At 43.1% G+C, this 72089-nt stretch overlaps 1 protein-coding gene across 2 annotated transcripts; it reads right to left on the bottom strand.

Annotated features, from left to right (window-relative positions):
- Nucleotides 1–32160: 32160 nt before the first annotated feature.
- Nucleotides 32161–69945, bottom strand: MFGE8 (milk fat globule EGF and factor V/VIII domain containing). 2 transcript variants are annotated; one of them, XM_083184190.1, is made up of 10 exons: nucleotides 69608–69945; nucleotides 60371–60493; nucleotides 55041–55172; nucleotides 48263–48376; nucleotides 47339–47520; nucleotides 46906–47061; nucleotides 45256–45400; nucleotides 41934–42136; nucleotides 35523–35678; nucleotides 32161–33878 (listed from the first exon to the last, which is right to left on the bottom strand). In XM_083184190.1, exons 1-10 carry the CDS (start codon nucleotides 69666–69668, stop codon nucleotides 33735–33737), a joined length of 1416 nt encoding a protein of 471 aa, XP_083040316.1. In that variant the 5' UTR covers nucleotides 69669–69945; the 3' UTR covers nucleotides 32161–33734. The 2 variants fall into 2 exon arrangements, with proteins under 2 accessions (XP_083040316.1, XP_083040317.1); XM_083184191.1 differs by having other exon boundaries at nucleotides 41934–42118.
- Between the last annotated feature and the right edge of the window lie 2144 nt (nucleotides 69946–72089).

Below are 72089 nucleotides of genomic sequence, written 5' to 3'. Positions count from 1 at the left end.
CCCGGACACAGTGGGGGAGCCGTGAGCAGGCGGGCAGTGCGCACATGAACACACACACTGACAGGGGGAGAGGTCGGTGTACAGCTGCATCGGCTGTCAGTGTGTCAGCACAGGGAGGGGGAGGGAGGGAGGGGGGGGTGTGTAACCATCGTGTACTCCCACCCTCCTGCAGCCAGCCACCCACCTGCAGCCACTCACCCACCCTCCTGCAGCCAGGCACCCACCCTCCTGCAGCCAGGCACCCACCCTCCTGCAGCCAGCCACCCTCCTGCAGAAACACCCACCCACCCTCCTGCAGCCACCCTCCCACCCTACTGCAGCCACCCACCTGCAGCCACCCTCCCACCCTCCTGCAGCCACCCACCCTCCTGCAGCCACCCTCCCACCCTACTGCAGCTACCCACCCACCCTACTGCAGCCACCCTCCCACCCTACTGCACCCACCCTGCTGCACACTACTGCAATCCATCCTGCTGCACCCTCCCTCCCTGCTGCACACTACTGCTCCCACCCTCCCTCCCTGCTGCACACTACTGCTCCCACCCTCCCTCCCTGCTGCACACTACTGCTCCCACCCTCCTTCCCTGCTGCACACTACTGCTCCCTCCCTGCTACACACTACTGGCGGTGCATTGAATTGAAAATAGCGTCGGGGAGCCAGGAGTGGGCCACTGCACAGTTCTGTTCCCCTTGGCAACGAGCAAATTCAGTCCCCCTTGGCATCGAGCATGAAGCCCCTTGGCAACGAGCATGAAGCCCCTTGGCATCGAGCATGAAGCCCCTTGGCATCGAGCATGAAGCCCCTGGCATTGAGCATGTAGGTAAGTGGCACTTATGTGTCAAATGTGTATGGTGTGTTATATAGTATGTCATGGGCAATGCGGAGTGTTAAATAGTATGTCATGGGCATTGCGGTGTGTTATATAGAATGTCATGGGCATTGCAGAGTTTTATATAGAATGTCATGGGCATTGCGGAGCGTTATATAGTATGTTATGGGCATTGCCGAGTGTTATATAGTATGTCATGGGCATTGCAGAGTGTTATATAGTATGTCATGGGCATTGCAGAGTGTTAGGGGGGAGGGGGGCGCGAAACGTGGCACCTAGCTACACCACTGTGTCTCTGTCTGTTTGCCTGTAATCGAAGCACAGAGAAATGACATATAGTAATGTTATAAAGATGTCATCATTTCTTTACAAAACATTTGGTAGACTACCATACAGTATGACAGCAGAAAGATTTACCCCCCAGCCTCTGGGTCTTAGTGTGCCTAATTCAAGCCTGGCACTGACTGTAACATATTTTAGGAACTTGTTTAGCTTTACATGACATGGGTGTAATCTTGGGTTCTTTAAATGACTATCCTAGGACCTAAATAGCAATATAGTCACTTGTGTTTAGAAGCCATAACTTAGTGTTAGACTTGATGTGGTTTTGTTTTTGCTGAGCAAACAGCATATTATGCAGTATAGAGTTGGGAGGCTGTTTCTTAACCTCTTATGTCCGTGAACCTTGAGTATGCTGTATACATACCTCCCAACAGTCCCTATTTCAGCGGGACAGTCCCGATTATTAGGGCCTGTACCGCTGTCCCACCCGCGGGCGGCAGTGTCCCGCGGTGAGGGGGGGCTGTTGGGATTCCCCCCTGTCGGCTGCTAAGCAGCGCACAGCGTCTATTCCTGCAGCCAGGGGGCTGGGGGCATGGCTAGAGGCTCACAGAGCCTCTTTTCCTAGAATCAATAAAATCAGAATATGCTAATGTGATTCACCTGTATATGTTTGACCACATATGTAACAAGAAGTTCTTTTTTGTAATGTATCAGGTCCCCATTACTGGTTTTCAGACTATGTAAATATAATATGAATATCGTGTTTCTCATTGTTTATCTGAAAGGTGTACAGTAAAAATGTTAAGATTATTGGGAATGTAAACTCATAAACTAAAGGAATTACATAACAAAAGACGTTACTGTTTCCGTGTTACAGTTATGCTGTTCACTCATTACCAGGTAATTAGGCACCAGAAAGTATCACATTGCAAACATTATTAATTTCTGCAAGAGAAAGAACAGTGGCCGTACTGTGACTCTGGAATGTCCAGGAGAATGCACTAAGTAGCTGGAACATGTGACAGGAAGGTGTCACCTGATGGAAACAACAGTCTGCTTTAAGCGACATGCTAGAAAATGCACTATGTATTATGTATTATGATTAACTCATTTGTTTCTTTGCTTAAAAGCTATTGCACATAAAACTACCTTTGACCTTCTTGAGAAAGCTGGCAGGAGCAGAGAAATGCATTGAAGCCTCATGTAGTTTGTAGCTACTATCCAGTCATTCTAATCCATATCACATAAACTGGAAGGCAGGCCCAGGACTCCGTGGGGGCCACAAAAAGGGGTGTGGCCTTGCCTCTGGGAAAAGGCTGTGCCCCCATTTCCAGCTGGGCGGGCATGGCCAGCGAGATTATAATCTCCGGCTAAATCAGGGTTGCCGACTTTTACAGTCTCCTCTCCGGGAGAACCCCAAATCACGCAATATGCGGGTCTCCGGATAGGGGGCGGAGCTAAACATGCCAAATTTACATATTTAGCCCCGCCCCTTCTGCCAAAACACCATCGCGGCAATTTCAAGCTTCTGCCAACAGGTAAATGATGGGGGGAAGGGGACCCCCGGAATCCGGGAGGGTTGCCCACCTTTCCGGGGGCCCGGGAGGGGGACCCGATTTTCGGGATCCTCCCGGCCTTTCCGGGAGGGTTGGCAACCCTGGGCTAAATTGAGCTCCACTCCAGTAGACTATGGGGCCCATTTATGAAGGATGTAGGACACCTGAATACTCTTTGACAAGCTTTTTATAGAGACTGTAATGACATACCTCCCAAATTTGGACAGGAGGCAGGAGGGAAGCTTGTGCTCAGCGAAGGTGCGCATCCGTAATTTGGGGAGGTGGCCTCATGACCAAGGGTTGTGGCCTATGAGCACAGCCCTCCAACTGGGCCATTCTCAGTTTTCACATCTGTGGACGCATTGCCAGCGCTCTGTGAGCTTCTGTCCCACAACAACCGGGCCAGTTGGGAGGTATGCATTGAGAGTTTCCACAGCATTATGCCATCCGCTGGCGCTACTATTATTTATGCAGAGACAATAAGCTGCTATTGGACTAGTATATTCTTGTTGGCTAAAACAATGACTCTGAGATCCACTAAAAGACAGTCTCCAGCTTTTATATTTGTAATTTTACTGGTTTTAGAACTATTGATGCACTTACACTATATTATTTGAATGAAAATATGTTGATCAATGTCTTTTTTTATTGTAATTAATTAAATTGTTATACATTGTAAATAGTGGGTTAAGGTTGTGGCTACAGCAGCACCGCTGAGTGTGTTTTGTTAGAGGGTTTGCACTTCTCTAGCCAGCCAGACAGTGGCGATTGCATACTTGTTAAGGTGCGTACACACGGTACAATTTATGTCCCGGATGATATTGTATACTATTTCCCAGGAAAGTCCCAGTGGTCAAAAGCATAAGATTTGTGCTTAAAATAACATACAATGTGCATAAGATATCATATACGATATAAGTCACAGCTATACTACACTATACTATCTTATGCTTTCTAGACAGAATTGAGTTGCATGTTCATCCGAGCAGCTCCCTCCCAGACGACCTGCGAGAGCGCGCATCTTGCATTGGATAGGGCATACACACGGTAAGATATAGTGCACTATCTAGCATGCTATTCAAAACTGTCTAGATAGTGCACAATCTAGCACACAAAATCGTACCGTGTGTATAACACTAGTTATAATTATTGACTAGCATCAGTACTGAAATATACCTTTTTCACATTACCTTTGAGAAGCAGCTTTATTGGCCAAGTATGGTGCAGCAGGTGCAGTACATCGGGACCCCTGAGGACTAAGGGGCCCACTGATGCCCCTGTTTCCCTCTTCTTGTCACCCATTGTGTTTCCCTGTCACACTCTGCCTCCACCTGCCTCTCTCTGTCACCCACTGCCATTTTGAATATTCTGAAATTGGGGTGGAGGGGAGAAGAGTTCCACCACTGCACATAAAGGGTATTTTAAAAAAAGTACCCAACAGCCAGTATGCCACCCAGTAATGTGGAAAGTTATTGTTTAAGTTACGTACGGAACACCACCAAAACTAAACTAATCTGTCTTGGGTGGAAACTTTTCTGCAAACAGAGTCCATGGCTAGTCATAATAAAAGATGTTCCAGCAGACACCGCAGCACCAGGAGCAATGACAATGTCAGGCATGTGATGACGGTTTTGGTTACCCTTTTTTTTGTGGAACATCTTGTACATTGGTTAAAGATAAATACCATACAGAATTCTAAATATTCAAGCCATGTTATGGTCTAAGAACTAACCAGCAGCTGACAGTAGGCATTTAAGTCTATTATTTTTCTTAGAGATTATGTAAATATAGTTATACAAAAAAAACCTGTTTTTAAGCAGATTTCAACATCCTACCTTAATAATAAAACTTATTTCTTGCTGAAAACACACATTCATTTTTTTTGTAAATTAATATATCTTTTTTTTTTTTTTTTTACACTAAACTGGTCCATGTACCGTTTCCTTTTTGTTCATACAGCTGTTGAAGGTTCTGCGCTGTGACCTTAAGATCCCATATTGTCAGCCAGCCCTGTGTTGCCAGGAAGCACAAGCTCTGTTTATGATTAATGCTTAGATACACAGTTTTTTAGATCGCAAACTGTTCCAGATCTGAACTAGTACCTGGGGCGCAACTCGCATATAAACACAAATGTAGGGTTCAATTACCCCAAGCTTAAACCTTTGCAGACACGTGTGACTGAATATGTGCATGGGTGAGAAAATGTATGAAGTCATTGTAAACAATATTGCATTTTCGGTTACACTAATGCAACCATTAGATATTCCAGATGGCGAAGCATCTATAATACTGTACATAGCTGTTTATTACAAAACCTGATCTGATACTAGACCTTCGCATGCGTTTCTTGTTAAATGATACAATACACTGGGGAGGGACAAATAGAATTTATATTTTGTGCTGAAAATAAGTGTCTGCCAATACCTGAGAGATGCATTATGTATAGCCGTGTCATAGTAGAGGAGGTAGTGCTGCTCTCGTAGGCCTGATTCTTAGACACAAGCAAAAGTCTATTGGCATTGTGTTGGCAGCGGGTTTATGCAAATGGCCTTGTGCGCAGCTATGCAGCCAAATGTGTACGGTCTAAAAAGCCCACTTTTTAATCACAGATGCACACTGTAATTCCGATGGGTGCATTTTCCTATACCACCATCGAAAATTGCACCAGCACTATGGCAGATGCAGTTTATCCATCAGACCATGGCCTACAATGCTTGTGGCTCTGCATCTGTTAATGTAGCCCAGGCATGTCAAACCTGCGGCCCTCCAGCTGTTGTGAAAATACACATCCCAGAAGGCCTTGCCACAATTTTGATATTAGGGAATTATAAAATTACGGCAAGGCATGCTGGGATGTGTAGTTTCACAACAGCTGTAGGGCCACAGGTTGGACATGCCTGATGTAGCCACTTGCATTGAAATGTCTGAGACACTCCCAAAAGACACGCCCACTGAGCGTCCCACTACCCTGTCTGCATAGCCGGCAGTTCCATCATCATGTCCTTGTTAAACTTTTTTTTCTTCACGCAAAAGCTCCATTACTACACCGGTACACCCCTATAGCGGCAAGTGGAGATAGACAGAGTTGTGCAATACTCAGGGCTAGAGCAGTGGGAAAACAAACAAGATAAACCTGAGGAATTCATTCAACTCTACATCAGTCTCCTAGACTATAAAACAGCTACATCGACTAATGCTGTATTCTTCAACGCCTCCTATACTCCTGTATAACTGATATTCACTCACACTTCACTACTGTACACAGAAACGACATTGCCCAACACTGACTACAAAAATGATAATTCAACAACTTGTCACTGAGTTTTGAATGTAAGGTTCTGGGTACCCGCATAGCTAAGAGATACAGGGTGAGATTTAATGGGATGAGAGATTCAAAAAGTGAGAGATTTGGTAAGAAATCTCCAGGTTTTTTTAAAGCGGCAATCATTTATATTGCACAATCAAACTGGTTTTGCAGTGTAAATGATTGCCGCTTTAAAAAAAACTGGAGATTTCTTACCAAATCTCTCACTTTCTGAATCTCTCATCCTTTTAAATTTCGCATACCAAAATCCATGTGATGGTATGCGATGCGATATCGCGCGATATTGTACAATGTCATACAATTTTAAAATTGTATGACATTGTATATGGCATACAATGCCATACAATGCGATGCGATAAAAAATCGTATAAGCACCCTAATGAGTGCTTACAATGTTAAATGCACCCCCACGCCACCCCCCACTATAAACGTGAACCCGAAGCGTGGCGAGCGCAGCGAGCCCGCAGGGGGCGGCGGAACTCGTCCTCCGACCTTTTCATACCCCCACTATACATGTCGGCGTGGAGTTGAGAATAGAGAGTGTGGCGAGCGCAGCGAGTTACCGAGCCCGAAGCGTGGCTAATGAACGCGGATACCTGTGAAGCCCGCGAGGGGACGTGGATACCTGTGAAGGTATCCGCGTGTGCTCGCCACGCTTCGGGTTCGGTGGCTTGCTGCGCTCGCCACACTCTCTATTCTCAACTCCACGCCGATGTGGATAGTGGGGGTATGAAAAGGTCGGAGGACGCGTACCGCCGCCGCTCGCCACGCTTCGGGTTCACGTTTATAGTGGGGGGGTGGCGTGGGGGTGCATAATCTTTCATTGCATAGGGGGCAAAAATCGCATCGCATCGCATGCCATCGGGTGCATGGCATGCGATGCGATTAAAACCTCGCACGACCAACATCGGGGGCGCCTTGATAATACACAAAGTACCTAAATTTCACCCACAATCTCAAATGTCATGTGTTATTTTATTTCATATTTATCAAGTTTTAATCTACCTCCATGCAGGAGGGGGGGGTGCATGCAACAAACTGAGAGGTGTGGATGCTGCCCTGGTCAGTTTGCTGGCCTAGACATGGAATGTGTTCCAGAGATGTCATGTAACAAACTGTCACCCGGTGCAGTCCATGTGCTTGTAGAAGGTGTTCATCATGGAGAGGGGGTGTGGCTTTGAGGGGGGCCTGATCTTGCATCCCAACCACCTTATTTGGCACTCCTGGGGTCTGAGAGATGTAGGATAACACCTTGGTGTTCTAGGGTGGTAATGAGTAAAAAGTGCTTTACTGGAACCTTCCCTGCGATCAGTGACGTAACAATAGCCCTGCAGCCCCTGCAGTAGCGGGGAGGCGCTGTGTAATGACAAGTGCAAGGGGGCCCACCTGTTTAACGTAACCCCCCCCCAGGGGGAAGTATGTTAATCACTAGGTTTAGAACATGAGGTAAAGTAAAAGAATGACAAATCTTATCAAGCCATTCAATATAGTCAAATGTAAAAATATGTCACTACCTGAAACGAAGGATTACCAGAAGGGTTGGGTTCTTTGGGTCGACCACGCGAAGGTTGACATTCATTAGGTCGATCACTGAAGTTCAACTGGTTAATCGCTTATAAAGAAGATACCTGGATGGCAGTCAAAAATACCATGCACAAGTAAGTATTCATGTGAGCAGTATGTGGTTTTATAGATACCTTGATGTGCATTGTCCTAGACTTATTTGTATAAGCAATAAGTAAGCATCTCCCCCCCCCCTCCCCCTCCCCCTCCCAGGGATATCGAACATCAGGATCCCCAGGGAATAGAAAGAAAAAAGTCTTAGAACTATATTGTGGGAAATTGTGTATTATAATATACATTGTTTTGTTTGTTTTATGGTGTATACGAGAGAGGAAAAAGAACGTATCTACATCCTGGCAGAGAAGCGCAGTGTCTGTCTTGAACTTTGTAAATAAAGCTGACCACGATCACAACCCAGCTGAGTATTGCTGCCTGTCACACTTGTCCTTAACCTTTCCTAGCATATCCTCAGCCCACCATTATTACAGACTTACGCAGACAGCATGTGACCAACATCTGTGAATTCAGGGAACAAACTTGATATTCCCCATTTATGTCTACAGGTGTAATTTCCCCTTGCAGACAATTATAACTGGAAAATCGTCTGCAGCTGAGGAAAATTCCTGGACATTGACCTGTTTGGCAAACATCATGTTAGCATGGGACTGCCTTGGCCAAAGCAAACACTTCTCTCTAATGAGAAAAAAAAAATTACATTTCTGTATATGAAGGAACACGAAAATGATGTTCTGCCAACAGCTAATGGTCTGTGACTGTCTCCTTGGTGTTAACAGGTGTCAGTTGGGTTGCTAACCTGAATACACAAGCCAGATACATGACAAATGGATTAAGGGAAACTATGATGTCATGTATTAATGATGAAAGCATATATAACATGGTATTCATGTAGATACCATGTTTATTTTATTTCTTATATATTACATGCTCGTGCTCTGCTTTTCCTTGCAGAAGCATCATTATACCAACTGGACACCTAGCACATGGTAAGCAAGAATTGCCTGCTGGTTCTGATGCTCCAATACTTACAGTACTGCAAACTGAATTATTGGGCCTCATTATTTACCCAATATAGATAAAGGGGTATTCAATTCTGGCTGGCTGAAAAAACAGGACTTTTTCGATCCCTATGTACTTAACTGCTGTCTTTGTCTCCCATTGTTAAGTCCTTTTTCGGTCAAAACGGCATCAACGAAAACAGACGAGAAACTGGGTGAAAACGTGCACAATTTAGCCATAACCATGAAAATTGCCACTTTAACTGAAAGGTCAAATTGAAATTCGACCTAAAAAAACATTGAAAAGTGCAGAATTTTTGCCTAGGTGATAAATTTGGCATCAACTTAACCCCTTCATGACAGAGCCAGTTTGTGCCTTCATGACAGAGCCCTTTTTTTCAAATCTGACATGTCTCACTTAAGTGGGGATAACTTTTTTTTGCTTTTACTTATCCCAGTGATTTTGAGATTGTTTTCTCGTGACACATTGTACTTCAAGTTAGTGGTAAATTTTGGTCGATACAGTCTGTGTTTTTTTGTGAAAAATACCAAAATATCGTGAAAAAATGGAAAATTTAGCAATATGCAAAATGTCACATTTTCTGCTTGTGAGACAAATAATCAAACCACTCAAAATAGTTAATAACTAACAAAGACCATATGTCTACTTTATGTTGCAATCATTATTTCAACCTCCTTTTCATTTTTTTTGGACACTAGGAGGCTTCAAATATGACTAGCAAATTCTCAAATTTTCAAGAAAATTTCAAACACTGATTTTTTTTAGGGACCAGTTCAGTTCTGATGTGACTTTGAGGGACTTGTATGTCAGACACCCCCATAAATGATGCCATTTCAAAAACTGCACCCCTCACAGTATTCAAAACAGCATTTTGGAAGTTTGTTAACCCTTTAGGTGTTTCACAGGAATTAAAACAAAGTGTAGGTGAAATTTCAAAATTTCTTTTTTTTTTGCAGAGTTTCAATTTTAATACATTTTTCTAACGAATACAGTAGATTTTACTAGAGAAATGTGACTAAAAATTGATTCCCCCAATTCTTTTGTTTTCAAAAATATCCTATATGTGGCCCTAGTGTGCACGTGGCCCTAGTGTGCACGTTGACCAAACCACAGGCTTCATAATAGAAGGAGCACCTACTTGATTTTGGAGCCTCCTTTTTATGAGATTTTTTTTTAGGCACCATGTAGGTTTCTAGGCACCATAAGTGCTAAAAGTTAGGAACCTCCCCACAAGTCACCCCATTTTGCAATCTACACCCCTCAGGGAATTCATCTAGGGGTATAGTGTACATTTCAAACCCCCAGGGGTTTCACCAATTTTGGTACAACTGGGATGTGAAAATGGAAAATTACATTTTTTTACACAAACATGCAGTTCTGGCTCAAAATTTTTCATTTTCACAAGGAATGAAGGAGACAAAGCACCCCAAAATCTGTGCCCCAATTTCTCCCGAGTACGGCAATGCCTCACATGTGACCAAAAAATACCAGTTGGGTGCATGGCAGGACTCAGAAGGGAAGGAGTGATTTTTGGATTTTGGAGCACAGATTTTGGTGGAATGAATGGTGGGTGCTATGTTGCACCAATACAGTGGAACCCCCCACAAGTCACCCCATTTTGCAAAGTACACCCCTCAGGGAATTCATCTAGGGGTATAGTGTACATTTCAAACCCCCAGGGGTTTCACCAATTTTGATACAACTGGGCAGTGAAAATGAAAAATTACATTTTTTTTACACAAAAATGCAGTTCTGGCTCAAAATTTTTCATTTTCACAAGGAATAAAGGAGACAAAGCACCCCAAAATCTGTGCCCCAATTTCTCCCGAGTACGGCAATGCCTCACATGTGACCAAAAAATACCAGTTGGGCGCATGGCAGGACTCAGAAGGGAAGGAGTGATTTTTGGATTTGGCAGCACAGATTTTGGTGGAATGAATGGTGGGTGCCATGTTGCATTAGCAAGACTCCCAAAGCACCAATACAGTGGAACCCCCCCACAAGTCACCCCATTTTGCAAAGTACACCCCTCAGGGAATTCATCTAGGGGTATAGTGTACATTTCAAACCCCCAGGGGTTTCACCAATTTTGATACAACTGGGCAGTGAAAATGAAAAATTACATTTTTTTACACAAAAATGCAGTTCTGGCTCAAAATTTTTCATTTTCACAAGGAATGAAGGAGACAAAGCACCCCGAAATCTGTGCCCCAATTTCTCCCGAGTACGGCAATGCCTCACATGTGACCAAAAAATACCAGTTGGGCGCATGGCAGGACTCAGAAGGGAAGGAGTGATTTTTGGATTTGGCAGCACAGATTTTGGTGGAATGAATGGTGGGTGCCATGTTGCATTAGCAAGACTCCCAAAGCACCAATACAGTGGAACCCCCCCCACAAGTCACCCCATTTTGCAAAGTACACCCCTCAGGGAATTCATCTAGGGGTATAGTGTACATTTCAAACCCCCAGGGGTTTCACCAATTTTGATACAACTGGGCAGTGAAAATGAAAAATTACATTTTTTTACACAAAAATGCAGTTCTGGCTCAAAATTTTTCATTTTCACAAGGAATGAAGGAGACAAAGCACCCCAAAATCTGTGCCCCAATTTCTCCCGAGTACGGCAATGCCTCACATGTGACCAAAAAATACCAGTTGGGCGCATGGCAGGACTCAGAAGGGAAGGAGTGATTTTTGGATTTGGCAGCACAGATTTTGGTGGAATGAATGGTGGGTGCCATGTTGCATTAGCAAGACTCCCAAAGCACCAATACAGTGGAACCCCCCCACAAGTCACCCCATTTTGCAAAGTACACCCCTCAGGGAATTCATCTAGGGGTATAGTGTACATTTCAAACCCCCAGGGGTTTCACCAATTTTGATACAACTGGGCAGTGAAAATGAAAAATTACATTTTTTTTACACAAAAATGCAGTTCTGGCTCAAAATTTTTCATTTTCACAAGGAATGAAGGAGACAAAGCACCCCAAAATCTGTGCCCCAATTTCTCCCGAGTACGGCAATGCCTCACATGTGACCAAAAAATACCAGTTGGGCGCATGGCAGGACTCAGAAGGGAAGGAGTGATTTTTGGATTTGGCAGCACAGATTTTGGTGGAATGAATGGTGGGTGCCATGTTGCATTAGCAAGACTCCCAAAGCACCAATACAGTGGAACCCCCCCACAAGTCACCCCATTTTGCAAAGTACACCCCTCAGGGAATTCATCTAGGGGTATAGTGTACATTTCAAACCCCCAGGGGTTTCACCAATTTTGATACAACTGGGCAGTGAAAATGAAAAATTAAATTTTTTTACACAAAAATGCAGTTCTGGCTCAAAATTTTTCATTTTCACAAGGAATGAAGGAGACAAAGCACCCCGAAATCTGTGCCCCAATTTCTCCCGAGTACGGCAATGCCTCACATGTGACCAAAAAATACCAGTTGGGCGCATGGCAGGACTCAGAAGGGAAGGAGTGATTTTTGGATTTGGCAGCACAGATTTTGGTGGAATGAATGGTGGGTGCCATGTTGCATTAGCAAGACTCCCAAAGCACCAATACAGTGGAACCCCCCCCACAAGTCACCCCATTTTGCAAAGTACACCCCTCAGGGAATTCATCTAGGGGTATAGTGTACATTTCAAACCCCCAGGGGTTTCACCAATTTTGATACAACTGGGCAGTGAAAATGAAAAATTACATTTTTTACACAAAAATGCAGTTCTGGCTCAAAATTTTTCATTTTCACAAGGAATGAAGGAGACAAAGCACCCCAAAATCTGTGCCCCAATTTCTCCCGAGTACGGCAATGCCTCACATGTGACCAAAAAATACCAGTTGGGCGCATGGCAGGACTCAGAAGGGAAGGAGTGATTTTTGGATTTGGCAGCACAGATTTTGGTGGAATGAATGGTGGGTGCCATGTTGCATTAGCAAGACTCCCAAAGCACAAATACAGTGGAACCCCCCCACAAGTCACCCCATTTTGCAAAGTACACCCCTCAGGGAATTCATCTAGGGGTATAGTGTACATTTCAAACCCCCAGGGGTTTCACCAATTTTGGTACAACTGGGCTGTGAAAATGAAAAATTACATTTTTTTACACAAAAATGTACTTCTGGCTCAAAATTTTTCATTTTCACAAGGAATGAAGGAGACAATGCACCCCAAAATCTGTGCCCCCATTTCTCCAGAGTACGGCAATGCCTCACATGTGACCAAAAAATACCAGTTGGGTGCATGGCAGGACTCAGAAGGGAAGGAGTGATTTTTGGATTTTGCAGCACAGATTTTGGTGGAATGAATGGTGGGTGCCATGTTGCATTAGCAAGACTCCCAAAGCACCAATACAGTGGAACCCCCCCACAAGTCACCCCATTTTGCAAAGTACACCCCTCAGGGAATTCATCTAGGGGTATAGTGTACATTTCAAACCCCCAGGGGTTTCACCAATTTTGGTACAACTGGGCTGTGAAAATTAAAAATTACATTTTTTTACACAAAAATGTACTTCTGGCTCAAAATTTTTCATTTTCACAAGGAATGAAGGAGACAAAGCACCCCAAAATCTGTGCCCCCATTTCTCCAGAGTACGGCAATGCCTCACATGTGACCAAAAAATACCAGTTGGGTGCATGGCAGGACTTAGAAGGGAAGGAGTGATTTTTGGATTTTGGAGCACAGATTTTGGTGGAATGAATGGTGGGTGCTATGTTGCATTACCAATACAGTGGAACCCCCCCACAAGTGACCCCATTTTGCAAACTACACCCCTCAGGGAATTCATCTAGGGGTATAGTGTACATTTCAAACCCCCAGGGGTTTCACCAATTTTGGTACAACTGGGCTGTGAAAATGAAAAATTACATTTTTTTTACACAAAAATGTACTTCTGGCTCAAAAATTTTCATTTTCACAAGGAATGAAGGAGACAAAGCACCCCAAAATCTGTGCCCCCATTTCTCCAGAGTTCGGCAATGCCTCACATGTGACCAAAAAATACCAGTTGGGTGCATGGCAGGACTCAGAAGAGAAGGAGTGATTTTTGGATTTTGGAGCACAGATTTTGGTGGAATGAATGGTGGGTGCTATGTTGCATTACCAATACAGTGGAACCCCCCCACAAGTGACCCCATTTTGCAAACTACACCCCTCAGGGAATTCATCTAGGGGTATAGTGTACATTTCAAACCCCCAGGGGTTTCACCAATTTTGGTACAACTGGGCTGTGAAATGAAAAATTACATTTTTTTACACAAAAATGTACTTCTGGCTCAAAATTTTTCATTTTCACAAGGAATGAAGGAGACAAAGCACCCCAAAATCTGTGCCCCCATTTCTCCAGAGTACGGCAATGCCTCACATGTGACCAAAAAATACCAGTTGGGTGCATGGCAGGACTCAGAAGGGAAGGAGTGATTTTTGGATTTTGCAGCTCAGATTCTGGTGGAATGAATGGTGGGTGCTATGTGGCATTAGCAAGACCCCCGAAGCACGGTGAAATGATGAACCTAATAATCCATAGATGTGTGGTATATTTTGAAACACTCCTTTATACATAGGCCGGGTTTGTCGGGGCAAGTTTCACAGTGGAAAATAGTTTCCTTTCTTATTCCCTTTTTATAGCAAACTTTGCACCTTTTTTGTGTCCTGCCCTTTCTTGCAGTGGAGGGGATTTCGTTGGGAAAATGCTGCCCTGGTACAATACGGGGGCCAGTACTAGAAGTACTGGGGCCCTCTGCCTGCTGGTTCCCAAATATTAGGCCCTTTATGACTTCCTCTTGAAAGTGCATAAATGTCCCCCTCTGGCCGGTAGAACGGAATAGCACGTAAGCGTTATACAGTGCCATCTGGATGATATACACGGCCAGCTTCTTGTACCAGATATTTGTTTTCCGCAGGGCACTGTACGGCTTCAGTACCTGATCTGAAAGATCCACTCCGCCCATGTACTTATTGTAATCTAGGATACAATTTGGTTTTGAGGTGTGGGTACTGGTACCTCGTACAGGGATGGAGGTGGTACTGTCTCCATGAATTGTTGTCAGTATAAGGACATCCCTCTTGTCCTTATATTTGACCAACAACATATTTTCGGTGCATATTCCCCTGCTTTCACCCCTTCTTAGTACTTGGGCAATGTGCGTTTTGGGGAGGCCTCTTTGGTTCTTGCGCACAGTACCGCAAGCTGCTGTACCTCTTGAACCAAGGGCCTTAAACAGGGGGATGCTGGTGTAAAAGTTATCCACATAGAGGTGATAACCCTTATCCAGGAAGGGGTGCATTAAATCCCAGACAATTTTTCCACTAACACCTACGAGGGAGGGGGGGCATTCTGGCGGTTCAATTCTTGAATCCTTCCCTTCATATACCCTAAACTTGTGGGTGTACCCTGTGGTGCTTTCACACAGCTTATACATTTTTATGCCATACCTTGCCCTCTTACTGGGAAGGTACTGGCGGAATTTAACCCTTCCTTTAAAATGTATAAGGGACTCGTCGATACTAATACATTTATCAGGGATGTATAGCTCTGCAAATTTGGCACTGAAATGATCAATGACCGGCCTGACTTTGAATAGCCTGTCAAAGGTGGGATCATCTCTGGGTGGGCACTGTGCATTATCGGTGTAATGTATAAATTTATGGATTGCCTCAAAACGAGTCCGAGTCATGGCCATACGGTAAAATGGGGTGCTGTACAGAACATCTGTACTCCAATATTGCCTAATTTGTGGCTTTTTTACTATGCCCATATGAAACACCAGACCCCAAAACGTCATCATCTCTACTGCATCTACAGGGGTCCACCTAGCAAATGATGACGTGGGGTTTTGAGCAATAAACTGCTGGGCATATAAATTAGTTTGGTCCACCATTAAATTTATAAAATCATCAGAGAAAAATAATTTGAAAAAAGTCAATTTCTCTGAGACCTGTGGAATCAAATTGGATTCCTGGCATGGCCAAAAACTCAGGAACCTGGGGCTCAAAATTGTCTGGTGGTGGGGTCCATACGAGATCAATTATTGGGGGGGGGGTCTCAGCTGCTCTACGGGGGCGTCTTTGAGGGGGTCTCTCATCACTAGAGGAGGAAGAGGAGCTTAAGACGAATCCTTCAAATTCCCCGCTTGCCTCACTGGCTGTGTCAGAGTCAGAGGCAAGTATGGCATATGCCTCCTCCACTGAATACATTCTTCTGGATGACTGGGATGACATTTGGGATGACATTTGGGATGCCATTTTTATTTTTGTGTTACTGGTAGTGAAATGTTTCAACACGTGTATAGTGTAGGGGGGGGGTACAAACTTTATTTCAACCCGGGGGGTATGTAGTGTGTAGTGTGTATGTAGTGCAGAAAAAAAAAATACTTTATACAAAAAAAAAAAAAAAAATAGATCAACCCTGTGCCGAAAAAGCTGATCAGTGATGTACGTCACTGATCAGCGCACAGTGGCCACAGGACACCCACAAAATCACAGTGTGTGTAAAAAAAAATTAAAAAAAGACCCCACAGCACCCACAAAAAAAAAAAGGTGATCAGTGATGCGACACTGATTACCAGTGAGGGGCAGCAGGTGCACAACCTTTGGTGCAACTGGCAGCAACTGACAGGTATATATATAAAAAAAAAAAAACCTCTGCACCCCCAAAAAGTTGCTGATCACCTCAGATATAGTGATCAGCACAAAAGGTGGGGGCAGCAGACACAAAATTTAGCACTCTCTATCACTCTCTGTCACTATCTCTCTCTATCTCTCTATCTCTCACTATCTATCACTCTATGACACTGCAGCAGCAGCACTGACAGGTATATATATATATATATAAAAAAAAACCTGCGCCCCCAAAAAGTTGCTGATCAGTTAATTTATACTGATCAGCACAAAAGGGGGGGCAGCAGTCAGTTATATAAAAAATATATAGCACAATCTGTCACTATCTCTCTATCTCTCTCTATCTCTCTCTATCTATAACTCTATTACACTGCAGCAGCACAAAATATAGCACTCTCTGTCACTAGGCCTCTCTATCTCTCTCTCTCTATCTCTCTCTCTAACTCGATGACACTGCAGCAGCACAACACAGCACAACACAGCACAGGATGTCACAAGATGAAGCAAGATCCCAAGCAGTGATCAGGTAAGTATTGAGCAAGGTTCTGGTCAGTATATGGCGGCAGCTGGGCACGGTGACCGCACTGCACGCTATTCCAGACCGGAATGGCGTCTGCAGTGCAGTCACCGTTAGTTTAAACCCCCCTCCATGGCTGTGATTGGTCCGTCGGTCCGACGAACCAATCACGGCCTTTGGGGGCGGGCGGGGTGAGGTGGGGTGACACCAGTGTCACCCTTACACCCCGCGGTGATTGGTGCTGTACTTTACAGCACCAATCACCTCCGATCCCGTGTCACCGGCGAACGTTATTCGCCGGTGACACAGAAAACGCTGTGAATGGCTGTTCACACTGAACAGCCAATCACAGCGATCGCCGACGGGGGGGGCGGCATCGCAGCCCCCCCTGGGCATGCAGGGACATGTCTGCTGTCAGGGACAGCAGACATCGTCCCTCTGTCACTGCGTCTCTAGACGCAGTGACAGTTTGAAGTCATGACGTATATATACGTCATGTGTCGGGAAGTACTTCCCGGCCATGACGTATATATACGTCAAATGTCGTGAAGGGGTTAATACCCCCAAAGTCTCCCCAGGCATCTGTGCATTGCCATTGTGGAACCGGGAATGAAACTATGCATACCAGAAATATTTGCCACTGCTATGTCCCTTGCAGTGTGCTGCGGTATAAAAAGGTCAGGGTCAGATTAACAACCCCAGGTCTCCTCATAAAAATAGGCCCATAACCATGAGCAGAGGTGGATTTAGACCTCATGGGACCCTAGGCAAGATACTGGTTTTGAGGCCCACCTCACTCCAGCGATCCATAGCACTGCCGATTGCAGGCGGCATCAATAGAGTACCTTGGCACATGCACAGTCTAACTATAAATAATCAGCTGCATGAACATTGGTTATTGTGTGCAAAGCAGACTCTAGGGGTGAGATTTAATAGGATGAGATATTCAGAAAGTGAGAGATTTTGGAAGAAATCTCCAGTTTTTTTAAAGTGGCAATCATCTACACTTCAAAATCAAACTGGTTTTGCAGTGTAAATGATTGCCGCTTTAAAAAAACTGGAGATTTCCATCAATGGGGAATCCCGCTTAAATCCATCCAGCGGTAGGAGTTGGTGATTCGTGCCATCTTGGGCCACTCCTGAGACTAACATCTTGTCCTCCCTCCATATTGCACATTTGGGGACACAACCACAGCTCCAACTGGACGTCTGAGAATTCCCCATTGCCAAGTGGGAGACATCACTGTTAATCAGTTGGACGTTTGGGACTTTCCGGGTCAAATCCACACTTATGGTTTGGTTAGATACAGATTTCACTTTTTAATAATATTGTTTTTATTGCCTATATACATTCTGGCTTCATGTTTTTTAGTATTATTATTAAATCTTTGTGATAGATCCAACCAATCTGAATTTTTATTTTAAGCATAGTCATATACATTTATTTTAACTCATTCAGTGCTGCTCAAACCTTTTCCTTTTGCCTTTGTTCACCTCGTACAGGACTAACTATCCTGTCATAGATCAGCTGCTAAGAAACACAACTCAGGTCAGGCGCACCTGACCCTAAACCACCTTGTGCCCCATTTTCTCTTGTGCAAAGTGTCATGGGACTTAGGGGGTTCATTCTTTCTGACAAAATCCTTCTTAGATGGACAAAACCATGTGCACTGCAGGGGGGCGGATGTAACATGTGCAGAGAGAATTAGATTTGGGTGAGTTATTTTGTTTCTGTGCAGGGAAAATACTGACTGCATGATTTTACACTTCAATATAGTTCTCACTTTGAAGAAAAACCCCACCCAAATCTAATTCTCTCTGCACAAGTTACATCTACCCCACCCGCAGTGCACATGGTTTTGTCCATCTAAGAAGGATTTTGACAGAAAGAATGGACTAGAATAACCCCCATAGTCAACTCCCAGTAATGCACTGCACACTTGTGCTGTCAGTGTGCCTTGGAACCCGATGCTCAGCACCGTTAATCATTGTCACATTGGCAGATAGGTGAAGCTGCAGCACTACCCCACTCCCATGCACAAAACCTTTAGTTAAACAAAAAGTCTTTAAAAATACATGACAACCACAGGGGGCCCCTAGCTAGAGGGGGGCCCAGGGGAACTGACCCCCTTTGCCCCCCCCCCCCCTTTAATCTATCCCTGACCACCACCACCTACTAAACTTTGACCAAAATAAATAATAATAATAATAATAATAATAATAATAATAATAATAATAATGCAAACAGTTTAATGCTGCTTTCCCACTGCCAAACCTGCTTTGACCCGTTTTTTTAAACGGTTCTTTAAACGGGTCAAAGCAGGTTTAACCCCTTTCCCACTGCATGTAGTAAATGGTATATTACTGGTTAATTACCGTTTTTGTACCTTTCACATTGAACCCCTTGTGAAAGCTACAAAACGTTAATTAACCAGTAATATACCCCCCCTTCCCTGGTACCTGCCCTTTGCCTACCCTCCCCTGATACTTACCTGCGTGGGGAATCCGTGCAGAGGGGTTCACGCACTTCTGGGGAGGCATCGGGTCTGGCATGGGCACAGTACTTGGGGTCCCTCTGGATGCTGGGCAGTGGGGACGCTCCGGGGTCCATCCCACATGGGCACTGTGCTGTGGATGCTGGTGGTGCAGCAGGGCAGAGCCAGATTAAGGTCTAAATGGGCCTGGAGCTGAAAATGATCAAGGGCCTATTATGCACAATAATAGGGGTTGCGGCCAGCACCTAATAATGTGGGTGGCGTGACCAGTGTTCTGGTTGGGTGGTCTGCTCATGGGTGTGTCTCTATTTGTGTAAATACTTTCAACTAATTATATATGCCTGGAAAAGGCAGGGGGCTGGCATAAGAAAAATGCAGGGAGATATATTGGCGGGTGCACTCCAAAGGTGCGCCCGCAGGACGCCGATGTCCTAAAATACTTGCGGGGTGAGGCGGCACTCCAGTCATAAAAAAATACTGAAAACCGAAACTTTTTTTTTTTAAATATTTCTTTATTAGTTTTACGTTATACAACATTTTTACCATACATTTGACCCCCTCCATATATAAATATACAGAAGTTATGATCTTACAATTATTAACAGGGGTCATCAAAAAGACATTACCAATACATACATACCCACAAAGACAATAGCGCCTACCTCTCTACTCCCCACGTCCACCATATATGAAGGGGTAATGAACACAAAAGATTGTCCCCTCCCCCCTACACTCCACATGCCTCCAGCAGTTCTCCTCCTCAGTTAGTTTGCTCTTCAACAGCCGGATCTCAAATACACCTAAGTTCCTCGCCTTCACTCAGATTTAGTGAAGTTTAGTTGTTATATCTTTACATCTTACGTGAGGGCCGGCTATTGGGGACCCAAACTTTATAATTGATCACAATAATAATCCTCAATGGAAGGACACACGGATAAGGAATAAAACATATAAAAAAAAAAAAAAAAGTGTATAAATAGCGTGTTTTTATTTGTGTGTCTTTATAACTAAAGTCTACTATTTTTCCGATATGTATTCACACATTTCAATATATATACTTCTAACTACGTGTTGGACTGCTTTAAGTACACAGCCCAAGATCGTGCAGACCAACAACTTACTAATAATACTCACAAAGTATATGTGACAGTGATTATGATTTCCCAACCCCCCACCTCCCCTCCCAATCCCTCCCCTAACCCGATATCTTATTCAGATTTTTTATCTCATTATGTGCCCTAAAGTTATTTAAATATATATCTATTCTCATAGATAACATAAATTAATTTTATTTCAGCTAGGAGTCAGCTATATAGGATGCTCCTTTATAATATAACGAGTGAAACCAGCTCCCCCAAATTAAGTGAAATTTTTTAATATTATTCCTTAAAAGATAGACCTCCCTCTCATGATCAAAAATCATATTAACCGTGTTCATCCATTCCATTTTATCTGGCGCGGTTTTTGCCATCCAGGATCTGGCAATACACATTTTCGCTATTAAACCAAGATTGATGGCCAATTGCCTTAATTCTGGAGAGTTCCCTAAGTTGTACCAGATACCCAGTATCAGGGCCCTAGGCTTTAGCTCCTGGTTCGGGACTCCCAATTCTAGGAAAATGCCTATTATATCCTGCCAGAATTTCTGCACAAACTTACACTGCCACACTAGGTGCCAAAAATCACAGCCCCCTACTTTACATTTTGGACAAGAATCCCCATTCTCCCGTGAGAATCGATTAATTTTTGTAGGTGTATAGTAGATTCGGTGTAATATATTATATTGTATTTGTTGCAGCCTTACTGAGGCAGTTGCTAATCCAGGTATCTTAACCCCTTCCCGACATATGACGTACATTTACGTCATATGTCGGTTGAGGGGGAATCAAGCCAGCTCACGGAGTGAGCTGGCTTGAAAGAGAGCAGGTAATGGCTGTATATTACAGCCAGGTCCCTGCTCTCACGGCCACGAGCGGCGAGTTCGCCGATCGTGGCCGTTTAACCCTTTAAGCACCGCGGGCAAAGCGACCGCAGTGCTTAAATAGCTGATCGGAGGGGGGGCGCCCCCCTCCGGCACCGATCGGGGCCCCCCGCGGCGAGATCGGAGGGTGCCGATCGGTTGCCATGGTAGCCAGGGGTCTAATGTAGACCCCTGTGCTGGCCGTGTCAGTATTCCTATTACATCCTGCCTGAGGCAGGATGTAATAGAAAGTGCTGAAAATCACTACGTTCAGCCATAGAGCTCTATGGCTGAACCTAGTACAGGCGATCGCGCCCCCTAGTGGTCAAGTACACTAGGGGGCCTTGTAGTAAAAGTAAAAAAAAAAAAAAAAATAAGTTTAAAAATAAAAAAAAAATAAAAAAATATTAAAAGTTCAAATCACCCCCCTTTCCCCATTTCACAAATAAAAATAAATAAAAAATAAAAAAAAATAAACATATTTGGTATCGCCGCGTTCCTAAAAGTCCGATCTATTAAAATATAACATTAGTTATCCCGCACGGTTAAAGGCGTAAACGGAAAATAATTCCAAACGCCAAAACTACGTTTTTTGGTCGCATCGCGTACCCAAAAAAAAATATCTAAAAGAGATCAGAAAGTCGCCCATATCCCATAATTAAATTAATTAAAAAGTACACTTCAGCCCGCAAAAAATGAGCCCTCACCCAGGTCCGTAGGTGGAAAAATAAAAAAGTTATAAGCCGCAGAACATGGCGACGCGACGCAAATTAGAAAAACCGTAAAAGTTGCGATATTTTTTTTTAGTGGTAAAACATAACGAAAACTATATAAGTTTGGTATCACCAGAATCGTAACGACCCATAGAATAAAGATAACCCATCATTTTAAACGAACTATGAACTCCAAAAAAACCGTAACTAGCGCAAAATTGTGGAATTTTTTTTTACCCCACATTGAATTATTTCCTGATTCCCCAGAATATTATACGGTATAGTAAATGGTACCATTACAAAGTACAACTTGTCCCGCAAAAAAAAAGCCCTCATGTGTCTATATAGCCGGAAAATTAAAAAAGTTACGCTTATTTGAACGCAAGGAGGAAAAAAAAAAAAAATTAACATAAAAGGCAATGTCGGGAAGGGGTTAAGGGCCTTTTCCCAATCCTCTTGAGTTATTTCTGGGATATCCCCAATCCATTTTCCCAGGAGGTCATCTAGCTGATAATTTTGTGCTAGAGTGGAAATGAATTTATAACACTTAGATATACTTTTCGTGGCATTTAGTTTCCTTATAAACTTTTTTATTGGGTTATCTTTAATTGATATGGAAAACTCCTGCATATACTTCTCAGTAGCACTTCTCATTTGCAAATACCTAAAGAACATGCTATTAGGCACATCAAACTCCTCACGTAGTCGTGAAAAGGGTTTGATTCTGTTTTGAGCTGTTATATGCCCCATATTATTTATTCCATACATTGACCATACAGCAGCACCCTGCTGTTTATCTAATTCCCCAAAGGAGGGTAGTGAAGCGAAATTAACTTCTGGGTCTATATCTCTGTAGTCCATTTCCCTATTCAACCATTTCCAAACTTTAATCGCTTGGTTAAGTATCTGTGGGTGATTTTTGCGACATCTATTAGTTAGAATGGCTTGAAAAGGGGAATGGCCAGGGACGGCCTTGTTTATTAAGTTTATTAACTCAGGGGATTGGGCCTGTTCATTTATCCATTCTCGAAGATGCACCAGTTGCGAGGCCGCATAGTACCTCTTGAAGTCTGGTAAAGCAAGACCACCTTGATCTCTAGGTTTCATTAAAGTCTTAAGTTTGATTCTAGGGATTTTATTTTTCCAAATAAAGGAAGTTAACACTCCATTTAGCTTCCTGAAGATCGTATCACTAATATAAATGGGGGAGTGTTGTAGGAGGTAAAGCACTTTTGGTAATATTATCATCTTAATAAGATTAACTCTACCCATAACAGTCAAGGGGAGTTTGAGCCAGTTTTTACATCTAGATCTGAAAACCGAAACTTGGTAGACAATATGTCAGCACCTTTTATGTGGTAACCTAATACCCCTTTTACAGGGGGGGTGCAGGCGTTTAAGCCCGTCCGGTGTAAATGCCCCTAAACGCCGGGTCGCACCTGGCTTCAACCAGGGTCCAAAAAGCCGGGTGCGACCCGGAATTTTGGTCTAAAAGGGGTATAAGTTTACCACACCATATACTCCTTATACAAATCATGCAACACAATAGTTACCCCTTATACTGTACTTGCTTCTTACACATTATGCCACATGGAATGAGACAAAATTCACACAGATTGAGCAAAAATTCACACTATGGCACACAGATTGAGTCAAAATTCACGTTATGCCACACAGATTAAGGCAAAATTCACATTTTGCCACATGGATTGAGCCAAAATACACACTATACCAGGCATGTCCAAACAGTGGCCCTCCTGCTGTTGTGAAACTACACGTCACAGCATGCCTTGACATAGTTTTAGCATTCCCTAATTGCAAAACTGGCAATGCATGATGGGACTTGTAGTTTCACAGCTGGAGGGCCATAGTTTGGACATGCCTGCACTATACCAAACAGATTGAGCAATAATGCACAATATGCTTAATAAATAGGGGCATTGCGCGCCAAAGGCACACAATAAAAATTTACACCATAATGCCCATTACATGTTAAGCCTCACACCATAATCTCCATTACGTATTATGCCAAACACCATAATGCCTATTAAAAATTATGCTACATAAGTGTTGCTTACCTACATGTTCATTGCCAGGGGTTCCATGTTCATTGCCAGGGGTTCCATGTCGTTGCCATGTGGGATTACATGCACATTGCCAAGGGGGAATACATGCTCGCGGTAACTGGGGGACAGTCGCCACCGGGCAGAAATGACAGCCATTAACAGCCGAGCAGAGAGCAGGGGGCTGCCCAGCTGTATTCAGAGCACTGCATGTCCCGTCTATTTGAAATAATACCCCTTTCATACCAGAAAATGCAGGGAATATGGTCCCAGGATCATGCAGGGACATTCTCGGACTGGCCCCTTTTACACCAGCCTAGTCCCTGCATTTTCTGGTGTGAGGGGGAGAGAAAACCACCCCGCCCCCTTTAAACAACCAGCTATATCTTCGGAACCAACTGACCCATTTACATGTAGCCTTCGAATGATTTTGGTCCCGTGAAACTGGGCCATTTGGTTCCAAAGAAATCTGCCCTCAAACAACATGAACAGTCATGAAATTACATTTCAGAAATGAAAAAAAAAAAATAGTTTTACCTGCAATATCTCTAGAACCAATGAACCCATATGGACCAGCCTGGTATCAGATTGAAGGCCCAGCGATTTGAGTTTGACTGAGATCAACCTCGAGTTTCTGTGATGCTGTAGGGGGAACTGGCAGCCGTTGGAACTGGGTGGAGGTCGGACTTAGCGGGTCCCATGTTATCCTATGGGGAAAACGTTCTAGGTTTGCCTGGCGGTATCTCCGGTTCCCGGGGGGCTAGCAACGCTATAGCTCCATCAGGCCCATTGTTAATCCGGCTCTGCAGCAGGGTCCATATGGCGTCGGGGCATTCCCTGCAGCTGATGGGAACTAATAGTTCCCACTATGCGCATGTCTACTGAGCCGCTCATTACATATGCACATATGTAATTAGCGTCTCATTGATATGCACGGCACTCATTAGATATGCGCATAGTGGGAACTATTAGTTCCCATCAGCTGCAGGGACTGCCCCGACGCCGTATTGACCCCGAAATGACCTTGCTGCACTACCAGCACCCACAGCACCGTGCCCATGTGGGATGGTCCCCGCTGCGTCCCCACTGCCCAGCATCCTGAGGGACCCGAAGTACTGTGCCCATGCCGGACCCGATGCCTCCCCAGCAGTGCGTGAACCCCGCTGCCCGGATCCCCCACGCAGGTAAGTATATGGGGAGGGTGGGTACAGGGCAGGTACCAGGGGAGGGGGAAGTAGTGTGGTATTTTAAATACTGTTTAAGAGGCATTCCCACTGCCTTAAAAACGGTATTTAAACGTGTAGGACTCTGCTTTTTAAACGGGTTGAAATACTGGTTAACTTTAACTGGTATTTCAACTCTGGCACTTTCCCACTGCATTCTTAAATGGTAAATTGTGGGGGAAAAACGTCAATTTACCGTTTAAGAGCTGCAGTGGGAAAGGGGTATAAATTGTCAGTGATATTATTATTATTATTATTATTATAATACAGTAAGAAAACAAAACAAAGAAAATAAAGGTGGAATGTGCATCTTGTATCATAGTAAGAATATGATTACATCCAGGGTACTCTCTCTCTTGCTTGGTTGTCTAGATCAGTCCCGGTGATTTACTTTTACATAGTCCTAGATGAAATTGGATTTTTAATTTTAGTATAAAGTTTTCATTAAATAGTGTAATTCGGTCCGTTCTGTACTTTTAAAGTACACATCGGATCGGATTGCATCCCTAGTGCATGCCCTGCGATCCGATACGATGTGTACCTAGTACAAAAAGTATGTGCAGCACATACTTTTTGTACCGTACTATGTGATGCGCGGGAGCGCGCATCGCATAGTACAAAACGGAGCCGGACGCAACGTAGCGTCTATGGGCTCCTTATGCCTTTCCTTCCTTGTACTGGGAAAATCTCTGCTGAACTAACTAAAGCTGAGCTGGAGATTTATCAAAGCTTGTGTAACGCTTAATGTTACCACATCTGAATCCTGTTCCCTGTGGGTTTCGCAGGTCCACCACCGCAGTGCTATACAAGATGCCAGGAAATATCCTTTAGAGGTCGGAGACCCAGGCCTTAGCACTCCCACAGAAGAGGAAACATGCCTCAGTTTTGTGAAACGGCTACCGTATATACCCTTGCCACATGTGAAGTGGGCCGAACATTGCGGTGCACTATAACCAGCTCTGACCATTTGCAGCTTTCCTAAGAATCGATAACCCTAAAAAACACCCTAGTCCGAAGGAAGGGACCCACCACTATTCTTATGCAGAGAAAGGTTAATCATTCTATTGTCAGACATTACAGAATTTTCCCAATGGATAGCATAATGCAACTCTTTATTGTGACATAAAAACAACGGGTGATGTCATGATGGTCTGCTAAAAATACTTGAAGGCAAATCAAGTGGATGCGAAGTCAGTCACGCTGTAGTGTACTTGCATTATAATTCAAACAAAAACACATTGGACCGTTACCCTAATCAGGGAAACTCAATCTGCATCAGCAGAACAATCCCACCGGAAACACAAAAATCAGATTATACGCATACAATATATCTGTCAAACATTACTGCAATGAAAGCACGTAACTCCCAAGAGGATACATTAACATTGTAACACTGTAATAAAATACTATGTCCAGCATTGGCCTGTTGTCAACCAATAAAAGTTGTTTTATGGAGTGTCACTAATCTGTACCAATCCAATTCATGGGCAACAAAGTACTTTACAATACATTGGTTGTACCAGAAATTATTAGTCATGTTTTATCACGGATTGTTGGAAGATTATATACGGTGAACAGATTAAAATTAATTCTTGCACTGAAAAATGTGGAATTAAAATTTATCACTTACAGAAATATGGATTGAAGATGAATAAAAACAAAAAGGTGCAGATGTATTAAAGTTTGAAGAGCTATAAAGCACCAACAAATCAGCTTGTAACTCATGTTGCTGGCGGTTTTTGAAAAATAAAAGGAGCAGCTTGGATAGTAGCATTGATAAATCTTCCCCCAAATTCTCTACTGCATATTATTATTATTATTATTATTATTATTATTATTATGGAATTAAAACATCTTTAAAGTCATTTGTGCTACACTGGCAAGTATATATATATTTTTTGAGATAAGTTAGTACATTCCCTGCATGTTTATAGGAGAAACAAAAATGTGGCTAATGGAATCCCCAGGAGCTATCCTATTATCACCGATAGCTGGTAATTATAGTGGCATAGGGAATACAGTCACTAGGCCTACAAGCATTAGGTCAACATGCAGGAAGGTCAACATGACTGAAGGTCGACCTGGGGTTTTTCACTTCTTTTTTGAGCCGACCCATGCCGACAGGCAATATTTCATGCCCTACCATCCACTAGAGTGTGGTGGGAGAATAAAAATAGTGTGCCGAGCGTAGTGAGGCACCGCACACGAAGCATGGCGATTGCAGCGAGCCATGAGAGATGACATGGTGCTACGTTTCAGTGTCCATGTGGACAGGGTTGAAAAAAAAAAAAAAAAAAGAGAAAAAGCCCATGGTTAACATTTTGAAGGTTGACCTTCCCCAAGTCAACCTAATGACCTGTCGACCTAACCCATGTTGACCTTTAGTCATTTCGACCTAGTTGCTGTCTAGCCAATGATCCATACCCCCGATGTTAACACATGGGCCCAAAGTAACTTATCTAGGATCCCACATGTCATTGCCCGAAACGGGTTATAGCAGGATAGTCTAATAATGACCTCACGGTACAATTATAAATAGCACATTTTTAATCAGCCCAAACATTAGTGCTGCTAATTGGATGCCCCCAGAAATGCCAGACCACATCTATCAGGGCTCCACAGCAACAATATACTTAAGGTGCCCATACACTTTTACAACGCTCTTTTAACCCGATTCCGAAGTATCCCCTGAGAAATCAATTGAAAAGTGCCCAAATCGTATTTGCCTAACCTCAGATTCCAATGCGCAGCCCTGTGCGCATTGGATCAGATCTGGATACCGCAAGGGCTGCACATAAGATTTATCCAGCAGGATCCGAAGGCACTTGCTTGGGGTCGTATAGGATACATTATATGCTAAAGGACTGGTGGTCAGTGGCTGAGGTATCGCATGCGAGGCTGCATGCGATACTGCGGATAAGTGTATGGAGGCCGGAAGCCTTTACACTACGCTCATCTCCTGCTTGTTACCGGCCGTATAAAAAAAAATGAAAACAGTTCTAACCTTATATGAAGCCAAGCTTCTACACTACTGACAGATACATAATTATCCTGTCAGCGTTCGTTCAATAAGGTGCATATGGCCAGGAAAGGGAACAGCTATTTGGGAAATATTTCCAAAGGGAATGCTGAGAATTCATATAGAACATTAACTTTTCTTCAATACAACACTCATGAATATGTTCTTATTGGAACACAGTTTGTCCTTTTGTGACCTTGTCATTAAACAACCAGGTAAATATTAAAGAATGCCAGCACATTACATTATCATAGCCCTGCTGCTCTGTTATTCAAAGAACAGCTCTGTAAACACACACGCACACTTTCATTCCCATTCATTGCTGAATGGGAATCTCTAGTTTCATTAGTGTATCAAATGACAAAATACGGAAAGATGTAAGACAAGCAATTAGCTAGGTATTTAATTAATATGTGATGTACTAATAAAATAATACCAAATACCTGAGAAAAAGAAAAGATAGCTGTCAATACATTACAGACTGACATGCCTCCTAGACTCTGAGCATGCACCAGCAAATTGCTGGAAGTGAAGATGCAAGTAAAGTATACACTGGGCTGCCATGTCTGTTTGCATCAAGTGATTTGTAAGTGAATACAGATACCAGGTCCATTAAGATGGAGTTAAAATATATCCCCTTAGCAAATCACTCCCAAATTCAGCGTCTTTTCTAAAATCACAGCAGGCAAATGGCGCTCAAGAGGACTGTTGTGTTCCTACACACTAAGCAACGCAATAAACACACTATTGTTTTAACAAGCGTATAGAGTCCTAAAAAGACATCTGCACCTGATTTATGACCCTTCGAGCTACTCTTGTTTTGTACTTTAATCCAAAATGTATCCATGCATGCTTTGGCAACAAAGCATCCCCCAAAAGACTGAATTGTATGTCACTTTGTGGCTAGAGAAGTTAAACAACATACACACAACGCCAATGGCTCTGGACCTAGCAGCACCAATCATTTGGAAACCTTTGCAGCATATCACTACAGCTCTCCTGATCCTTCCTGATTTGCAAATGTTTTGAATTAGTAGAGTATAAATGCTGCTTTCCCACTGCCTACACGGGTAATGACCCGTTTTTTTTAAACGGGTCTTTAAACAGGTAAGAGCCATAAAGACTCTTTCCCACTGCAGCTTTTAAACGGTAAATTACCGTTTAAAAGCTGTTTTTGTCACATTCACACTTATGCTGCTTTCCCACTGCCTACGCGGGTAATGACCCGTTTTTTTGAAACGGGTCTTTAAACGGGTAAGAGCCATAAAGACTCTTTCCCACTGCAGCTTTTAAACGGTAAATTACCGTTTAAAAGCTGTTTTTGTCACATTCACACTTATGCTGCTTTCCCACTGCCTACGCGGGTAATGACCCGTTTTTTTTAAACGGGTAAGAGCCATAAAGACTCTTTCCCACTGCAGCTTTTAAACGGTAAATTACCGTTTAAAAGCTGTTTTTGTCACATTCACACTTACCCGTTTAAAAACCCATTTAAGCAGTGTAAAGATAGGGGGGGGGGGGAGGGGGGGGGGATTTAAAAACCAGCCCCAGGCACAACCAGCCAGCAGGGTAATGCCACAGCCGGGGGACACTTATTATATAAGTTCCCGCGGCCAAAGCATTAACCCTACCGACCAGTCAGCCTGGCCAGGGGCCCTGGGGTAGTGGGGACCCCCCCAATAAAGGGGTCCCCCCCTCCAGGACTTACCTGACCAGGCTGAAGACTGGTGCTGTCCTCGATGCCCCTGGGCATCGAGCTGATGGTATGGTGTAAAAAATAGAATAAAAACCCATTGTCTTTTACTGGTGAACTATGAGTCCCAGCAAGCCTCCCCCGCAAGCTGGGACTTGGAGAACCACAAGTCCCAGCCTGCGGGGCATTAAAGGGCCCACTGGGTCTTGTAGTTCCACAGTAAAAGAAAGAGTTAAATAAACACACTGACACACGTGAAAAATAAAAGTTTAATACATACATAACACATACATACTGATACTTACCTATCTTGAGCCCGTAGGTAGCCCTGGTCCTGATGTCCTGGTCCGTGTCGGCGTCTGTATCCCTGTCGGCGTCGGCGGTCCGGAGTCCGAAGAAATCCATTTGGGAAGCTGTGGAAGGAAACCATACTCACCTGTCCCAGCGCGACGTAGTCCAGGTAAGTTCTTTGCAAAAAAACAAACCGAAAACCCGAACCAAGCGGACACGGAGACGCACGGTGTTTGTTTACATCGTGCGGCTCCGCCTGGGACAGGTGAGTATGGGACAGGTGAGTATGGTTTCCTTCCACAGCTTCCCAAATGGATTTCTTCGGACTCCGGCCCTTTAATGCCCCGCAGGCTGGGACTTGTGGTTCTCCAAGTCCCAGCTTGCGGGGGAGGCTTGCTGGGACTCATAGTTCACCAGTAAAAGACAATGGTTTTTATTCTATTTTTTACACCATACCATCAGCTCGATGCCCACCGCCCAGGGGCATCGAGGACAGCACCAGGCTTCAGCCTGGTCAGGTAAGTCCTGGAGGGGGGGGACCCCTTTATTGGGGGGGTCCCCACTCCCCCAGGGCCCCTGGCCAGGCTGACTGGTCGGTAGGGTTAATGCTTTGGCCGCGGGAACTTATATAATAAGTGTCCCCCGGCTGTGGCATTACCCTGCTGGCTGGTTGTGCCTGGGGCTGGTTCTTAAAATACGGGGGACCCCTAGTCATTTTGTCCCCCGTATTTTGGGAACCAGCCCCGGACCTGGAGCCTGGGGCTGGTTGTAAAAAATCAGGGAACCCCTATTTGTCGGGTTTCCTGATTTTTTTAATACCAGCCCCGGCTCCTTCAGCCTGGTGCTGGTTACGGCAGTGGGGGGGGGACCCCATGCCGGTTTTTTTTTTAACGGGTAAAGGGCTACCCCTTTCCCACTGCCGAAAAAACGGCTCTTACACGTTAAAAACACTGCTTTTTACACGGGTAACAAAAACCGGTATTTGTTACCCGTGTAAAGCAACCTGGAGCTTTCCCACTGCAGCTCTAGCCGTTTAAAAAGGCTAAAAAAACGGCATTTTACCGTGTAAAGCCTGCAGTGGGAAAGGGGTAAATGTCACGCTGCTGACAGAGGTCTTCACCCAGCAAATGTGATAGAAAATTAAATGTATAAAAATTGTGAATCTATTATTTTATCATTTGCTGTACTAATGCCCGTGACAGAGGAAGCAGAGATCTATAGTATTCCTACAGTGCCTCAGAGAGATGTAGTATTCCCACAGTGCCGCAAGAAGCAGAGAGCTGTAGTAGTCCCACAGTGCCACAGGATGCAGAGAGCTGTAGTATCCCTACAGTGCCGCAGGAAGATGTAGTATTCCTACAGTGCTGCAGGAAGCAGAGAGCTGTATTCCCCCTGTAGTGCTACAGGGAGTAGAGCTTTAGTATGCTTATAGTGCTGCAGATAGCAGAGAGTTGTAGTATCTCCATAATGCTACATGGAGCAGAGCTGTATAATCCCCATAGTGCTGCAGTGAGTAGAGAGCTGTAGTATCCCCATAGTGCTGTAGAGAGTAGAGCTGTAGTATTCCTACAGTGCCGCAGGAAGCTGTAGTATCCCTACAGTGCCGTAGGAATCAAAGAGTTGTAGTATTCCTACAGTGCCTCAGGAAGCAGAGAGCTGTAGTATCCGTACAGTGCCGCCGGAAGCAGAGAGCTGTAGTAGTCCCACAGTGCCACAGGATGCAGAGAGCTGTAGAATCCCTACAGTGCCGCAGGAAGCAGAGAGCTGTAGTATTTCTACAATTCTGCAGGATCCAGATAGCTGTATTCCCCCTGTAGTGCTACAGGGAGTAGAGTTGTATTATGCTTATAGTGCTGCAGATAGCAGATAGGTATAGTATCCCCACAGTGCTGTAGAGAGCAGGGCTGTAGTATCCTATACACACACACACACACACGATCCTGACATGGGAATACAGCATATCACACCTTTTCAAAGTTTTTATAATATTTTTAATAAGACACAGGGCTAATTATGTCCCAGGACATTAAGTAATTTACAGGCAGAAATATTGAAGTATTGATGGATGAATGGGTTCCACCTCTTCATGTATCTATCGTCTCACCAATTGGAAGCAGCTATAGCACAACACACTAATGCACAATAACTTCTACAATGCAGCTGTAAACCTATTTACATTCATTTGTAATTAGTACATTGTCAATACCTGGGTAAGAAGTCATATATTACCATTTTGAAGACTATTTTCTTACATTTTAAATATATTCCACAGCCCTAAGAAATATTAAATCACAAAGAACAATCATGTAAACAGATCATTTACAATCCACATTTTTTTTTTTTACATACAGGTTTTATATCTGAAAAAGAATATCTGGATAACAATTGGAGAATCCAAATTTGAAGTCATGTTTAAAATATTATAATTGACATAAAATTGCACCAGTCTTTACTATTCCTTCTTTCTGGTTTTATGATCTTTGTGTAGAACAGATTTGCAGATACAAGATCTAATATCTCCACTTGTGTAATTACAGGATGATTCTGGAGTGCAAGGCTAGAATCTCTGTATTTATCCAAAATACATGACAGGTGTAGTCCAATGAAAAACGAATTCTATTTAACAAATTGAGATAAAGGGTTTACTATTGCAACGGTATAAATGTAAGAACTCACGTAATTTGTGGGCAGCTGTATGGAGTGTATGGGCAACCGTTTTTTTTTTTCTACAATAGTCAGGGGCAATTCTATTCTGTTAGGTTAAGAACAATTGGCTACATATTGCAGAGTGCATGGAGTAAAGTGACAGTACAGCAGTAGTGCTGGTTAGCAGCTCTTAACCAAACAAAAGAGAAGCACCCGCAGTGTGCATTGGGACTCAATAGTGAAATACAGAAGGACTGTGTGCTGCTCCTCTAGTGGTTGGAGTAGTAAATTTGTGTTAGATAAACAGTGCACAATAAAGCTTCAAAATACTGAACTGGTTACAAACGTAAAAAAAATAAAAACAAGCAAAAAAAACAGAAAAAAAAACCCCTCCTCCCCTCCATTTATTACAGCACTCACAATTATCATATGGTGGCCAAATAAATCACTCGGAATATGTCAAAAGAGCTATTTTGGGAATTATGATTTAATCACGATGACTTAAGGTTGAGAATTTTAAAAAATCCCAAAATAGCAGCCTAAAAAAGGTGTGTTGTAGAGAGACCTGCTCAACCTAGGCCAACATTATAAAATGCTCAGCCAGGTTACACCGAGTCTCTCTGCTACATTGCATGAACTTTCAGAGGAGTTGGATCACCTTGGGCCTTATTAAGAGTTAGGAGTAAATCTAGCTAGAAGGTACAATCCTAGAGATAGCACAGGGAAGCGAGGGCGGAAAGGGGTTGTACACGCCCTAGCTCAGAGCAATACTGCATTGTTAAAACACTGTATGCGTTGTTTGCCCAGGTGTAAAAAGTACAACCTTTAGCTGTATTTACGCCCATCTATGAATGAGGCCCTGCGACTACAATTCTTATGGCCATCCAGTTATCAAATTAATTGTCACAACCGAGTAGCTCCAGTCGCAGTGTGATTCGTTCATGCCAAGACTGAGGAAGAATCCGTACATAGCGAGCTGTAAATGGCGGGCTGATGATGTTCCTTTTGTGGGAGTAGTTGTCATTATTTCCAAGGAACACCTAGAATAGAGCAAAATAAAATCATGTATGCAAAATCAGGCTCCACTGATTATGACCATATAATGTAAAATAAACAGGTTTTGTATTTTTAAAATAGCAAGAGCCTACTATTGTGCTTGCTTCAGTCAAACCTCTGTCCATATGAACATAACCAAGACTATAGCCAGGTTGGTGAGAACACTCAAACTGAACATTTACAACAAGCGGTCAGTAATTGCTTTCGCTTCCATGTGATATTATTGGTATATTAACCATGTTATGATCTCGGCATACAGTAACAAACTGGAATAAATTAGAATTTCTCTTTTAGTGCAGCAACAATTTATAGCTAGAAAATGTCGTCAAATGTCAAGTATAATAATACAAAGTAAGAGATTATAGATGCATACCCACACAAGGCTGTATTTAACCATTTGAGTGCCAAATTAATTTGTCAAAATAGGTGTGGAAATTCCCAAGCAAACATTTTTTTTTATTCAATAGTGACCTGTAATGTTTATCTTCTATAGGAAATTCCTTTTTTTTTTTACACATTTTTATTTGAATTTATATAACCAATGTGAGCTACACTGGCATTTTTAGCGGATATTTCGCACATTTCTCACAGAGATGTTTGCACTCAAAGGGTTAAGCAGCTGACCCAAATTGATAGTCAGCCTTACTGTTCACTAAACAACTAGAAATCTATGGTATTATGTAGCGAATACAGGGGGATGGGGGTACAAAGTGGACACATGTACCTGAGCTTCCAAATCCTTACCTGCATCACCTCTCCGGGACAGCATTTATGTTGTAGTACATCATCAGTCTCACAAGACCCTCACTGCAGCCTGCCAGGGACACAGCCCAGGACAGCCAGAGTAGAGGAGCTGCCTGCTGCCACCCAAGTTAAGGTGCAAAGGGTTTGGGTGGCATTTTATGAACTGGGACTAGGAGCACATGTAGTGGATGCAGCCTTTTAGCAACTGGACACTAAAGAAATGAGTGTACCTACAGTAACTCCAAGGTGCTCCTGTTGCCAGGCTTGTGAAACTTCATAAAATACCTTGCTAAGCCTACTGGTTTGCGGTCATTGGGTCAACAGTGTCCAGGATGACACAAGAAAAAGGTTGACATGTATTAGTCAACATGGACAAAGGTCGAGATGAGTTTTCATGATTATTTTTTTTTTAAAAACCGACTTGTTCCTACTAGCCTAGTGGTTAAAGAATAGTACCCAAAGAATGGAGAGTGCAGCGAGTCATGTGAGAGGACGTGGTCCACTTATAAGATGTCCGTGTTAACTTGTGTCGGCATAGACACCCAAAAAATGTGAAAAACTCATGTCAACCTTTTCCCATGGTAACCATTTGACCATCGACCTAACAAACACATACCCTGCTGCCACATAGAGGTTTGCTGACAGCAGAGTGGAAATATGGGTAGATAAAACAGGACACACAAAATTGGACCCCTTATTTTAGGTGATGTTAAAGCCACTTTCACATGTTATTATACAGGGGTTAAATTACATTTAAGGTTTGGGTGACCCTTTCAGCGATATATTAAGCGAAGTGCTAGGAAATGCTGGCGCTGTGTAACTGTTAAAATAATTCTATAGCTTTATTCTGCAGTCTATAATATGAAGCAACAGGAAAGAGGTACCTTATCAGTTTTTGTCCTGCTATCCTGATACACAATCCAGGTGGAGCCATTGTCACTGTAGGCTACTTTAAACGCTTCCACATACTGAATATTTCCAAAGTCTTTGGCACCTTGGGTCACAATTCCTGTGATCTTCTTAGGAATCCGTAAGTCAATCTATTGAGGAGCAGCAGAATTTAGACAATGTGTATTTTTTTCTTTGTTCTGGGTTATTTTTTTTTCAGAGTGGGATAAAACTGATTCTTTAATTACTCAATTTAGGTTATTACAACTGTGAAATAAGTGATTCTAACAAACACGACTATCGAATTGGGGAAAGAAGTTGGATGGAAAGTATGTGAATGCAATCATACTATTATATACAGGATTACTATTCCAAAATGTGTCTATGAGTCGGCTTGTGTGGCTTCATTATGGTAATACAGTAGATCAAATAAATAAATACAATGAAGTATCTAGAAGGTTAGAGTTTGGAGAAGGCCAGTATAGAACCAAGTTGCCATAGACCAGAACACAATCAACCAAATGCCACAGAGATAACATCTGTTTTCAAGCTGAAACAGCATTTCAAACATCACAGTGATCACTTATTTACACAGGATTGCTTTCGGCCATGGAAAGAATTAAAACGCAGCGAAAATGCCATAGAGGGGTCTATATATCAAAGACTCTCGAACATTCAACAGAGAAAGAGATACCATCAAATTTATTTTTGAATGACTTCAGTGTTTTCTACTCTAGTATAAATGCCATTATTTATTGTCATGATTGTGTATCTGGTTGACTTCCATGCATGACTTCTTCTATGATATAATGAGCGCTCTTGATGTTCTGAAACTAAACTAACAAATGCTCAGCATCTCCTTCATTCAGCTGTAACATTCGTGTATGAAGTAACTATATACGTGGCATTAAAATGCTGCAGAGGCAACAGTTCACTGCTAGTTTGATGTACATTTTGCAATAGGGAGGTCAATGGAAAAGGCTAATAATAGCGTTTATTGGGCCGACAAGCTGTCCTCTTGTGGAATACTCAAAAATATATTCGGATTCAAGATTATATGCTTTTAGCTACAAACAGGCCCAGCGACAGTCAAGGGGGACAGCCGTCCTGGGCCCCGCCGACCTGAGGGGCCCCAAGGCCCACCAGCCCCCCCGCTCAGCCGTCGCTCATATGGAGTCTCCCCTAGTTCCCTTCCCCTCGCTCACATGTCTTGCGGGTGGGCTGCAGGTCCTCAGCCACTGTCTCCCTGCCAGTGCCACTGCCTGCACGCACGCTGTCACACACTCTGGGAAAGGGGGCGGAGCGACATGGGCTTCAAAGAGGCGGAGCTACACGGGTCCTGAAAGGGGGCGGGACTACAGAATGACAGACCCCTGCTGTGCTGCTGCCTGTCCTGAGAGCCTGGTAGAGCAAGAAATGAAGCTGCTGCCATTCCAGGGTCATAGTAAGAATGCACTCTGTGAGTAAGTGATGTGTGTATAAGTAGGATGGGTTAGGGTGCAGGGTGCAAGGGTAAGGATTAGGCTGCAGGGTTCAGTGTGATAGAGCTTGGTCCGGGTGCTGAGGGAGCGCATCAGTGTGATAGAGCGCAGGCCATGGGCTGAGGGAGAACATGAGTGTGATAGAGCGCAGGGTGAGGGAGTGCGTTAGTGTGATAGAGCGCATGCCACAGGGTTAAGGAGTGCGTCAGTGTGATAGAACACATGCTGCAGGGTAAGGGAGTGCATCAGTGTGATAAAACGCATGCTGCAGGGTGACGGAGTGTGATAGAACGCAGGGTGAGGGAGTGCGTCAGCGTTATAGAACGTATGCCACAGGGTAAGAGAGTGCGTCTGTTTGATAGAACGCATGCTGCAGGGTGAGGAGTGCATCAGAGTGATAGAGCGTGGTCCGGGTGCTGAGGGAGCAGGTCAGTGTGATAGAATGCAGGCCACAGGGTAAGGGATTGGATGGGTGTGAAAGAACGCAGGGCAAGGGAGCGCATTGGTGTTACAGTATAGAACGCAGGTCGCGGGGTAAGGGAGTGTGATAGAGCCCCAGCCGTAGGGTAAGGGAGGGCGTTAGTGGTAAAGAACGCAGGCCGCAGTGCATCCAGTTTATGTTTCAGCAAAAGGAGGGGGGGGGGGGGGCCCAGATGTATCAGTGTATGGGGCCCCAAAAAATCTGTTGCCTGCCCTGGCTACAAATCACAAGCTGTTCCATTGGAGGAAAGTGTATATATATTTATTTAAATTTTTTACCCTTCTGTTAAACTAGAATTGTGGATGATTGATTTGTGGGCAGATAGAAAGCATTTTCTAATTTTTTTATTAAATATGTACTCGTTATTGAAGAAATAATTATGTAATGTTAATGACGTACTGAAATATTTATGTGAAAAGGGAACTTCACGAGTTATGGAATGTTAATGATCGATATGGTGTGCAGTTTTGCAGATGTTGGGCGCAAGCAGGCACTAGATGGCGCCAGACAGTGCTGACATTAATGTTATGTTGACCCAGTAACTAGTGTGTATAGGTTTGCCTAGGAGAAAACAATGAATTAGGAAGTATGTTTGTGGGAGGATTGTTGATTGGTAGACAGTTACACAGTGGGCCCCATACTGCACCAACTAGGAAGCACACCCCAATCTAGAACAAATGTTCCAGAGAGTTTTAGAAAAAGACTGCTCAACCCCACTACAGGCCTGACAAATAGTACAAGCAATATTTATTTATAGTTTCTTAGATATGCCTAACAATGCACTGCTCAGAAGCTGGTCAATCTTGTTTCTGATCATACAGGTCCAAGACTTGTACAAACTTGCACAATTCACCCATCCTCCGAACATAATTTATCAATGCCCTAAGCACATTCAGTGAACTGAGAGTCCCCTTTTTCTGAAAGGGGGGAGGCAAAGACCATCTAAGCCAGAAGAAGATTATGCTGGGTTATGTGAAAACAGGAGTTTAAATGAGACTAAAAATATAAGTTAGTACTTAGAACATCCTGGTCCGCTCTTAGGAGGGCCCAGTTATAAATCACTACAAGCTGATGAACTGGGCATAATACAAAAATAAAAAGAGTCTTTCAAGTGAGGAATTTTAACACCCCCAATTCAAATGGCTGAAAGGGATAATGCTGAAAGGCAAATCAACTCCAGACACCATAAAGAAAAAAAAATACATCAACACTGTACATGCACCACACCTTGTAAATACATCTGGTATCTGCTAGACTTGTTTTCTCGCAATTAAAAAGAAAAACAAAATGAGCCAAAACTTGAGCCTTCAGGGAACAAAGTGTCAAAATTCCCTGTCCCATCTAAACACTCCTGTAAGAAAAGGAGCAACATGATAGGATGAAGTGGGAAACTCCTACCTTCCACTCCAGAAGATGTAGGTCTTACATACAGCATAAACTGGTTTAATAACCTTAAAACATAGGCTGAACGCAGTATTTCAGACATTTGTTTAAAGGAATTAACTAGAAGAAAAAGTGGTAGTAAAGCGCCAAGTGGGCTCTACTGAAAACACACCTCTTACAGACAGTCAAAGAGGGACTACTAAAACTGTAAACATAAACAAGGAAATATATACATTAAGACAATAACTGGCTGATCAGAAACCTCAAACATAAAACTCTATATTAAAAATAGCTAAGATTTGTCGTGGGCCCACTTGATGAGAATCTGCTAAATTGAGGAAACGGTTTTAATTAGCTCTGTCAGTATATTCACAATGTCCATGTTAGCTGTGCATTTAGCAGGTTAGTAATGGAGTCTTAGATAGACAGTCTCAGCCACATCAACATGGCTGTCACAGCTTTATTGATCGTAACAGCTAAGTGGAAACAAAGCAATTGGCAACATATATTTACCACACCAAGACCCTCAGCGGATTCAACCATTCAGCCTATCTGGTCCTTCAAAATCCCACGGTGATTCCTAATTTTTTAGGCATACCCTCCACAAATAGTAAATGTTGCCAGGTGTTCGGTTGCAGTAATGCCATTCCGTGGTTCCTGGTGAAAGTCAATGGGGCAAATGTAATAGCCTGTGATATGCAAGAATTGTCGAGTTTCCAGCGAGTCTGACCCATGTTTGAAAAGAGCAATTCACTTAAAAAGCAAATCCAGGCTGTTTTTTTTTTTTTTTTTTTGCTCATTCAAAATATTGGGCAAACTCTCCAAGAACTCACCAATGCCTGCATCTCACAGCCTATTACATTTACCTCCATATATTTACAACCATGCTGATAAAGCCAACAGTAAACTCTGGGACTCTGCCTCATTCAGAATCTCAATGTACAAGGCCCTTCATGTCCATTCCAGAGCTAGCAGGATCACCTTCCCTTTTTTTTTTTTTACATTCTTTAGTCATAAGGACAGACTGATCACCTGGAAGAACAGATCATGGGGAGACTTGAAATTCGTAGGATGGGGAACTCCCTTGGAGTAAAACAAAATGCTGGAACACTTGGAAGGCTGAACCATCTACCCCAGCTCCCCGACAGTCGGGATTCCGACAGTCAAAACTCTGACGTCGGAATCCCGACTGCTCCCTCGTGGGGGTCCACGACCCCCATAGAGGGCGAATATAATAGGTGGCTCGCGTAGCGTGCCACCATGCACGCAGCGTGGCGAGCGCAGCGAACCCGCAAGGGGCTTCATTGCGCTCCCCCCACTGTGCAGTCGGGATTCCTACGTCTGAGTAATGACTGTCGGTGTATTATACCACACCCCCCCCCAGCACACTCATGCAAAAATGACAACTGTGTGCCCCAAGCAGAAACATGGTAAGTTGGGAAGGAGTCAACCCATGGATTTTCCAGTGCCTTTTCAAGCATGTGGGTTTGAAGCAGACTAGCTTTGATCAAAAGATGATCCAGTGAGAAAATTATAGTCACCACAATGGCACAGAAGAGCTACAATCACATGCATAATCCCTATAATATATATATATATATATATATATATATATATATATATATATATATATATATATATATATATATATTTTGAGCACAAAGGTATAGGTAAACCTGCGCTAGTGTATAGCCAACCACCAGCTGTAACCAATCAGACAGTGGGCAGGGCTAGTGACGACAGCTTTCCTTGCACCCGGCTTCTCCTGCTCCATCCACGTTCGCCTACACGCTGATATGCTGCTTGTCTTGTTGGCTAGCCGGCAGTCTGTTCGAGATCCAGCGGCGCCTTGGAAGGTGGTAGGAGTTATTGCCTGGGAGGTTTATGTCAAACCTTGTGGTAACCAGCCCACAGCGGTTATCCGCCTGGTACGAGTCTTTATTGATCTGTGTACCTGCACTTGTCTGTGTTTTAAAATAAATATGGTTTTACACTATGAGGCGCACCTCTTCTTGTTTTTGAACATATATATATGTATATATATAGTTGAGGACATAACCTCAGACTTCATTCATCTGTTCAACATGCACTGGGGTATCAAAGACTTAATGAGAGCAAAATACTCATCTGGTTTCTGCACCATGAACAAAATTGTAGTAAAAATCCAGACTCTTGTTTGCCAGAAGTGGAACAACCACCCTCGAGGAGACTGGATGATGTCCTGCAGAGCAAGACAGGTTAACTTGGAATCCAGGAAACCAATGACTTCCCACTCACCTTTCACCTAGGCCTCTGCAGTATAATCAAACTACTGGTGCTGGAAAAGTAGCAGATGAGCTGGGATTAGAGCTCATCAAGCTGAACAGTGGTATGTTCAAACCCATATGCATCTCTGTCTTTCATAAAAGATAGAGGGCTGACCTCAGAAGGACAGACTCATTGTGCCATCTGAAGTAAGAAAAGACCAAAGTCTTAGACCTCCAGGTCTAGGAGCGTTGGCTGGAGAGGAGAAACCTTTACGCACTCCTTGCCTATCCAAATATTTACTCCAGCTTAGGGCCAAATACCTGCCTGAAGAAAGAAGAGGAAATTCCAGGTTTCTAAGATTTTACATCCAGGAGTTAAGAAGCAGATTCCAAAAGACGAGATTAGATGCAGAAACCATCACCCTGACATAACTGGTATCCAAAGCCCCATTAACCAGGTACCTTAAGGCAACCAGAGAATGTCCCACCAAGTACAACCAGAGAATGTCCCACCAAGTATACATTTCTGTTCATAGTATAATGGATGGCAAGCCCTCTGAGATTTCTGCCACCTGTTAGTCCATCACCTTAAAGCCCCCATCTGGAAGGCATAGTAAGCCCAATGTAAGCTCCAGTCACTCAAAGAAAGAAAATGTGTTAGGCAACCACACCTTTAAAAGGGAGCATCCTATGATGGATGGCATCTCTTCTTAATGGTCACAACCATATTGTAGATATGGTCTACCACATATATTAATCATTTGATTTAAAAAAAATGTTCCTACAGGTTATAACATGTATGCTATCATCACATACCTGCAGCCATTGTGACTGGTTATTATCAAGTGCAGTCCAGGCATTGGACTTCCCAATCTTGTCCAGACGAGCATATTGTGGGTGCCAGGTAAATGCATCAATCCCCCATGTCTTGTAGACGCTGGATGCGGTTATTTGCTTATCAGAAATCAGATGGGATTTCATTCCAAGTGGATCAGAGCAACCTACCATGTTGAAATACACTGTAATACAATGGTTTACAAAAGGACGGGAAAAAGGAGTGCTCAGAATTACATGCTCCTCGCAAGCGTGGCGTGTTTAGCAAAAGCATTAAAGCAGTTATCGGTATCAAGAATTTTATATTCTTCTATGTATGTACACACAATCACACACTCACAGAACCCTTCTGTGCACTCCTGTCTGTCTGACCCTCCCCTTTAGAATGTAAGCTCTCACGAGCAGGGCCCTCTCTCCTCACGTGCTTTTCTTAGACTATAGATCTCTGCCACCCTAGTAATTGATTCACTGTCTTGTCCCCTGATGCAATTGTCTTTATTTACCATGTACTTGTCCATGTACTTAGTTAATAGTTATTTGCTCATTTATGTATTGATAGGCACTGCGGAAGCCTTGTGGCATAATATAAATAAACTATAATCTTATAAAATACAAATACACGCCAGCATGCAGAGTCGGACTGGGGTTAGAAGGTTTGTGGCCACCACCACAGTCCCACACCATATGCAAGAGCAGATTCTGAAGCATGACATTAGAGAAGGGGTTGGAAGCCCACGGGGGCATATTGTTAGAAGCCGAACCGCAGTGACCAGTGTTGTCACAATGATGCGCCTACTTTTATGTGGAGGTGTGCGGCTGTTGTTCCACCCATCTCACTGTTAATGTGCCCACACACTAGAAAGATCTGTGATCGCAAGATGTGCGCATAAATTAGCCTTGAAATCTTTTTTCCATCCTGGACAAAAGATTTCAGGTAAGCGCACATCTTTACCAAAGATTTTTCTTAAGATCCTGTGTGCGTTCCTATGGATCTTTTGTTAAATCTTCTGATGTTTTGTGCAACACGTAAGATCATAAGATTCAGCTAAAGATCCACGGGACCGCGTATCGGACCAAAATCGGCCGATTATCGGTAAACATCGGACGATATATCGGAAATCGTCCAATCGGCCCAAAAATCGTTCTAGTGTGTGGGCACCTTAAATCTGGCTCTACTATTTGGTAATCTTCTCAGTAGACAAATGGACTCCAGCATGCCAGAAATGGTCCAGCTACTCTGTCAGAAAATATTCAGATCTAGTGGCCACCTCATGGGCCAAGTGGCAGGATCACAGCTTATGTGGCCAGCCCCTGCAATAAAAGGCCATCAGTAAGAGGCAGCAATTTGGGTGATCAATTTGGTGGCTTTACATTGTACTGACCCTAAGTAGGAAAACGTTAATGACTCCAGTCTTAACTTTTCAGGAACAATCCAATGTTAACTAGGACAGGAGTAGCCAATTGGTAGCTGAGCAGGGTTTGCAGGAGGGCAGTCATTGGATGACTCCATTAATAACCTTGCACTCTGAGTGCTGTCGCCTGCTCTGACACATATCATATAGTTCAGCTCTTAAGGGGAAATGTATCAAACATTGGAGAGAAATAAAGTGCCTGCACCAATCAGCTTCTAACTGTCATTTTGAAGGCCGTGCTTTAAATGTGGCTGTTATTAAGGCATGTGTGTAGACTTTGCTTAGAAAATGCATCTACATCAGTGTGTGTGTAGGGGCTATAGCGACAGCAATGTGTGTCCCTGGCGGAGACTGATGGGCAGTGTCCATCAATCTCGCTGGTCGCCAGTGTTCTCCACCAGAGAACACTGGCGCTATGAGCTTGCTCAGCACACAGAGCTTACAGCTTGCTGTGTGTGTGGGCTGTCAGATCTGTGTGTTGAGCGACAGTGGCACAGCACTGCCCGACCTAGCGTATCTGATTGGTTTGAGACACCTCACCTTAAGCTGGTCATACATCTACAGATTTATTGTCCGATCTGATTGGTTGGAACAAAAACCTGGTAATAGCTCAGAGCAAATGACAGATGACCATTTGCTTCGAAATACTGAAAAACGGACAATAAATCTGTGGCTGTATGGGTCAGCTTTAATTTTAAGATATGAAACTGCCAAATGGCAAACTGCCAAACATCTTTCAATGTTCACAGTATTCCGATACGCTACTCTTTGGCCAGATAATTAGTAGAATGCAGGGCCAGCAGAAGGCTATTATACAACAGAACATTAGTAAGAAGATTCCTCACTAGGGGGCAGATGTACTAAGCCTTGGAAAGTGATAAATTGAAGAGATAAAGTATGAGCCAATTGGCCCCTAACTGTAATTATTTTAAAATACAGCCTGTGACATGGCAGTTAAGAGTTTCTGGTACCTTATCACCCTCTACTTAATTAATTTTCAAAGCTTAGTACATCTGCCCCTTGAAATGATTTCCATTATTAAGAGGTTGATGCTGCTCTCCTGGGAGATGATTATTAGAAGGTTTGGAATTCTATGATACCGGTCTGCCAATACGCCCCCTGCAAGTAGCTAATTTAATAGCCCACAACACTGACAGGGATCTGCTGTCATAGCCTATTAACTCACACTATAAATAAGCATTTAGTTAGAAACATGACTACACCCATGTGAATCATCATTTCTTAGAATACACAGTGTGTTTCCTGAATAGTCTAATTTTACACAAAAACATATCACCACCACATCAGCAAGCGCTGCTCTGGCTCACCGTACACAATAACATGTTTACACATTAAAACTACAATGGCGTGTAATTTCTCTCAGCGCCATTAGGTGGAGACAATGATAAAAGGAATTACAATAGCTAACCACAGCCAAGCCAACATAGGCAAAAAAACATTGATTTTTTTTTTTATCCATTGTTCATATCAAGTTTGTTTTATTCAGATATGTTTGGTCTTCGTTGATTTTTGTTTTAAAGGCATTCTATCATAGAACAATATCCAAGGTGATCAGAGGACATATGGACAGACAGACAGGTCAGGCAAGCACAAAATAAGGCTCTTGCAATTTACAACCCACCTAAAATTAAATAACGCATAATAAACTGCAGTGCATAATTGTAATAACTGGACAGGACGTCCCATTTTCAGATCCACATTTCACAATATAATAAGATGCCTAAATGGCATAAAAAATATTAATAATATCTAATTAAATAAATAATAGAACCTTTTCTGCATAGGGAGGGACATTTGTGATGTAAAGAATACCATAGGACAGGGATGGTATAAAGCCCATTCTTTAAGAAAAAAAATATGTATTATATTACCATTTAATTCACAGCCGAAGAGCTCAAATCGCAGAGTGCAGTATCTGTGACAAGTCACAGGGTAGATGCGGATGTACTGTGCAGAGAACGGAGTACTGAATATATTAGCCTTTCTGCTGTCATTGTCTATGTTACCACGGAAAATCTAGAGGGATGGGGGGAAAAAAAAAAAAAGGATCAAACACATACTGTAGATCTCAATTTACTTTATAGAAGTCACATCTCTATAGAGTAATCCCCCCCAAAAATGAGATGTTTAATATACAATTCTGACACAGAACCAGATGCACTAAGCTTCAAAAAGTGATACAACGGAGAGTGATACAACCAGCCAATAAGCTCCTAACTGTCAAATTTCAAACCCAGTCATGACAGTTGGGGACTGATTGGCTGGTCGTTTATCACTCTCCACTTGAAGCTTAATGCATCTGGCCCATACAATAAACGCAAAAAGAGGTAAGGAGATGAAGTAAAAAGAAGCCATGCGTGCACAATGTTTTTAGAGGGGGAAGGGACACAGGCCATTCTTGAAAATATTAAGCACAGTAAATATGGATTATATAAGGAATATAGGTCATATAAATGGTATATTTGTAATTGTAGATAGAACAGCTCCAACAAAACAACCCATGCCTGCAAGCTTACATACTTGCCCACTGCATTTTATGAAGCACACAGTGTTGTATACCCAGATCAGCAATAATATTAACCCCATGTACCCAATATGGTGTAGTGGTCTAGTGCTGCCAACACAGCTCTGACCCTTCCAGGCATAGGTTCCACAAGACATCTGAAGGTATCCGGTGGTGTCTGGCACAAAGGCCTTAGCAGCAAGTGAAGTGGGGCCTCCATGGCTCAGACTTGTTTTGCCAGCACATCCCACAGATCCTCTATTGGACTGAACCCTTGTCATGTTACTGAAACCATTCCTGAAGAATATTTGCAGTGTATTATCCTGGTGAAAGAGGCCACTCCCATAAAGTTGTGAACTTAACCTGCAACAATGTGTAGGCAGGTGGTGAGTGGCAATGTAACATCCACATGAATGCCTCAACCCAATGTTTCCTTCACCAACTTGCCTTCTTCCCATAGGTAATCCTAGTGCGATTTCTACCCCAAGTAAGCACACACGGCCACCCGCGTGATGTAAAAGAAAAATGTGCCCAGACTGCATTTTTCAATTGCTTGATAGTTCAGGTCTGACGCTCAAGTGCCAATAATAGATGCTATTGGCAGTGGACAGCATGAGTACTCTGACTAGTCAGCAAGCTTCGATGCTGGGTCTAGTCTGGTACCTTTTATCATAGCCAGCTTTAACAGTTTCAGCAGTTTGCAGTACAGTTCTTTTGCTGAATCGGCCCAAACTGGCTACCCTTCTTGCCCCATCAATGAGCCTGGGGTGCCCATGACCCTGTCTCCAACTCAGTGTCTTCTCTAAAATCACTTTTTGGTAGTGCTGGCTGCACATATTTAGAACCCCTCTAGAAAAAGGCGTCGGTGGTGATAAATATATAACACATGAAATTTGCACAGAAAATATGGGCCCCCCCAGTTCTGGGCCCCATAACAACTAGATCCCCTGCACATATGGTAGTTACACCTTGGTCATCAGCACACAGAAGTCATAGGAAACATCACATAGACTCCCACCTTATCTTTGTCCTGCCCCTCACTCTTATAAACAGTGAACTCATGTCCATCAACGCTGTATGCCACCTTAAATTCCTTCAGGTACTCTGATTTACCCATCCGACTGGCTCCCTGGGTGATGACTCCAGACACCTTCATCTGCCTCAGCAGGTTAACCTGTGAATAGAAGAAAATAGCATAGGAATAAGAAGAGGAAGCAGATGAGAAACAAGACTGCTGACAGGAATGCTGTACCTTTGGCTACTTGGCACCAGTTACTTACACACAGAAGACAGATAAGAAAAACTGCTAGACAAAAAAAAAAAAGATCTGTAGAAATGCTTTTTGCAAAATCATTTTACCTAAAATAAATGTACGGATTAAGAATGTCATATAATTATATGTACAAATAAAGGCAAAACAGATGCAGGGAAAAAGGAGCATTAGCAGTTACCTGAATCCATGGGTGTCGGTCATTGGTATTCGCAGTCCAGGCATTAACCAACCCTTTGTTGTTCAGCCGGGCCAGGTTTGGGCCCCAACGTTGCAGGCCAAGGAAACTGTGATACAGGGACGATGATGTAATCTGGGCATCAGATATGGCGCCACCTTCCATTCCCAAAGCATTAGCACAACCTTGGTAAATAAATGCATTGTTGGATATTTTAACACCAATTTTAACATCAGGGTTACACAAAATCTTACAGGTAGATAACTATCTAAAATGTTACATGTATACATTACTGAAGAAAATATAGTGTTAAATGTAAAATATACTACTAGGGTAACTTATAGGGCACAAGATCAGCATAACTACGGGGTGGGGCATGGGGAGTAAGGATTCCACAGAGTCACATGGTCATGGCCGGTAGCATTCAGACTGACCATCAGCAGCCTCTGCTGTCCGACAGGGATTGGCTTAGGCACTACAGACTGTTACCAGTCCTGGGCAGGCTAGGCTGGGAAGTCAGGGTTCCTGAAGATAAAGAGTTCAGCAGGCAGCAGGGGAGGTCCTCTTCAATAATTCTGAAAAGTCTGTCAGACGTGGCCAGGACTGCAGGTTACCCTATGCCTTTGCCTGTCAATCTCTGGTGATCACCGTGTGCCCGCCATCATCTGCCTCTCATCATTGCCAACTGCCCACCATCCTCTGCCTATCACCATTGCTCACTACCCATCATCCTCTGCCTGTCATCATCACCCTCTGCCAGTCTAGTGTACACACATGACGTGGTCAAAAACTAGTTTGGTTAAGTTAGCAAGCTCAAATGAAAAGAACCTGTGTAAATCTTAGGTGTCCCAGATTAACATTACGGCAAGCCAAGCAATAGCAGCTCCATAATATATTGGTTGTAAAAAGAATGATAATAATACTCACGAAGTTGGCAGGCTTTCCCTATATATGGCGATGCACATTTACAGCTGTAATCATTTTCAAGGTGGCTGCAGATTCCTCCATTTTTACAAGGGTCTGAAGAGCAGTGATTCCTATCTATGAAAAACAGAGAATATTAAATAGCTTGAGAGATCTACAAAATATCCACTAAAAATGCCAGCATTGCTCACATTTGTTATATAAATTCAAATAAAAAAAATGTTGTGTAAAATAGATTATATTTAATATAAAAAGTAAACATTACAGGACATTAAAGAGGTAAGCTTTACAGATGAATAAAAAGGTTTGCTTGGCAATTTTCACACCATATTGTGACATTCACTTGGCACTCAAATGGTTAAACGCCATACCATCACTAACATTTATAGGGTGATTCAAATGTCCCAGTACACCCCTTTGTTTTTAAACCATTCAGTTTACCCATTTCCTGCAGTTTTTGAAACAAAGGGTGTGCCAGATTGCACATCAGTTCTCTCTGCACAGTATTTGTCCCTCTACACCTGCTTCTCACACTACTTACCCTACCTCTGTATTTATTTTTCTTTCCTCTGTTTTAACACTATCTCTCTGAACTACACTGTGGTACCAGAGCCATGGTTCCTCAATCCTGTGGTATACCTATTCTCTCTGTATGCTTTCTGCCCCCTAGTAGGGTGTGCTGTGGCATGGGCCACAGTGTATGGCTGTTAGAGGTCAAGGGTGCAGGTAGAGGGGGGAAAAGGAGGATAGGAGGAAGGAAGGACCCATTCTCTCTACCTGCTGCTTAATGTCCTGACCATCCCTGCCATGCTCACTTCTTGCCTCAGGTCTCCTTACCTGCACCTCATGTCACCTGTCTGTCTCCCCCTCCCTCTAGATTGTAAGCTCCTTAGAGCAGGGCCCTCTTCCCTCCGGTTTTCACAGCACTCTTCTTGCACTTCAATTAAAGCTCTCTTACAATCTCTACAATCTACACCTGCGTCTCTTCTCACTCACGTCACTATATCTCTATAGCTGTATTGTGTACTAAGAATTGTGCTTTAATTGTGTTATGTATAGTTCTGTATACCCTGTACTGTTCTAATGTGTTCTATATGTAGGGTGCTGTGTACCACTTGTGGCGCCTTTTAAATAAAATATAATAATAATAATACTTTTGAATCACCCTGTACATTGGGTTACAATAAAAAAAGTTTTTTTTTTTTAAGAAAAATAAAGTTTGTCTTAAGTGATGAAACCAATCTCAGTTAAATGATATAATAGAACAGAATAGAATATAGGAGGGCAGTATAGAAAACAAAAAAATAAAAAATATATTGTTTTGTTTCTCATGGATTGTGTTCTCTAATCCCATGCGGATTTCTCGAGTCACACATTTTGTTCCATGAGATTGTCCTCCCATGGCTCCCAGTACATACTCTAATCATTTTACATCATTATCGGCCCCAGAAAAATCCTTGAAGCATTTATGTTGGGAGAGATTTTCTGCACATTCCTTTCCTAAAGCCCTCTGAAGCTTGTCACATGGAAGGAACGTTACACTCAGAAGAGTGCAATAGGAAACTCCGTTTTAGAGAAACGATGTTACTGGTTGTCCCAAGGAAAGTCGGATATTCTTCTAAATTTCTTGCCTTCCATGTATGTAATTCATACAAGGAAGGCCTGAGCCTTATTCCTGGGGACCTAACATGTGCGCACTCGCAAATCACTCGGGAACGGCCATGGCAGACATTTTTCAAGTGATTTCTGTCTCCGGTTCCGAGATGCCGTTGTGGGACTCCGGAGGGGTAAGTATAATGGGTGGGTGCACTGCACCCATTATAGAAAAGCCTATTGCGGAAGCACATTTTTAACTGCGCTGAGAGCCAAATTGCCTTGAAACAGACAGGTTTGTTTAGCCAACTTTTTTGGCAAGGGAGCACAATTGAAGTTATGCCAATGGGTATGTAGCAGTATGTACAATATTTAGTCTCTTACAACTGTGGAAGCCAGATTTATTCCCTTATGCAAGATTCTATTCAGCTAATGTCTCATATAAAGACCTCCCAACTTTAGCAATCTTGAAATAAAAAAGTGGCAGAGCTAAGGTGAGAGTGGGATGGGGAGACACACAGCATCTTCTCAGCAATCACTGCTGCTCTGCTCCCCCCAACTGGACATTGTCACCCATGAGAGGGACAGCCTACAAATAGTGGGCCTGTCCTGCTGTAAAATCGGGACAGTTGGGAGGTATGCATATACCAGAACAGTGGCGCACCCTATACTGCAAAATTATAAACACTGCTTATGAATTTCATTTAGCTTATCAAATTGTCTGTACAAACTGTACAAATCCCCCTAAGGGGAGTCTCCTTTGTAACAAACAGATTAGGGCCTTGATAAAGGTCAAGCGTACGCCATTATTTTGTGGTGTTATAAAGAAATAAATCCATGTCTGGGGCTCTCCTCCACCTGGGAGAGAAGTTTCTGCCAGCCTAAGAACATTTTCAGAACTCTTTTTTTAAAACGAACAGAACAGAACCATAGTTTGTCATTAGTCTGTTAAAGCACTATAGCCGGGTACATGCTTAAAGGTTTGTCTGTGCAATCTGTCTGGTGGGAACATAAATCTGGTAATGTGTGGGAGAAAAGGACAATCATTTGCTCCTAAATGCTGAAAACAGAAAATGGTCGTTCAGACACGTTGGTTAAAGCCATTTGATTTAACGAACTAATCCAAACAATTGTTTTTATCCATTTTCTAGCATTTGGCTAGCAAATGGTTCATTGTCCTTTGTTCCCATAAAGATTTTTGATCTCACTAGGCAGATTGGACAGATAAATCTTTAGGTGTGTACCCAGCTTTAGAGCACATCCAGATGGACACACACTCACATGAGCAGTTTATTGTAGACAGCACCAGAGATGGAAAAAATTATTTCCTCCAGGAAAGTCTTCTAAAACACATTTGAAAGAGAAATATACTGCAATGGCCACATCGATGATACAGGCACAGCAGCTAAAAGGCATAAGGCAGAGGTCTCCAGGAAATTTCATTTTGCCAGCAAAGGGTAAAGAATGCACACAGTGCCCATAAATCCAGCCTGGAGGTATTTCCGGAAAGCTTTATACAATGAGTCACAGCCAAAGACTTGCTAGAGATTCTTGTTCCCAGCTTGTTTATGTCTGAAATCCAAAAATACTTTCTCCACTTATTGCAGAAAAATAGCTTTCCTACAGCACAGAATATTTACTGAAGCATATGTATGTATGTATGTATGTATGTATGTATGTATGTATGTATGTATGTATGTATGTATGTATGTAACTAAGCATGGCACTCAATGTGGAGAAATGTGGGGGTACGTGCTGCGGAGCCCTCTCCTGACCCAAACAGGTACAGATATGAGGGGGGAAAACTGGTCAGCACTCCAACGGACTGGCATTCACAGGCAAGGTAAAAGTCCTTTAATCCGACGCCATTTCGAGGCTTTCACTCCGTCATCAAGGATATGTCCCTGATGACGGAGGTGAAAGCTTCGAAACGGCAAAGGATTAAAAGGACTTTTACCTTACCTGTGGATGCCAGCCTGTTTGAGTGCCGCCCAGATTTCCACTCTTATATACTTGTATGAGAGAGAGGGCCAGATGCACTTAGCTTCAAAAGTGATAAAATGGAGAGTAATAAACAGACAGCCAAATGTCAGGCAGGAGCTGATTGGTTGGTTGTTTATCACTCTCCATTTCATCACAAGAGAAAGAAAGAAAGAAAGAAAGAGAGAAAGAGAGAAAGAGAGAAAGAGAGAAAGAGAGAAAGAGAGAAAGAGAGAAAGAGAGAAAGAGAGAAAGAGAGAAAGAGAGAAAGAGAGAAAGAGAGAAAGAGAGAAAGAGAGAAAGAGAGAAAGAAAGAGAGAAAGAAAGAAAGATATGTATGACCTCACTATTTGTACATCAGAAATATAGGAAACCTGTGACAGTTGAATCAAGCAGAAAACCACAAACCTTCACTCATATGTCGGTCATTCCTCTACATTCTGCCACCAGGATTATTACTAAATCAAGACACTGAAAACGGTTTTCATTACTACAACTCATACTTCCCACAAAGAGATCAGTGTAGCCGTATAGCGGAGGACCCGCATATCAACTTCCAGGAATAAAGGGAATGTGTCTGTTGGAGCGGTTGCAATGACACGAGGCATGGTGAGACATCATCAAACGCTTACCAGAGAAATTGTGTCCTGTGCAAAGTATTCCCCTTTCCCTGGGAGCCGGAAAACTCCCTCCCCAAAATTTGGGGGTCTAATGGAAATTTCAGGAGTGTGTGAAAGTATTACTTATATACCACCAGCTATACTACACACTGTTATCTGTATCTCGCCCCCCGCCATGCAGACAGCCAGCTCACCTACTCCGCTGTGTGGCATGTCAGCTTTTCCAGCCCCCTGGGCAATGAGCACAAAATACACCCCTGGGCAGCACAGAGCATAAAATGTCCCCCTGGGCACCGAGCATGCTAACACATCTAGTGCCAGGATGCACTAATATTCCATTTCTTATGCAGATACAGCAGCAGTAACACACAGAGCAGACTGTCAAATAAGCAGCTTCTGCTGAATTAAAGGATTACACAACTTCGCTCATATGAAGGATAGATGTATGTAGACACATCTGTATATTGACCACAGACACTTATTGAACCTCTAAAATAAGTAAATAGTTATCGATATAATTGAACTTAATAAAACTAAAGGAAAGATCGATTTCTTAAGAGCTTTAAAAAAAAACAAAGAACTTAAAAATGGATAAATAAATATGGATGTTTATGCAGGTAGCATTATACAGTAGATGTAACATACTTCTATCACATGCTGTACATAAAAACCATAGTGGCCATGTTCACATGTCACCGACACACATAAATATTACTCTAGAACTTGCAGCTTTCTCCCAACATTTCCATTGCTACATACTGCAGCCTAGAGTTCTACTGAAATGATCCATGCTCTCTGAATGCTAAAAGAACTGGATTACATAAAATTGTATTAATATTATAAAACTTTAACCATAATCCCAATTTCCATTGGGAAGGGTGTTGTCTAGCAATTTGGCACTGCCTGGGCTTTATGCAGAGTTAATGTGCCTAAAATACAATGATGCAACTAATAGTTACCAGCTGCGCAGGGCCAAATTGAGTAACACTTGTTTGCTGTGTCAGGCATTATCTAGTGGCCACGGGCATGCAAAACACTTGAATTCCTTTCATAGAGGTGAGGAGCAGCGTTAGCAATTTATTATACAAGCAAATTTTCCCAACTTTTAAGAGTTGAGAGCCGGGACACCCGCATGTGTCCTCCTGAGTAGGGGTCGTGGCTTCACAAAAATATCCGCAATCGCGAAGCCACGCTACAGATTTGCCACTGGGGGGGGGGGGGCATGGCCAGCGTGCTCTGGGAGCTCCTAGCCACGCCCCCTGTCCCTCGGCTTCCTGCGAATAGCGATAGCGTCTATTCACTGCTGTGACAGTGGAGACTCCCAACATTCACTATGTCAAAACAAAAATGCTGGGGCCAGTATCCCAACATTGTTGTAATGCTTTAAAGCATTTTAACCATGTGGTTATTACAACATTAATCTTGCTAACAAAAGTACCACTAAAGCTGCCCATACACGGTCCGTTTAACGGATCCGTTTGGGACTTAAATAGTACACATCGTATCGGATCGCATGCCTTGTGCATGCACTGCGATCCGATACGATGTGTACCTAGTACAAAAAGTATGTGCAGCACATACTTTTTGTACCGTACTACGTGATGCGCGGGAGCGCGCATCGCATAGTACAAAACGGAGCAGCCGCAAAACGGACCGTGTATGGGCTCCTAAAGTATAATTACACCTGTAACAGGATACTGGTGCTGGCAGTCTCGCCTGGATATAAGGCTGCTGACATAGGTGTCATTTCGCTCCAGGATGGGCGGGCAGTGGGCTTGCATTAGCTGTACGCAGCGGACCAGCCAGAGTTTCATGGGAGTGCCCACGAAAATGGCGGATGTGCCCACAGAAATGATGAGTGTACCCCTGCAACTGCAGGCATGTCGATACCTGCTTGGGGCGGGCGGGTGCCGTCAACAGCTGCTCGAATTTGGCCAGAATAGAAGTCAGTCCCAAAGGGAGTGATCGATTGATTTTTCATCCGTGCGGCCACATGCGAGTAGATGTACAGATTTAGCGCCTCTCATTCTGCTGGCAGTAGAATCGCCAGCCCCCGCTGGAAGGGGGCGCGCCCATGAGACGCACATGCACCCCATTCTGATGGACCTCTCCAATGCCTCCCCACTGGTCCCCCCCACCTCCCCGTAACCCCCCCCCAACCCTGCCCATCTCCCTGAAGCGGAGACGGCAGGGATTCCGTTCCCCGCCAGCGAAAGACCGTCACATGGAGCACCTCTCCGCCAGTGAAGGGGATCTGGCGAGAGCTGGAGCTGTGCTCCATCTGTATATGTGAATGCATCCACTCACAAGCTAATGCAGGGATTTGGTCGGTGGGGAGGCGTACAATCGGCGGGCGGGGTTTTCGCTGCCTTGCAAACAGGTCTGAAAGAGGCCCATAAATTAAGTGTTTCCCAACAGACAATGAAGGCTGCTTTTCTGTGGCGTGAGAGAATACTTGTGTCACTGCAGCTTGATCTCTCTCAGGCACTATGTGACTGGTATTAAATAGGATCACGACACAAGTTATTTGTGAACTAGAACATAGCAATACCTATACTACGGTTACACATGTCCAGAATAATACTCACTGTTTTCACATTTGTCTCCATCATAGCCAGGAAGACACTTGCAGGCGTACTGTTCAAAGGTATCACCTCTGCGAGTATGAGACAGTACCTCACACTCTCCATTGTTGTAGCAGGGATTTGGTTCACAAGGGCCTGTAACATAACATATGAGGACATTTAGGGATTAGATCAAAACAGATTAAGCCCAGCTTTATAATGAATGCAGGAACTATTTATGCATGTGTTTTCCCAAACACTTAGATTTCCAAGAATGTCAAACACATTGGCAGCTACATTGCAATTACATACTGAACCAGCAACTATTTAAAGGGGGAGGGGCCTACATCTAATTAGCTCGATGTCATTGGCAGACCTATACACATCTAGAAGTCATTATTCATGTCTACAAATAGAGAATACTAGTTAATAATAGTTCTCTGAGAAACACTTCATAATCTAGTAGCCACCTGCAGCATGCAAAACACTTAAATCCCCCCATAGAGTAGGAGGCCCTTCACGCCCCTCTCCACCCCCTGCTCGGATGGTTCCGTACGATCATTTTCTGCACGGAACTGACACCATGTTTGTACGTGTGAGGCAGTCGCACATGCGCAGATACGCCACCGCACATGCGCAAACACCAACCATCAGCCAGCCGTCCGCATTCGGAGCCATCCGACTCACTGCAGGTGAGGCAGATATAACATGTATAGAGAGAGTTAGATTTGTGTGAGTTATTTTGTTTCTGTGCAGGGTAAATACTGGCTGCATTATTTCTAGACTGCAATTTAGATTTCAGTTTCAGCACACCCCACCCAAAAATTTTACTTTCTCTGCACAGGTTACATCTGCCCCACCTGCAGTGCACATGGTTTTGCCCATTTTCCGAACAAATTTGTACTGAGCTCAGATCTGAATAAGGCCCATTATGAAGATGAGAATAGCTAGGGAGTCCCGTGTGCTGCCACAGTATTGGTTGAAGCCCTTGCTGCCAACTCAGCTATTTTCCCCCACCATTGTGCACCATACACATAATCGTCCAGTGTGTATGGACCTTTAGTGTTTTAAAGGCTGTGTCCAAAAACATGGTGAAAACGCAAAAAACAACAGCTAGAACAGGCATATCCAACCTGCGGCCCTCCAGCAGTTGTGAAACTACAAGTCCCATCATGCATTGCCACAGTTTTGCTATTAGGGAATGCTAAAACTATGGCAAGGCATGCTGGGATGTGTAGTTTCACAACAGCTGGAGGGCCGCAGGTTGGACATGCCTGGGCTAGAACAAAATAAATAGCCTTAGGTGTGTCTTTAAAGTGAAATATTAACAATCAACACCGGTGAGTAAAGTTGGTTTAACATTATCATTTTCTAAATGGGCAAATGGTATGTCTTCACTACTTCCAACCCCCTTGGATTTTCGGTTTTTAAATCAAAGGAAACTGACAGTACAGTCTCCTCCTTATATCTAGCTGGGACTACAAACAAGATCAAGAGATCAGGTCCAGATGTCAGAATAGATTATCTCCAGACCAAATGCAAGGTCTAAGGATTTAGTGAGCAAGTCAAAGAACTAGGGGAAGGCACTGTCATAGAACCTGCAATGACAGAAATACTCAAGAAAAACTGCAAAGACACATAGATTAAGGAGGACTGCATAGCTAACCCAAAGCTTTCTTTCCTGAAAGCATTATTATGATCATCCTTTATTTATATGGCGCCACAAGGGTTTTGCAGCGCCCAGTTACAGAGTACACATAATCAAACTGGAAAACAGTAACTTACAGTTGAAGACAATACAGGACAAGTACAGGGTAAATGATTATAGGAACATCAGTCGATTACTGCATCATAAGTATCAAGGTGGCAGCAAACAGCGTGCCTTGGTGCAGTCGAAGACTACTGAAGTAAGAAAGGATAAGCACATGAGGTAAGAGGTCCCTGCTCGTGAGAGCTTACATTCTAAAGAGAATGAAAGCGAACAAAACTATTCTGGCTTTCCCTTTCCAAACACATACACGTTAATCATATGCTATAACCAAGGAGACATACAGTACTGGACCAATGTAGAATATGTATTTAATTAAAACTTTCAATGTTAAATGATATTAAAACATTTCAGACATACAAACACACCCTCCTATTGTATCTTGCAGGAATTGTTAGTAACTCATATAAGATTTGGTTTTAGCCAATAAAGTCAGTCACTGATCTTAAAACCAGACATTTTGGGGTAAAGTTACTAAAGTGTGAATGTTTAGAAGAAAGATGTTACCTATAGCAACCAATCAATGTCAATCTATTACAGGGTTGCTGACTCTCCCGGAATGGCCGGGAGTCTCCCGAAAATCGGGACCCCCTCCCGGCCCCCCGGAAGGGTGGGCAACCCTCCCGGATCGCGGCATTAAAATGCCCCAATCCTCGGGTCTCAGAGGAGGGAGCAGAGCTAAAATGACACAATCGTGACGTTAGTGACGTCACACTTAAGCACCGCCCCCTGAAAGGCAGCTGGAACTCTCCTCTCCGGGCTTCTCCCGGAGAGGAGAATTATAAAGTCAGCAACCCTGATCTATTATGCTCTAGAACAGTGATTGTGAACCTCTCAACATGCTGCAGATCAAAAAAGATTTAATAAAATTGCCAAGGCACACCATCAGACCCCCCACAGTGAAAATACATTGGCCTCCACATAAATAAAAAACAAACCTATTGGCCCCATATGAAAAAAACAATTACACTGGTCCCACAGGTAACAAAAATAAAATACATTGCCCCTCATATGAAAAAAAAAAAGGGAGATCATCGAATAACAGCTGAACTGGTAAACTAGTTTGGGCATCTCATCTTGCCACAGTTCCAGAACACCTTTAACCCACACCTGGACTTTCTATGGAATTAAAACACTAGAAGGTACAGCCCCAGAGGGCCCCGAATAAAAGTTATTTCGGTTCCTTAAGTCAGATGTGCTGTGACAGTCAACTTTACTGTACTCCTTTCTAAACTTGTATTTGATCCTATAGAAGATCTAAACTGACTAAACCGGTTTCTGCTATTTGTAATTTAACTACAGATACAAAAACTATGTTGAGAAACAGAAGGGTAACATATTGCAATATATCAGACCTGCATATGTGTAGAGACACAGCCTTGTTGCATGTTTACTGCATATCGAATCTCTCCTGCAGATAAGGAATTAGATTCAGCAGAAAAAAAAAAACCAAACAGTTTCACATTGAAAATTTTCCTGTAAGCCCAGCAGCTAGAAAATAGGACAGGCCAGCAGGTACAGTATGTACAATGTATTCTGCAGGCTTAAAGGACCAGCAACCCATTAAAGGAAACACCCATTATGAACTAGGAGTGACATTTACTCAAGTGTGATTTTGGTAGATTAGCGTGGTTTTTTGTCATTTTGCATATGACAAATTTACTAGAAAATCATGTGAAACATGAATTCACCAGCAAAATCATGGTAAAATCAGAATAATAATCATAAGAACATTGACATCAATGTATTTTGCGAATTGTGTAACTCGCACCAAAAATCACACCTCAATCAACAATTTTATTTCAGCATCTGGACATGTAAAACATTTTTTTTCCTAAATTCAAATCAAAATCCTAAATTCAATCACAATCGCTCCAAAACTGCACCAGTTACAAAAAGCAACATATGAATGAATGTTAATAAAATGCCTCCAATGTACGTGTTCTCAGGGGCTTGTGGGCATTTTTAGGTTGATGTACATGTTGTCATGTGTGATTTCTGACCAACTGAAATGTGTTTGGGGATTTCATTGATTTATAGTGAACTGATGTGCAAATTCTGTTGAGAGATGCTTTCAGTTGACATGCAACTTTTACACTCATGAATGTGACTTTCTAATGTATTCAAGCAGGATTTAGAGGGGCTCAGTACCCCTGGGCCCCCTCTATCTAGGGCCCCACTGTGGTCGGCATGTTTTTAAAAAAAAAAATATATATATGTATTTGTTTTTTAGCTAATGGTTTTGTGCATGGGAGAGGGGTAGTGCTGCAGCTTCACCTATCTGCCAAAGTGACAATGATTAATGGTGCTGCGCATAGGGAGCCGAGGCACACTGACTGCACAAGTGTGCAGTGCATTACTAGTAGTTGACCAAGTCCCATGATACTGCACAAGAGATCAGAGGCTGAGAGGCTTGTGCTGAGCTCTGATTAGTGAAGCTCATCAGGGATGCAGTCACAATCCCGGCGGTAGGAATCCCGGCAGTCAAAATCCCGACCGACGAAATCCCAGCACTTTTTCCCTCTGTGGGTGTCCACGACACCCATAGAGGGAGAATAAATTAGTGTGCCGAGCGTTGCGAGGCACTGGGCCCGCTGCGTGGCGAATCCACAAGGGGGGGGCACTCCACGTCCCCCCCGTGTCGGGATTTCGGCGGTCGGGATTTTGACCGCCGGGAATACATGCCAATCCCGCTCATCACATGCTTCTTACGCCCATGTAGGACAGCGGCGGCAGCGGCCTCATTATCGGAGGGTTTTTAATCAGAGGCAGCACTGAGCCTGTGAGGTCTCCTACAGAGTAAGGTACAGAGGGACAAACACAGGCTTTTTATGTGGTATATTTACCCATTGGCCAAGAGTTTATCCTGCCTTTACTCAAGTAATGACAAGTGGGAGGGGGCCCTCCTCTCTAAAGTCACCCAGGCCACCCGAAGGCTTAATCCGGCCCTGCATTCAAGTATGATTTGATTTCAAAAGGTAAACTTCCCATGTGAACAAAAAATGGACACAAAATGACTAACACTCTATGCTTGAGTTGCGCGCTCTGACAGTTTTTAAACTTCTAAATGCACGCCCCCCCCCCCCCCCCCCGCAGCGCTGACATGCCTTGTTCATGGCTGTCAGTGTCGACATCTTCCAGTTGTGCCAGCCCCTTGCCGCACTCACTCAACCCCTTAACTCTCTGCTGAGAGCGGCATGTCAGCTCTTCCAGCTGCACCCTCCCGTTCCCTGGGCATGTAATACCCCCTGGGCAACGTGCATGAAATTCCCCTTTGGCAACAAGCATGATCTGCTACATCTGATGTCATGCAGTAGTTCGCTTAATCAAATTGAACACACACCACCACCTACCTTAAACAGCCAGACTAAGGTAGTGCACTGCCACATACTGGGCCCCGAATAAGCACAAACAGTTTACATTTTCCAGGTCACCAGGGAGGTGCACTGTGTATCATCAAATGTCAAAGGTTATTTGGAAAACATGAATTGTCTGCCCATTTTCACGATCTACAGCACGTCAAGGTTACATTCTCTATAACAATGACCTTTATAGCATTGTTCTCGATATGTACGGACAAGTTTACCTTTCTCTGTTATGTTGCAAAATGTACCAGTAAAACCATCCAGGCAGATACAGAAGGGTTCTTTATTTGCACTGATAAAACAGGATCCTCCATTGAAACATATGTTTGAATCACAGTCTTCACCTAAAAAAAGAAAAAACACACAATCAAAAGTTATCAATAACAGGTTAGAAAAAGGACAAATAGCAATAATATTGCATTCTAGTGGGATTCACTTTATTGTAATTACATGTTCCAGAACTCCGTGGCTACTGGAAGTTTGTGAACTTTTATTCAAGGTTCAGACATTTGTTTTAGAATGAACCGCAATCACCTGTGCAGCAAACACTGTTAATCTGGGTACACACTCTATGATTCGCTGCACTGCTGATGTAATGATATTAGCACTGCTGCCAGATGACCATATAGTTTACTAGTAACATCACCTGAACCCCGGCAAACATGTAGTCATTGGCGACGTACTGACAGATTTGACTGCATGTTCAGATGACAGGGGGAATTGGAGCCCCTCGTCTTTGTCCTCCCTAGTCTGTACATGCAGGACATCATTACCGACCTGTTGGAATACGTTCAATAACAATATAGTGCGTACACACTAGAAAATATGCAGGATAATATCACTAACGATATTGTTAAACTGCATATTGTTAACTATTATTGTCTAGTTTCTACGCACATTAACAGTCTGGTAATGATGTTATTGATCCTCACAGACAGTACAGGTAGGCCTGATTTCGATATGTACAGTACTGCACAGCCACATGGAAGCTGTACAACTAGATGCCCCCTGGGCCCTTCAGCATCTACAATACAAGTGTCAGGTCCAAAGACCCAGCATCGGATCACCATGGCGACCATCAGTTGCAGCTCTCGGCTGCTGGTGCAAACCATCATGAAATCTGTAGGTAAATCATCTTACAAATCTGAACCAGTTACAGCCGTAAACTATGATAAAAATGTTCTATTCAACTTGGTGAGTACATACTTATGCCAGCCCACCTCATACAAAAATTAATTACATACAAAACTATTTAGGTTTATGGTATAAATATTCTGTCAGAGACAGAGTTGAAAAACCATAACAACTAGAGATGTGTCCTCATACACTGATCCCTTTGTGCTATACGGTACCAGATACCAGGCTTGGCTTAGATTCTCCACCGTAGGTAGTGACCTGGTGCTTAAGCACCAAGTGGCTAATTGTGTACTAAACACTGTATACAACTGACTCACACCATACATTATTCTGCCTAGTCTGGTACTTTACACTAATTCCTTTGCAACAATTACTAGATCAGTCAATTATGGAACGTCTGAGCAGCCTTATGGCCGCAGGAAGTAAGATGCTGGAGACATTTTAACAGAGTACGGGATCAGTTTACAAATAAATCCTCTCTACTCAACTACAGTATGCAGAAATTTGCTTGCAACCATCTCTGAAGCAGGGCCCATGTAAGCAATATTTAGATGTATATTTAAAAATAACGTTGCATGGCTATTTCTCAGTCAGTGGCAAACCTGATGTTTCCATTTGATGGGATTTAAAAAAAGGTGTATGTAGAGAGATACCTGTAGAGTGCGTAAAATGACAGACAGAACTATGCAAATTAAAGAATAATGGTAACAACACTAGCAAGTAAGGCGCCAAATAAATTTGGAAAAACCAATACCAAATGGACTCACTGTATGTTTTACTTGCATTTTTACTAGTTTAGGCTAGCCAGACAGTGAAAAAAAAAAAACTATTTTCAGTAACACAACAAACAGTATTCTAAAAATGGTATCAGAACATGGTGTGGGATTCGGTCCGGTCAGTATTGAGGCGTTCAACATACAGATGCCGGCATCTCAACTGCCGTCAGAAGACCAGTGCAAGAACTTTGAACAGTGAAGAGTGAGTTGCTGAAGTCGGAATACAAACAGCCGGCATCCCAACCAGTGAGTATGCAGGACTGGCTATCGTGCGGCCGGGGAAAAGGGGGCTTAGGCACGAGTGGAGAGACTTAGGCAGGGCTGTCTTAACACTACAGTGGGCCCTATAATAATTCGAGCCCCCCCCCATAACTACAACACCCCCACACACACACACACACACACACACACACACACCTATGTGCAGCAGCGGTGGCAAACAGGGCAGCGGGCACTGTGAGCTTGTTGTAGTGCTATTTGCCGGGCGGGAAGCGCTGCTAATTTAGAAAAGACCGGACGCTCAGCCAATCAGCATCCCACTCGGCAAACAGCGCTACAAGCTCCCAGCCACTGCTGGCCGGATCCCCACTGCCTGAACCGGGCAGCGGCACCTGGGAACTTGTAGCGCTATTTGCCGAATGGTAAGCACTGCCGATTTTTGAAAAGAATGGGCGGATGCTGATTGACTGAGCATCCGGCCAATCTTTTCAAGATCAGCAGCGATTTCCGCCCGACAAAGCGCTACAAGCTCCCACCGCAGCAGCCCCCCAGGGCAGTGCCATCTTTCCCATTGGGGTAGGCCCCTGGACAACTGCCTATTAAGCTCAATGGGAAAGACAGCACTGAACTTATGGACCTAGGTTTAGGCTGCAAGGTGGAGAAGTTAAGTTTTATTCTGCAGGGGGGGGGGGGGAGGTATTAGAGTTAATACACACTAGCAGATAGAGTGAAAGATGCTGGGTGACCTGGATATTGTGAAATATATAGTTTAGAAAGCCCTTTCTGAATGCTATATCTTTCACGATATCCAGGTCACCCAGCAAGTGCAGAGGTATATTCAATGCTCACAGACTCATTTTAAAAGATCCGCAGATGGAGCTTATTATGCAACTCTGAGTTTCCCAAATATGGTCTTCAAGGCACCCAAGCAGCGCAGGTTTTATGTATATCCATGCTGGTCCACAGGTGACCACAGTCAATTTGATTTAAAGATCTGTGCCGAGTCATGGATATCTTTAAAACCTGCACTCTGCGTGCCTTGAGAACTGCATTTGGGAATTTCGGATTTAACTTGAGATTCTCTAATAAGCAGAGATATGGTAACTGTGGCTGGGATTAATATTCCCAAAGTGTCACATGGTCCCTAAATGAACAAAGTGTCATTGTTACTGTTTGAATTGTCTCTATAAGCTTGCATCTCTTATCATGGCAGAATTACTCCCCCACTCACACAGAGTAGCTACATTGTGACTGTTGCTTTGAACAAGAAGAGTTATTCATTTCTTGACCTGATGGAGTGAACATCATCATTTCCCTAGAATGCCACACACACACACACACTCACACACACACACACACACACACACACACACACTAGGCTGTTTTAGACAGAAACAAATTAATATAACAATAGCACTTTAGAAAGGTGTGGAAGCTATGGACAGCTAAACCAGGAGTAGACAACTGCCACCGTTTTACTCTCATGCTAGTTCTGCAGCAACTGGAGTGTCACAGGTTGCCTGTCCCTATCTAAAACACTGGGTTATAGCCTACAAATCATCATGCAGAACTAGCAACAAAAATATATTAAAAAAATATCTGAGGTCCCAAACACATTACACCACTTCTAAGTAGACTTCAAAGTCAGCATCCTGACTAGTCTTGTGGTTCTCCGTCTCAACTCTCATGTATTCCCACCAGGACAGGTTTTTAGTATTTACATCTGTGGCAGCAGGTTGAAGAATTACTGACCCAGAAAAATAGAATAGAAGAAATCCACAAAACAAGACCTGATGTTGGTACTTAAAGAATGATACAGTTAGGTACCTATTTTTCAGTGACACAGCAGAATTAAATATGGGGCAATTCAGATGTTTTACTCCACGGGTACCCTCAGCGCATCTTAATTGTCAATTTTACTGCTTTCAAGTCGCTAAGCCACATCGGACCCAGGATTTTGAACTTGAGTCACACTGAACCCGGGTTACCTAATATACAGAGGGCGACCCGGGTTTAGCCGTTCTTATAACCACATTGAATTGCCGTGTTGCTTGACCCAAGTTATTCACTTTGGTACTTTCACACAACACCCTGACCGAGTCAACCTGGAAACAACCCGGGGTATAAGTGCAATGTGAAAGGGATATTTGTTTGGGCGTGAATGGCCATAAGGATATCACTAAAACCTGGACTGAGTGTGCCTTTAGGACCAATGTTGGAAATCACTGCTCTATTGATTCTGCTCAAAATGGAGTCATGAGGTCAAATAACTTGACCTGTTAGCCTGACCAAAATACCTTAAAAAAACATTTTCCAAACCCTGCAATTACTGTCCAGTTTTTAAGGATAGAAAAGTAAGGTTAATAGGGTAAAAATGGTAGGCTTGCCATAATGTCCCTTTAATCTAAGATGCCTATGATTTAACAATTTGGTTAACCCTTAGAGTGACAAGTGAATTTATCAAAAATAGGTGTAAAAATTGCCAAGCAAGCATTTGTATCCATCATAATGACATGTAGGGTGAAATTTACTAAGATTTAAAATACACTGTACAGGTCATGTTGCTATGGGCAACCAATCACATCCTGTCTACTATCTTCTAGAGGGTGGTAAATAAATAAGAAGTAGCTTCTGATTGGTTGCCCATATCAACATGACCTGTGAAGTGTATTTCACCCGTAATGTTTACCTTATATAGGAAATATAATCTTTTACACAACATTTTTTATTTGAACTTCTACGAGAGATGTGAACGACGCTGGCATTTTAAGCATATATTTTCCACATCTCCCACAGAGATGCTGGCACTCAAAGGGTTAATTATGGCAAGCCAAGTAATATGTAAATATTTGTTTTATGTGTGGCATTCCAGCTTATTTACAAGTAACAAAATAGTCCAAAGACATACATTAGTAAACCAGAAGAACACAAGTCATGTAAACTATTCATAATGGTGACGTTGTGGACGTGGTGCTACGTTTTACTGTTTATGTTGACTGTGTCGACATTTGGGAGAGGGGAAAAAAAAACCTTGTCGACTTTTTCACTGTCGACCTTACCCATGTTGATCTAATGACCCTGTCGACCTAAAGTCACGTCGACCTACTTTCTGGTGACCTAATGATCCATACCCGATTGATCGTAGCTCAAGATCTTATTTTGCTAAGTAAATGTAAATAATAACCTCAAATGTAATAATAATCTAGCATTTATGTGATCCTAAAAATCACTTATTTGCCAGCTAAAATCTATTTATTGTCTAGAACAGGAAAGTCTGGATTTAAATCATCTTGCTGCACTCACTTTGCACCACAACGTAGCATTATAATATACAGTACACCAAACATACAGTAATATAACATAGTAAGAGGAAGTGAATTAAAAGGTAAGTAGAAAACCAGTGCAGCACATGTGCGGCAAGATGGGGATTTTCCTTAATCGGTCAGAACTTTTAGGACTTTCCAGGTAGGCAGTAATAAGGCTTTACCTGGCACACATCCGTAATATTATATTTATTAGGTCTCTTGCTCCTGATTAAAAAAGGATTAGGGATCTATTTATCAAGTCTTTTTTTTCATAAAATTATTAAGAAACTTTTTTTTTGTATTTCCAATAAAGGGCCTAATGCAGGTGATATCCAGAGAACTTCTGCAAAAGGCTAATTCACGCTGCAGACTGCAGTTACCTTTGTTATCAATGGAGACTAAGGGTGACATTCTATGGGATGCGATTATCGTTTTTTTGTGGTAATTAGACCACAAAATGGCGATATCGCATTTTCCCATTAAATCGTTTATTTAATGGGATGCGTTCAGGGACTGAAATCGCATATTATGTGCGTTAAGGTATGCTGAATAAAAATGCGAGATAAATTTGCATTTTTATGTCATCCAGATGTTTTCGTATATAAAACTATACAAGTCGCTTATTTAATGCAATGCGCATTTGCACATCGCATTATTTAGGTGACTGCCCTGGAGCCCCGGAGGACGGACCCCGGATCCAGGGACCGACCTACGGGCTCAAGGTAGGTAAGTATCAGTGTGTGTGTGTGTTTTGTGTGTATTAAAGTTTTATTTTACAGTGTGTTAGTGTGATTTTGTGAACTATTTTTTGCACTGCAGAACTACAAGTGCCAGCGGGCCCTTTAATGCCCCTCATGCTGGGACTTGTGGTTCCCCAAGTCCCAGCATGCGGGGTAGGCTTGCTGGGACTGATAGTTCGCCAGTATAAAACAATAGTTTTAAATCTTTTTTTTACACAAGTCATCAGCCCGATGCCCACCGCCCAGGGGCATCGGGGACAGCCCCGGACTATCAGCATGGGCTGGTAAGTCCTGGAGGGGGGGGGGGGCCCCTTCATTGGGGGGGTCCCCACTTCCCCAGGACCCCTGCCCATGCTGACCAGCCAGGGGGTTAATGCTTTGGCCGCGGGAGCTTATATAATAAGTTTCCCCCAGCTGTGGCATTACCCTGCTGGCTGGTTGTGTCCGGTGCTGGTTCTTAAAATACGGGGGACCCCTAGTCACTTTGTCCCCCGTATTTTGGGAACCAGCGCCGGACCTTGAGTCTGGTGCTGGTTTCATAAAATCAAGGGGACCCCTATTTGTCGGGGACCCTGATTTTATGTCACCAGCACCGGCTCAGTGAGCCCGGGGCTGGTTATACTCGGGCGGGGGACCCCGCGCTCGGTTTTTTTTTTTACACTTTGCGCTGTCCTGCAAATGTGCGATTTTCAGACATGAAAATCGCACATTTTCAGGACTAAATACAGCGCACCACTTCGCTGCAAATCGCCCCTCTTCGCACTTTTCAGCCTCCAATGCGCATCACATTAAATATGCGCATTTTGACTGAAAAATGCGATTTCTAAAAGTGCGATTTGCGGCGATGTGGTGCGCAAATAAAACATGCGCATTTAGCGCATAGCATAGAATGTCACCCTATGGGGGAAATTTAATAGGATGAGAGATTCAGAAAGTGAGAGATTTGGAAAGAAATCTCCAGGTTTTTTTAAAGCGGCAATCATTTACACTGCAAAACCAGTTTGATTTTGAAGTGTAAATGATTGCCGCTTTAAAAAAAACTTTCTGAATCTCTCATCCTATTAAATCTCACCCAATGATAAGGATCGCTTTCAGAGTTTAGACCTGTAGGTTTACATCAACCATCACAGAGTAATCTACACTAGGGGGGTTATTCTAGTTCATTCACAAAGGAACAATCACTCTCTAATGGCCAAAAACATATGCACTGCAGGTGGGGCAGATGTAAAATTTGCAGAGAGAATTAGATTTGGGTGGGGTTTGTACTTCAAACTGATATCTATATTGCATTGTAAAAATAAAGCAGCACAGAAACAATAAAACACCCAAATCTAACGCTCTCTGTACATGTTACATCAGCCCCACCTGCATTGTGCCTTTGCGAGTGAACTAGAATAACCCCTTATGTCTATGGAGGCATGGCTGTCTGGCTCCATAATCTGACAGTGTATGTGTGTGCTATTTGAACATTGTGCGTTGATTATATAAGACCCAAAAGGCTAGACAGAAAGGTTCGGATGCTATGTTTACAATGCAAATCACTGAAATTTTTAATTAAACCTGTTGAGGTCTTCAATAGGTCTACATAGGAGACGTCTAGGGTAATAGTGAACAAGTGTGTGTGTGTGTGTGTGTGTGTGTGTGTGTGTGTGTGTCACTCACTAACTAATCCAATTGTTTTTGGGGGGGGGGGGATAATTCCCTTTATTTAATGGGATCATCAGAATCTGGAATCATAGATGACAAAATGAACTGTGACACTCACATGGAACTTTAGGATAATGTTCTCTAAATAGATCTCTTAAGTGAATTACACAACTCTAATGCCATAGAAACACTTATTGAAGTCTAGACATGTTTTTCTGTGCTATTAAAATCGACAGCTTCCTTGTGAGATATATTCTGTACACTATAACTGAGAAACAATAGGCGATTACCAAGCACAAGAGAGGAAACATTGGCATATTGCCTGAATGGTAACCATGCACTCTCAGCGTGTTGTCATTGGTTCCTAAGTGCTTTGAGTTAGAAAACACAGATCCATCATATATCAGTGTATTACTAAGCAGAATATCAGCTTTCTCCCATCAGACTGCTCCTATAGGCCAGCTGGTTTCCAGCATGATCTCATTCACTCACAACACCCAGTAGATTTCGGTGATGCTAGAAAAGAAGCTTTAGCTGAAACCTCCCACTGGTGAAAACTCCCCCTTCACCCAGTGATAAAAACAAATATGTTTCCAAAGTCATCCAGCAGCCATGTGTGATCTGTAATCTACCCCTGTGTCAGTTATCTTATTCACTTTGAGGATGAAACAATAAACATTGGTCTTTAAAATGCAATGAGTGTTGACAATTATACAGAAGATGATCAATGAAACAAATGCCAGCAGATAAGGACAGATTGTCCAGTCACCGTAACTATATGCAAAACTGCTTCTAAAAGAAAATAATTCTGCTTCTAAATTCAATGGACACTTAACTGATTGTGTCATTTATTATACTGTGGAACACTTCCAATACCAGTGATGATGTCATGCAGCAAGTGGGTGGGGCTTGTTTACTGATGACATACAGACTAAACACGTTAGACCAACATGTGTTCCTAGTATTTCATTAAATTCTGTAATAACTATTGTATGTAATGAATAATCACATCTATTAAATCTGACAGATGGAATCAACTGGATAAAGACCAAGGCATTGGTACTTAATGCACCTACTACAATGGGAGGGGCTGTGGCACTACATTGGCTGCATACATTCCTATAGCGCACACACACACACACAAATATATATATATATATATATATATATATATATATATATATATATATATATATATATACACACACACACACACACACACACATATGACTATATATGCCCTGATCTTTTCAATTGTAAAGTGATTTGATGAACCTTACCTTAGCTGTCACCTATGGCTTCTAGTTACATACCAACAACATAAAGATCCTATAGATGTACAAAGGAGTTAAACAAATAATAAACATTGACTCTGAAAAGTGTGATATAAAGTAAGCGGATCCGAAGAGCTTACAGTCTACCAGAGTAGTAACATATTGTAGCTATGAAAGACTATCGTCCATTTAGACTTCCAGGAGGATCTTAACTATTCAGTATGATAAACCATTGCAAATTGGGCTTTTATGATTAATGATTATAATAAAGACACAGTCCATCAGTAAAGTAACTACACATGGTCCAGAATGTAAAGTAACCCTCTTCCCAAATATACAAAGTTACAGCTCTCCACTTACCTTGCACAATGAGAACGAGCCAGAAAGTCAGCAAAGTGCCAGCGAGTGTGTGTCCCTGCATGCTGCCGCCTGGGGACCGCGCCAACCTGTCACCTTACACCGGGCTGCTGCTGCTGTCAGGTTCTCCTGGTGAACGCCTAGGAGGGAGCTGGCAGGATTTGAGCTATTCCGGGGAGATCTCACACTGAGGACTGTTCCTTAAACCTGAGATTGCAGATTACTGTGACGTGAGCCCGTGGCCCACCAATCACAGCGGCCTGCGAGGCAGAGACAGCTCGGCTCTGGATACAGAGGGAGCTTGGGACTGGGAGGGATCGGGGCAGGCCGGGCGGGTGGGGACTGGGAGGGTTGTTGTGTCTGTGCAGACAGCTGAGTGTGCCGGGCGGCTACTGTCTGTCTCTCTCACGTTAGCAAAAGTTAAAACAATTCTCCCAGCTGTGACACTTGCAGCCTTGGGAAAAGAACAGTTGCACAAGATTTTAGAGCGCAGGAGACAGCCCCTATCCTGTGCCTATGGCTGTGCTGTTGCATGGTTGTGTGTGTGGACGATTGTGTTTGTCATGCAATGCCTGGCTTCTGTTCAGATTTGCTTAGGAATGAATTAGTCAGACTGGTAGTATAGGACAGCGTTGAGCAATATATGGTTTGTCAGTTGTTGTGGAGCAACAAGTCTCAGCAATGCTCTTTGGTATGTGCTGGTTGTACAGCATGTTGCTTAACAGAAAGGATTCCTTTTTATTTATTTATTTTGCTGTACCAGACAGATATTTCAGTCTGTAAACTGTTGTGGTTGTTTAAGTATCTAAAACATAAATATGCTGATTATGAAACACTATGGGACATGTTTAATAAACAAAAATATGGGGTCTATGGAGGTAATTCTGACCTGATCATTAGGTTTCTACTTTTCAGAGCCCAGCGAGCAGTAAGTCGCCGCTCTGCCACAGTGAAAACCCACCCCTGTGCATGGCTGCGAATGCCATCGCAGCCGTGCAGAATCCACAAAACAACTTGAATCACTGCCACAATCGTATGTGCGTGTGTCTGTGTGTCCCAGTGTGTGCAGCGGGCTGCGTAGCCCTGGAATTACAAGGCGCTGCCAGTAACCTGTGCAGAGGACCGGTGCTGACATCAGATGCCCTCCCTGAAAACGTCTGGGTCCCACTTGTATTTTTACCAGATCACTCACTGAAAACATACGGGTCCCTCCTCCAAACGCCGGTCGCCTGTCAATCACCTAGCGTATGTATAAATAATATGTAGTAATAATAATATGCTGCAAAGAAAAGCAAACACTGACTTTCTTCGCATGGAGGGCTCGCGCATGGGCACAATGATAATCAATAATCCCTGGGGCTGCAAGTTCACACCCTGCAAACGGCCCTGAATCGGGCCCAATCTACTAAGCCTTCGAGATAGATAAAGTATCAACCAATCATATTGCCATGTTTCAGCCAAGATCCGGATGATGGACTGACATCAGGGCCGTCTCTACCATTAGGCAGAAGTCTGCAAACTTCTTATTGATAGAAATGTCAAATTTGCATTGTTATACCCGGCTAAGCTCCGAGTAATTGAAAATGGTAGACCTAACATTTACACTGACCCTGAAATGGCAAAGCTACAGTTTCTTAGAAATGACCAACCCTCACCGGCCCGTTCTAATGAAAATTCTAGAGATTAACAATTCAATGGGTTTACCTTCTTATTCTTCATCAATATTAGAAGAGTATTTTATTAGATGCTTTATAGAATTATACTAGGGAACATCATACCCCTGTTCAACAAATGTTCTATATCCACATGATCACTTTGTGTTTGTTTATTGTATTGTGGTTTAATGAACGGAGCACCTCACCCCCAAAAAGGAAGGGCCCTCAGTTATTTCTTGTGGGTCTTTTGAAAGTCCCACACCTGTTTTATTGTCTTTATGTTAAAAAAAATTGTATCACTTCGCAATGTAAAACATTTTGTTGGGAATTTTTTTTCTATGTGCCGGAGACTGTGTTTCATGGCATGGTGGGAGGGGGCCTCGGCCAGGGGACACCACGGGTTTTTAGGTGACTAATAGGCCCTTACCCATACGATACTTATTCAGACCCAGTTTCTTTTTCTAATAAACTTGAATGGCTGGAATTAATACCGCCAGAGATGGTTCGCCGACTCTGGACTCCCTTACCATGTTGTCATGGAATGTGGGAGGATTAAACACCCCTATTAAAAGGAAAAAAATCATCATGCATCTTCGTGAAAAACATCCGAAAAGAAACGCACTGGAAAAATGGAGATGACTCCACTTTAAAGGTCCCATAGATTGCAGAATGCATTCAAGCCTCCCACACCTTGAAAGCCAGAGGCGTAGCCATTCTATTTCATACCAACTTGCGCTATGAAATCCTAAACTCTATAGCTGACCCAGGGGGTAGATATTTGATGGTGGATGTTAATTTAGACGGATCCAAATACACCCTAGCTAACTTAT

The sequence above is a fragment of the Crinia signifera genome, chromosome 4 (genome assembly GCF_055691185.1).
Source record: "Crinia signifera chromosome 4, ASM5569118v1, whole genome shotgun sequence".
NCBI classification, from domain to species: Eukaryota; Metazoa; Chordata; class Amphibia; order Anura; family Myobatrachidae; genus Crinia; species Crinia signifera.
Note: the sequence above shows the minus strand (reverse complement) of the source record. Positions and strands in the feature narration are given on the sequence as shown.

Excerpts from the sequence above, each read along its gene's own strand:
- MFGE8 (XM_083184190.1), bottom strand. The coding sequence starts at position 69,668 with ATGCAGGGACACACACTCGCTGGCACTTTGCTGACTTTCTGGCTCGTT. Across the intron at positions 60,494-69,607 it reads GCTCGTTCTCATTGTGCAAG|GTGAAGACTGTGATTCAAAC; the intron begins GTAAGTGGAGAG and ends TTCTTTTTTTAG. Across the intron at positions 42,137-45,255 it reads CTTCGGCTGTGAATTAAATG|TGTATTTCAACATGGTAGGT; the intron begins GTAATATAATAC and ends ATTGTATTACAG.